General features: G+C 39.8%; 3 protein-coding genes across 8 annotated transcripts in view; 1 reads left to right on the forward strand and 2 right to left on the reverse strand.

The window, feature by feature from the left end:
* Positions 1-844, reverse strand: part of LOC123771467 (glycoprotein-N-acetylgalactosamine 3-beta-galactosyltransferase 1) — a 46,657-nt gene extending 45,813 nt beyond the window's left edge. For both annotated transcript variants that reach the window (XM_069313724.1, XM_069313722.1), the window contains exon 1: positions 721-844. The gene's annotated coding sequence lies outside the window, so the exon portion shown is untranslated. The remainder of the gene's footprint in view (positions 1-720) is intronic.
* A 9,210-nt stretch (positions 845-10,054) lies between these two features.
* Positions 10,055-38,243, reverse strand: LOC123771466 (radical S-adenosyl methionine domain-containing protein 1, mitochondrial). 5 transcript variants are annotated; one of them, XM_069313717.1, is made up of 7 exons: positions 37,914-38,243; positions 27,807-28,080; positions 25,897-26,001; positions 24,438-24,581; positions 22,919-23,064; positions 18,461-18,567; positions 10,055-13,125 (listed from the first exon to the last, which is right to left on the reverse strand). In XM_069313717.1, exons 2-7 carry the CDS (start codon positions 28,077-28,079, stop codon positions 12,464-12,466), a joined length of 1,437 nt encoding a protein of 478 aa, XP_069169818.1. In that variant the 5' UTR covers position 28,080; positions 37,914-38,243; the 3' UTR covers positions 10,055-12,463. The 5 variants fall into 5 exon arrangements, with proteins under 5 accessions (XP_069169818.1, XP_069169819.1, XP_069169817.1 ...); XM_069313718.1 differs by lacking the exon at positions 37,914-38,243 and adding an exon at positions 35,964-36,569; XM_069313716.1 differs by lacking the exon at positions 37,914-38,243 and adding an exon at positions 33,921-34,057.
* Positions 38,244-66,217: 27,974 nt separating this feature from the next.
* The window catches only part of LOC123771470 (macrophage migration inhibitory factor), an 8,498-nt gene continuing 2,626 nt past the window's right edge, over positions 66,218-72,089 (forward strand). The window contains exons 1-3 of the mRNA XM_045764022.2: positions 66,218-66,357; positions 67,947-68,059; positions 69,808-69,980. Of these exons, the coding sequence (XP_045619978.1) occupies positions 67,952-68,059; positions 69,808-69,980 (281 nt within the window). The 5' untranslated portion in view covers positions 66,218-66,357; positions 67,947-67,951. The remainder of the gene's footprint in view (positions 66,358-67,946; positions 68,060-69,807; positions 69,981-72,089) is intronic.

Consider the following 72,089-nt stretch of genomic DNA (forward strand, 5'->3'; position numbering starts at 1 on the left):
ATATCCAAGTCAAATGGATGTTACAGGCCTGTATCCTTAACATTTTGCTTTTGTAAAATGATGGAATGGATCATGTTAAATAGGCTATTCTACCTTGTAGGAGATATGTCCAATAACCTTTTTGGTTTTATAAAGAGCAAAAGTACTGCAGACTGTCTCAAAGTGTTCATAAAGTGCTCATCTAATGTGGATGACAATTGTAGAGTATTTGTTGATCTGCAAGAGTATCAGAATACACAATTGCATTCTTTTTATCTTGTATCCATACAGTAGACAATTCCAGAGCTTGACTTCCACAATATTACAATATTTAAGTTACAATCGGGCCAATTTTTCAGTCAATTATTAAACTAGCCTCAAGAAAGCACTTGTGACACCATCGCAGATCATACACTATTGTTGCAAATTCAGTAGCAAAATGTTTTAAAGACTTTTTGATATGTCAAAACACAATATACACGGGACTAGCGTATGACTCGTCCAGTACCTCACACCCACGTAGAGAAACACGACTGCTACGGCCTTAAAATGAGCCTTGCAAACAGCACCTACCATCAACAAGAAGAAAGTGAGACAAGAATGATAAGGTATCAACACAGATGATATTTAGTGTCAGGAAACGAACTGTTCTCACTCCTCCCACACCACCACTCACGCCTCCTCTCCCATTATCCCCGCCCGGTTCACCTCTCTGCGCGTGGTTTAATGAACCAGCATTACCTGTAGCACATCTCAGTGGCGTTTTAAGTGGGAAATATCGGGAGTGCGAGGGGGGAGGAGCGCCCTGCACCGTGGCCAAGAGGTCGCCCCGCGGCCACAACACATCTGTTTATCGAGCTAGGGAATAGGAACTCAAGATGCTTTACATTTTTTGAAAGAGCAACCCCATATCTATTTTAGAGCGTGTCATCAACTGAGATAAATATATATCAGTTTATTAATAGCTAATTAGCTATATTGATGCAATCTGTTGTGTATATATAGAGCAATTGTATAAAATAATAGTGTGCTTGTAGTCCACTTCAAGCACAAGCCATCTCCCTTTATTTTTTACGAGGGGATAAGGGTATATTATTAACTATACAAAAATTGTTTTGCAAATTAATTAATTTATTCTGCCTCAGATAATTACAAGAAAGTTGCCATGAGTGATATATATAAAAAACAATGTAGATGCAAAAATGATGTAATCTTGCGAAATAATCTGACGGAAACGCTATGCGTGTTAGTACTCACCTAGTTGTGCTGCGGGGGTTGAGCTTTGGCTCTTTCCTGTGCCTACTGGGCTCTTATCATATTTATTTATTATTTATTTATTTATTTATTTATTTATTTATTTATTTATTTATTTATTTATATACAAGAAGGTACATTGGGTTTATTTGAGTGTTTAGTTCATTTATTATGCACCCAATACCCATCTTGTGGGCATGAGAGTACATAGCATTGATGTTTTTACATTCTTGTAAAACCCTAACACGCATAGTGGCTACATTTGAAACTGTATTCACCTACTTGTACTTGCGGGGGTTGAGCTCTGGCTCTTTCGGCCCGCCTCTCAACTGTCAATCATTTTTTTCCACACACACCCAAGAAGCAGGCCGTAGCAGCTAACTGCCAGGTATACCTATTTACTGGTAGGTGGTCAGGGTGAAAGAAACTCTGCCCATTTGTTTCTGCTATCACCGGTCCGACTACGAATCCCGAGCGCTGTCTACAAAGCCACCAGGCCCCTGGTGGCTGAGAGTATGGAGTCAGTCTCCACCACTTCACTGCCTAATGCATTCCATCTGTTAACTACTTTAGACACTGAAAAAGTTATTTCTAACGTCCCTGTGGCTCATTTGGGTACTCAGTTTCCACCTGTGTCCCCTTGTTCGTCTTCCACCCGTGTTAAAGTTTATCTTTATCTACCCTATCAATTCCTCTGAACACAGTGGCTTTGCAAGAATGTATGAACACCAATGTTATGTACTTGCACAAACCTATTGTACCTTATTTTATATAAATAAATAAATAAAAATACTGTAAATAAATCATCCTAATATACAATTAATTAGTAGATTACATTAAATGAAGTTGACGAGGCCCATTACCTTAAGAAAGCTACTTATGATGCAAGCTTGAACGTCTTTTTTTCTAATTAACAAGCTCAATAATAATAATAATAATAATAATATTATTATTATTATTATTATTTAAAAATATACAAAAGAGTATTATACTGAGGTTTAATAATGGCTTCAAGGTATGTACAGGTCCCAGTACGATAACCATTTACCTGAATTTACCTGATGGCCACTAACACTAGTGGCCTCGTGGAGGACATGAAGCCGGCGGCTTCTCAAAGGTCCCCTCATTTGCCTTTATATTTTCCAGCTGTTCTCACAACAAGGTCAATTTTCGAATAGCTGCAGCGGTACATCACCTGTATGTATAAACTATAAAGGTCCACATTCTACACAACACAATACCTGCCTAATTAGGATAAAAGTACTAAAGTGTCTATGCAACGAACAGTCTTAAACTCACTTTTACGATCTCAACACCCCAGCCATTCCTAACATAAGAACAAACCAAATGTTACACTGGTGCTCTACGAAACTAACACAAAATACAGCACAATCAAAACAACAACACTCTTGTACCAAGAGGTCGGCCATCTTGGCGCGCGGATTGAACGCTCCTGGCTGGACGTTCTTTCCACACCTTACCTGGAACTCATCTTTGAATTCAGCTGGCTTCTTTGGGCCAGTGTGTGCTCACTGCAGCTACCCAGGGGTTCACAGGACCGGGGGAGGCCGGAGCCTCCGTAATGGACGCCTCCCCGAGCGGGGGTGCCATGGATGTTGACAGCAAGTCCCAGAGAGGAAAACGTCTGCTGGAAAATGAGTCGGCTGATGCTGCCCCAGAGCGAGATGCTAAGAGGATGTCTTCCCCTTCAGAAGACCTTAGTCTTGTGGTACCCCGTTCCTCGTTTGTGGTAGTCCTAATCCAGTCAGAATCAGGTCAGTGCGTCTTTGCAAATCCTCGTACCTTAGGTGCAGCAATCGAGGCTTCCACATTGTGGCCACATTGCCTGCCTGAGACCATACGTACCCTGGGTAGGGGTGCAGCACTGAAGCTACATATCAGAAAGGAGGCTCTATCACACATCTGTGTATCCGACATTATTAAGTTGGGGGACTGGCCTGTCAGGTGCCGACAGGTATTGTCACAGGAGGAGGAGTCTCGAGCCCGGTATGGGAAGATTGGCCCAATTGACCAGAGTGTAGATGTGGATGACATCCAGGCCGCTCTGCACGTGTTAGGGGGTGCATCAGCGAGATTATTGGAAGTTACCAGGATTCGCGGAGCAGCAGGGCCGACATCCATGGTCCGTGTAAAGTTCGATGGGCACCTCCCTGACCGAGTGGCACTACACAGGACCTCGTATCAGGTTCAGCCCTACAATTTCCCTGTGTTACGATGACAGTTTCCGTGGTGTAGTGGTAAGACACTCGCCTGGCGTTCCGCGAGCGCTATGTCATGGGTTCGTATCCTGGCCGGGGAGGATTTACTGGGCGCAATTCCTTAACTGTAGCCTCTGTTTAACGCAACAGTAAAATGTGTACTTGGATGAAAAAACGATTCTTCGCGGCAGGGGATCGTATTCCAGGGACCATAGGATTAAGGACTTGCCCGAAACGCTGCGCGTACTAGTGGCTGTACAAGAATGTAACAACTCTTGTATATATCTCAAAAAAAAAAAAAAAAAAAAAAATCTATTGGGCCAGTCGCCTGACCTGCCGTAATGCAGCACGTTGTGCAAACTGCGGCAAAACAGGCCATTCAGACAGAGATAACGGTGGGTGCTCTGCTGCACCTCGCTGCTTTTTATGCCATGGCCATCATAAGGTTACGTCTAAGAGTTGCCCTGTATATCTTGAGGCCCTCCAGTTGGACATCGATCATAAAACCTCGACATGAGCTGTTCCAGAAGTTGCGCACCCTCAATCAGCCTATCGCTTCTCGCCTCCAGGTTCCCCCTAGTCGGGTCTCTTCACAAGTAGGAACTAGCAGACGCTCTTGCCTGTCCCAGTCACATGCCTCATACGCCCAGGTTGCTAATCGATTTTCCCTCCTGGGTAGCCTTGACACTGACGGAAACTCATCCACGGATACAGACATGAACGCTCAGTCTCGGCCGGAGCCTAGCACTCGTCACCCTCCTGCCTCTCCTCAAAGAAGCCAACACCGGCGTCGTCGACACACCCATCGATCAAGAGGTACTGCTCCAACAGAGTCCTGATGATCCTCTGGTCCCCCAGGCACTTTCCCAAGGGATTGTGACACCGGAGGAACACGAGGCCCAGAGTGAGGCTCCCTCCCACCAGTCGCAGACGCCGTCAAGAGAGTTCGCGAGCCGACCACCGCTTCCATCAGGCAGAGAGAAGCATAGATCAACATCCTCTGGACTGGAAGTCATTGATACCACACATTTTACTTACTTTGTATGAGGGTTTTATGGCTTTTTCTAGTGGTTTCCCCTTTGGAGACGTCTGTGCACTGGTGGTCAAAAAGTTAGCTGTTGTATTTCAGGGATAATGGCGCCCCATCCTGAGAATACTGTGGTGTTTTGGAATGCCCGCTCCCTTTTAAGAAAACGCAATTTCTACGCAATTTTGATTCCACCCCGCGTCCATGGACTCGTCATCATTCTCGACTCCTCGACACTGCCATCACTCGTCTCCGGATTGGGCACACTTGCCTGGCCGCACATCTCCATCGTCTACGGCTGGTAGATTCCCCATACTGCCAGTGGTGTCCGACCCAGGAGGATACAGTGGAGCACCTTCTTCTTCACTGCCCTCGATTTCATAGCGCTCGCGTCAGACTACAGAGTGCTGTTCGTAGGCTGAATATTCCCCGCCTCGCAGTTCCCGTTCTCCTTGACGGGGCAGGTGCGAGAGATGAAGACGTTCGTCATGACATCCTTCGCCATACCTTCCGCTTCATCCGTCATGTCCGTGGCCTGAAGAGACTGTAAAATTTGTGGCCTAAGGAGATTGTAGGGTCTATGGCCTGAAGAGACTATAGGGACCCCATCCCTCCGCTATTTCCCGGTATCGGGCAGCCGTGGCGCATCCGATCCCACGATCGTCGTCGCCCCTAAATCAACACAACTCTTGTACCAACCCCACAACCACCAGCTCACAACTCACAAGAGTTCTTACATTCTTGTACAGCCACTGGCATGCATAGCGTTTCGGGCAGGTCCTTAATCCATTTTTTTTCCCGGAACACGATCCGCCAAATCAATTAACAACAGGTACCCATTCATTGTTGGGTGAACAGAGGCTACAGTTAAGGATTGGCACCCGGTCAATCCTCCCGGGCCAGGATACGAACCCAGGCCAAAGCGCTCGCGAAGCGCCGGGTGAGTGCTTTACCACTATACCACGAGGGACTGTTAAACACAACTGTTTTTGCACGTCACAGTCCAAATAACCACACATCTAGCACAAGGTCATAATTGACTCTTCTAAAAATCGTTTCTCACAATATACTTCTAATTATCAACATTCCCACTATCACTCTTAGGACGAATCACAACTTACCCTACCGTTCAAATTCCCCAGACTCGTATCCTCCTAACAATCTATCCTCCATAGTCTCCCCTGAACTAACACATAACGCGCGTCTCCAACCACCACAGAAAACGCATAGGACACGCTCACAGCTAACCCCGTACTAATGTAAACTCAGCAAGGTCATGCCCTACCCAGTCACCCAGAATATGCACAAACACCTGTCACCCCCTTGCGCTACCACTCCTCTGCCAACCACATAACATAAACACTCATGTAGATAGAGGGAGCCACGCCCTTATCGGAAATAATTATTATATTATTATTAACTACAGCAAAAATGTTGTGGTTATTCTAGCCATTTTTAGAAAATCAGGAAAAGTTTGTGAGTTCAAGTGATATGCTGCAGAGCAATTCTATGACCGGAGGTAAAGACCTTGACACTTTTTTTTTTTTAATTAAGGCTGGCATCTCAGAAAGTGTACCTGATTAAGTTTTAAGTGACGGGATTGTCATTAACATCTGAGGAATCAGCAGGGGATAGGTACATACTCAGGATAGCTGCCTGTGAAGTAGTCATTAATAATTGTTTTGGATGCTAGATTTTCATTTGCAAAGGAAGTAAGTAATTATCAAAAGAAGGCGTCAAACCGGGAAGGCGGCTATGTAGCACCACCAAATAAGTGGGATAATCATAGGGCGCAAAAATCCCTAAGGATGCCAATATGAGAACAGAAACGCATAAGGCAAACGATATCAAAAGTATCTGATTCACCAAGAATTTTATCGAGGGACAAGTGATGGCCAGAAAGCAAGACACACACTTGTTCTGGAAGTCAGGACATTCAACAAGGATATGTATGACTGTAAGAGGGGCAAGGCAGTTTGGACAATAAGGAGCAGGGCGGCGCTTCATTGTCAGTGAGTTAAGTGTTTATGGCCAATATGCAACCTTGCCAGAGCTGTTTCCCACCGCCAGTTACGGTGGTAGGAGGAAGGCCACAGGGACACACTACTCTTAAGAGTACACAGTTTGTTACCAGTAACAGAAGACCAACAATCCTGCCAACAGGCAAGGATGGAGGAATGAATAACTGGGTAAAAGTCGGAAAAAGAAATACCTTTACGGGAGATGGGACAAGTGCGGATAGCTTCCTTAGTATTGACCAAGCATATTGGTGTATCAACTGTGAATAATTCCATTTCTCCTACTCTACCCATATACAATGGTGTTCCACAGGGCAGCATACTTGGCCCTCTCCTCTTTCTCATCTACATTAATGACCTTCCAAATGCCTCACAACGCCTCAAGCCAATCTTATTTGCTGATGAAACAACCTTCATTTTCTCCAGTTCTGACCCTCTTGGTCTAAATGTCACAGTGAATACTGAACTCAAGAAAGTCCATCTTTGGCTAACTGCTAACAAACTCACCCTTAACATTGACAAAACTTTCTATATTTTGTTTGGTAATAAATCCTCAAATGAAATTAATTTAAGAATAAACAATATCCAAATTAGTAACAAAGTTGATGGTAAATTCCTTAGTATCCTCATCTCGATAACAAACTGAATTTCCAGGGACACATTCTAAATAGCAAAAAAAGTTTCTAAAATTGTTGGCATTCTTTCTAAGATCAGATATTTTGTACCTCGCCCTGCCCTGGTGACGCTCTATTATTCTCTCATCTATCCTTACCTCAACTATGGTATTTGTGCTTGGGGTTCTACTACCCAAAATCACTTACGTTCTCTAATTACTCAACACAAAGCTGCAATAAGAACAATATCTATCTCTGGCCCCAGACATCACTCGGTACCCATACTCAAATCTCTAAATAAGTTAGATATTAAATCACTGCACATCCTCTCATGTGTACTCAATATATTCAAAACTCTGAACTGTAATGTCAATCATGACCTTAAAAGCTTCTTAGAAGGTTGTAACAGAACCCATGGGCACCACACCAGAAACAAATACCTATTTGATATCCCAAGAGTACACTTAATCTAACTAGAAATGCTCTACAAATCAAAGGACCCATAATATGGAATGACCTTCCCAATCATGTCAAAGACTGTACCTCTCTCAACCAGTTTAAGATAAAAACTAAAAAACTACCTAAAAAACTCCATGTAACCTACCTTACCCCTAAATGTCAACCCATGTCTTACTATTGTAATCATTGCTGTTTGTTGACCAACTTGTATAATTGCTATTCTCTGCCTTGTTCCCCCTTTTTTATTTTTTATTTTTTCAACACAATTTTTACTTTAAGCTCAGTTACTATTAAGTTTTAATCTAAGTGTTTTTCCTCCCCTCACCTTGCCCGAAACGCTATGCGTACTAATGACTTTAGGTATTGTATGTACTATCTCTATCTTTAAATCTAACATTGTGTAACTCAATGTATGTACCTTTACCTGAATAAAAAATCTAAATCTAAATCTTAGTTGCCCGAAACGCTATGCGTGCTAGTGGCTTTACAAGAATGTAAAATCAACTTCATTTCTATGTTCTCTCTTAACCTCCAATGTACCTTCTTGTATATAAATAAATAAATAAATAAATAAATAAATAAATAAATAAATAAATAAACAAATTAGCGGTAGTATCTGCATGCTCATTTAAAGAGACTCCAATATGGCTGGTAACCCAACAAAACTCCACTGTCTTAAATCTACTGGAGATTAGAAACAGCCAATGTTGAATCTCGACTACAACTGGATGGACTGGATTAAAGGACTCCAGAGCCATGAGGGCACTGCTAGAGTCAACTACAACCACAAAGGAGGATTGACAGCGAGAAAGCAGTAGACGAAGAGCACAGAGAATAGCATCTTCTGCCATGAAGATGCTAGTCTCCGAAGGCAGGTGAATACGAGGAGAAATATTGGTAACACTAACTGAAAGAGAATTTTGCAGGCGAGACAACCAGACAGAAAGAGGGAGGTGGTGAAGGGGAACAGGAACTACAGAAGGGGTAAAAGTCAAAGCACAACATAGGCGAAGTGAGGGTATTGTAAGGACCGCGCAAGGTAGCGAAGACAGTAGCGATCACGGCGGTCCTGGAGAGACGGGAAGCCAGGGTCAACATACAAGCTGAGGGTAGAAGTCGAACGAAAGGCATCAAAACTGAGGCGCTACCCAGTATGGTGCAAATCATCAAGACGTCAAAGAGTAGAAGGAGTAGCAGACGAGTAAGCAGGGCAACCATAATCGAGTTTAGACAGTACAAGAGAGAAATGTAAAGAAATGAGCGTGCGCCTATCCGCTCCCCAAGAAGTATGGGACAAAACCTTAAGTAGGTTAAGGGCTGTAGGTAACCCGGAGGTAAGAAATATGGGGTGACCGAGACAAATGAGTGTCAAAGATTAACCCCAAAAGCTTAGCGGAATCTTTGTACATAAGGGGATGACCATAAAGTGACAAAGAGGGACAAAGAACAGCTTGCTTCTGAGTAAAAGTCATGGCACAAGTCTTAGTTGCAGAGAACTTGAAGCCGACTAAAGAGCCTAAAACTGTACTCCCTTGAGCGCAGGCGGGAGAGGTACATAATAATTTACACGTGGAAAATATTAGAGGGGCTGGTCCCAAACCTGCACACAGAAATAACATCACATGAGACCAGAAGACATGGCAGGATGTGCAGAATACCCCCGTTGAAAAACAGAGGTGCAATTGGTACTCTGAGACTGTGCAGATATTATTTACTGCCCAAATCCATTCAATAAACCATCCATATTACTGAGGATGTTTAAAATTTCTCAATCTTTATTCTCTAGAGTGCAGGAAAGAGCAATATAGTGTGTTTTTTCTTTGCAACAGTGCCAAAGGGACCCCCAGTAGAATCCCAGGGGGTCCCCAAACTCACCGTTGGTCCCCCGAGTGCATTGAAGTAGAGTGGAGAGTTGAGTTTCCTATTAGCCTCCTGTTCCACCACTAGTAGTCCCTCTAGATGTTAGCATGGTCATAACTCAAAGTACTGGGGTACTGGGATCTCCATCCAATGATACAGTAACTCTCCTTCACACAAATGGGGAATTACTGAACAGCCACCGTAACTTGGGGAGGCTACGTACCTCTATTGACTTCTTTGGTACCTTACCATTACTCTTTAAATGGGCATCACATTAGCAATGCCACAATGGGTCTCGGCAACACTCCAGAATATAGTCAGTTGTCCGATGATGACAAACTCCATCTGAGTAATAATCCACTGCTTCAAACATTACCGAAATGCTTTGCATAATAGTGGTTTCAGTAGTATGCGTAACTTCTGTCCCTAAAATTATACATTACTCTTATGTTAATTGTACACACATGCTTTAGAATAAACACTGATTGATTGATGGATTGACATAACCCAGAATACCAAGTCAATAGCCTCTCCCCAAATGTGCTCCCACAGTGTAAATGTAAACCACCTCTAAGTCAAATCAAGCAATCATTACTGGCAGAGAGGAACACAGAAACCCACTGCTCATAAAAACACGTTTAATGAAAAATTGAATAGTCACACACTATGATAATGGCCTCACAAAACTTAAAGCATATTCAGTTGCAGTTGGCTGCAGCAGCAACTGGATAAAAGCAGAATAATTTATGTTACTTTAACACTGTTCCTGGAGGTCAATAATCAGCTGACAAAACTTAAATCACTAACAAAACTCACTAAGGCTTGTCAAATATCAACAAAATAACTCTTGAGCAAAATATGTATGTGAATACTGTAAATGCAGTAGACCAGTAATCTCTCATTAGCATTCTAGTTTCACATGACTAAAATACATAATAATAATAATAATAATAATAATTTATTTAGGAACAGTACATACATAGTTGCAGAGTTACAGTACAAACATTCTGTTAGATTTAAAGATAGAGGTAGTACATACAATACCTAAAGCCACTAGTACGCATAGCGTTTCGGGCAAGGCATGTCTTTCAGACATGTAATATCATAAAGTAAAGTACAGTACTCTCACTTGTCCATAGTGCATAAATGTACATAAATGAAGCACAATAATAATAATAAATATTACACAATAACTCAAGGTGAGAGGGGAAGATGTCTAGCCAACTAAGCTACCATTTAAAAGTTCGATGTCGCCGTGACCACAGGCTGCATGTCTTTCTTGTTCTCACACGTCACACACATTGGCGTGAAATTCCTGGCATCGCATTGTCACTCCTCACTCCTTCTGGCAATTTCCTGCCACTACCATGTTCCTGTGATTTTCTCTTGATTTTGATATTTTCTCTCTTCACAACTTTCACCTACTACCACAGCAGGGAAATCATGACACCATATAGCTTCTGGGCTATCACTTCAATTTCTCCTTCCACTGGAGACCTAGTGGCCCTACAGCATAAGCTACCACTTAATGCTCTGTAAATAAAATCATTGGAGTACCAGTGCCTCACTTTACCTGCACTTCACTTCACTCCTCACCTTCTTGTAAACCATTTGAAATAATGTCACTGGAGACACGGGTCTTCACACTGCTTAACACTGCTCTCCTTAATTACTTATAACCAATCCTTCACAGATTGGGACTGTCCACTCTATGCTAGGTTAGAGTTAATAGGCAACTTGCGATGAGTTCACACTTGCATCACACTGCTGCACCACTTTGCACTGGACATCTCTTCACAGTCTGGATGTAAAACAAGTGGACCCAAATCACCAGCATCCCTCGAGTTGCACCTGGATACTTCAACTCAGCAATCCGCCCCTGGCATAGTATTGACTCTTAAAATGCCCTGCTTCTCTTCTTAAAGCTTTAACTCTGCTGCTAAATATTCTAATTCAAACCCTAGACTCTTTATTTTCTGTCTGGATTTCTAATTCAACATATTTTTGTCCAGTGTACTAGGGATATGTCATATGAATTTATTGTGCAGCCCAGGAATTAAGGGTGTGAGCAGTGCATTATAAAATTAGTATGCAGGCACCCAGTGTGACCTTTATAATGAAAATCCCAACAGCCCTATCCACAAAGTTCACAAAGGAGTCGAACACCCTTGCGCTGCTAAAGGCGAGGCACCTTCCTCAGGAAGCTAAAAGCGAGACACCTCCCTCAGAAGCTAAAGGCAAGGCATCTCCCTCAGGAAGCTAAAGGCGAGGCACCTTCCTCAGGAAGCTAAAAGCGAGACACCTCCCTCAGAAGCTAAAGGCAAGGCACCTCCCTCAGGAAGCTAAAGGCGAGGCACCTCCCTCAGGAAGCTAAAGGCGAGGCACCTCCCTCAGGAAGCCAGCCTCTCAGAGAAAGCCACCTGAACCCACCAGGAAAGAGAGCCCCTGCTAGCAGAAGCAACACCAATGAACACCTAGAAATAGTCACACGAGACACAAGCAGTCCAAGCGAACAGCTAATTCAAATACACACAAATGAGGTATTAATATACATGCACAAGAAGCAGTGAGAAGTGTAACTGTGATGCACTGTGCCAGGCAAAAATGGCTGATAATCATGGCTAGAGGATCGAGGAGCTGGAGCTTGGTGTGCCATCACCTGGTGGTATGTAGGTGGAACTAATCAGAGAACAGTTTCACAACTGGGTGGTTCATTCAGTTTGGGGGTCTCCTTTTCTCATTTTCTATGTTCTGTTTACCCTTGCTGATTGTCTGTTTTGTTTTGCAGACCTTTCTGATGTTTTTTTCTTGGATAGTGACCGAGCATCCTTTGCTCTTTACAAATATACAGATTTTAGGCCAGGCCAGGTTTTGGCCCCTCATCCCTAGCAGGCTTACATTGACTCACAAGGGCCTGGTGTGGATAGAACTGAGTGGAGCTATGTTGGTAGCTAATGATAAAGAGCCTCCTTAGGAGCCTTCTATGAAAATATTAATTTTTTTATGTTTTTATGAATATTAAGCAACTCATTCTTAAGCAAATTTTTCTTCTAATATATTTAATAAATATGGAAGAATAGAATCTAATACATTCAAACCATGGCTTGAAGCTTTTACTCCTTCATTAGTGACATGTAGTAATTTACCTTCCTGAAGCCACTTAGTTTTTTCATTAAATATTTCCAACAAAGTAATTTGTGGCATAAACACATTCCATCTTTCTTGAGTGATTCCTTCACTTGTTCTTAGTCCCGAAGCAACGTACTCACTAACTACATCTAGTGACGTCTGACTCGTAATCTTCCGTACCCCAGCTCCTTTAAGTTTAACTTCTCTTAACCAGTTTACTGGATCTGCAGCATTAACTCTTGCTTCACGAATAATGCAATTATTAGAGCATTGTTCAGGAAGGCCATTTTTACTTGCTTCATAAATTCTTGAATTATGTAATTTGGTTTCATGCATCAGACAATTATTTTCTTTAATATATTTTGGAATGATTCGGCTATGAGCTCCAGGACCAATTCCAATATACTGTAAGCCCTGCCAATATGATTTGTTGTGAACACTTTCAGCTGAGCACCCATGAGCAAAATTGGAGATTTCATACCTCCTAAACCCTGCTTTATTTAGCAGGGACACTGCAATTTCATAGAGGTCAGCCATCTGGTCAGCATCGGGCACTATTATCTCTCCTGAAAAAACAGCATTGAATGCACATTATTGAAATATTTCTTTCTGGTGGGTCCTTGGTGGCTCTCTGTTGCTAGTTACTTGCCTAGCTCTACCCAATTTGAGTCACATCAGACCCCTGTCAGTCAACATGAGCCTACTGGGGACTAGAGCCCAAATCTGGCCCCTTTATAGAAATGCAGGGAGCTGAGGATGCAAGATCACTCAGACTTATGAGTAAAAATCAAGTGGAAAAGAAGAACCTTAAAGCAGGAAGGCTGAACCCCCACAGCAATTTCCAACTAGTCCCTGAACCTCAGATGAAGCAGGATGTGGAAGATGTGATTACCAGAGAAGGCCTGAGATTCTTAGATGTCCTGGAGGCCAGAGCAAGGGATGGGGGGCCCAAGAGATCCATTGAACTAATCCAGACAGACAGTGAAAGGAGGAGGAATGAACAGAGAACCAGAAGAAATCACCAGCTGCTCCGGCTCCAAATCCCTAACAACCAAACAGGACCAACTCCAGGGCAACCACTCAAGCATTAAGCCACAAATAATAAAAATGGGCAAACAAACCCAAAATAGTTGCCACCTGTTAAACTTTATCAAAAAAATAAAAAATTAAAAAAAAAATTCAAAGATGGAGTCTCTAGCTAAAATAGAGACCCAGCAAACCCCTAATATTGCAGGTCTCGAGGTACAGGGTAATATCCACATTACAGCATAGCAGGAACAGTACAAATGACAATTGCCATATACCAAAACCGATGAACATTTCTCAAACTTCCAAGTAACAAGTGCAGGCTCGATGGGCTGATCTATAACGAACCACTTCGAAGATCCTTGAGGCTTGCCTGCACTTGAAGGTAAAGACTAGGCAAAACACCAAGGCACTAGGGATGCTCGCTGGATGAACAGACACCGACTGCAGCACAAAAGAAAGACATGGCTGCAAAGGGCATCAGTAGTGTGCAATATATACAACACAAACCCTAGTGCCCCTATAATCAATAACCCCAGAACACTCCAACCTCATTGCCTTGCAGAGGAGTCAAAGAACCATGCACTACTCAGGGTGAGGCACCATAAACAGGATGCCAGCCTCAATGGGGCAATCACCCAAACACACCAGGTAAGTAACCCTTTCAGTGAAGGGGGCTAATAATATAAATCCCTTTGGCATATGCCCGACGAGGCACCCAAATTGAACTGGAAGGTAGGCGAACATTCCCGGTGAGCACACTACCCAATGTTAAACTCTCTCTCACTTCACAATGTTTACACTTAATACTAAGCAAAAATTAATGCATGATGCAAAGAGCATCATCACCGACTCTGCATGAATTGTTTTTATGAAGCCGAGAACATCGTCAGGATGCCAAAGTGTTAAGGACTTGCAAGTGTTGATGAGACACAGGTGTGGAACTATTTCAGTGTGGCCCCAGAAAGCACAATATAAATTCCCTGCATTAACTTAAATTTAACTGAGGGCCCCCCCATCTCCCAAGTGGGCTCAATGGAGAGAGGAACCCAGCAGCTTGTCAAATGTCCACTATTTTTACTAATGATTTTATTCAGCTGGATTTTGAAGTGCAGCAATAACATGGCATTTATAAATTGGTGGGTAGACAGTTCCATAGGTTTATAACCTATGGGAGAAAAAGTATATCCTGTTTCCTGTCCTACATTGTGTCTTGTTGAGCTTGAAACCATTGCTCCTTTTATGTGTTACATCTGATCTTTTAAAGAAGTGGTCTGGATCAATATCCTACAAATTTTTCAGCACTGTATGTAAAAGTTTCAATGAGATTAGCCCTGTCATATCTGGTTTGCAGTGTTAATCATATGGTCCTCAACCATTCCTAGTATGAAAGTTGACTTTGTCTTGTGATTACTTTTGTCCCTTGGTGTTGAACTTCTTCTGAATCAGCTAAGTACTTCTGAAGATGAGGTCTCCATGCTTGGTTAGAGCAGTCCAAATGAAGGTGATCAGAGATTTGTACAGTTGAATAACTATCTTCTTTTCCTTGAAGTTAAAGGATTGTTTGACTATTGCTAGGGTTTGGTTAGCTGTTTTTACTGCAGCTCCCACTGGTTGTGCAACTTTTAATGATTGGTGGATTCTGACTCCAAGGTCCTTTTCTTCATCAATCTGCTATAAGGTAGTGTTATTGATTTGGTAGTTATGTTCATTGTTATGCCCCACATGCAAGGTCTTGCATTTTCGGAATAAGGAAGGGTTGGGGAGAGCAGGAGAGGATTAAGAAGGGGGGCATATTGAAGGAGGAGAGTAAGACACTTGTCCATCATGTGACACCTACAATGACACACATCACATACCTCTGAGTGGCAAGGATCACCCATCCAACAGGTAGCCAGGTAGAGGCAGTAAGGCAGTTTTATTGTATCAACATGCAATAAAACCAAGGCATGGTTGGAACAAATTAAGTGGGAAGGTGGTGGATGCCAAAATCATCAGTAGTTTCAAAGAATCACATGAGAGAGTACTGGAAAGAGAGGACACAAGAAGCATAGCTCTCATCCTGTAACTACACTTAGGTAATTACATCCCCTCAAACTCTACTAAAGACAACCAGGGGATGGCCAGGCCCTGAAGGTAAAAACCCAGCTGGAAAACTAGGCACAGGGGCCACTCACAAAAGATAGATTAATAAACACTGAAAGCAGCCAATTTGCACTTGCGGCTGTGAAGGACGTAAGGGGCACACCGTTGAACAAGCACACAAACTCATGTGCAACCTCTCAAAGAAGAAAAATCCTGACTGCCTTCAACCTCAGAGCTTTACAGAGAAGTCAGAGACCCGTGCACTGCCCAAGGTGAAGCATCCTCTACAGGAAAACAGCCTCTCAGGGACAGCCACTAGAACCCATCAGGTAAGACAACCCTATCAAGGCAGGGACAACACCAGTTAGCACGTAGAGAAATTAAACTTTAAGTACGTGCAGCTTGAGATGAATAACTTTGTATAGTCCATACAAAGAAGGAATCATAAAAGTAGAAATACTGTATATGTAGCTAATACTAGAAGAATAAAGAAATACAAAGAAAGGCCTGCATTTATCTGAAAAACTGGGATACGAAGGGCTCTAGAGGACCAAAAAGTGGCAGTGACATTTTCACAGCAACATCAGGAAAATGACTGGGGGCTTGTTTTGGCTGAACCAGTAGCCGGTGGGTACTGCAGCCTGGTGGTGGGCAGTTGCAACTAGAGGGTGAATGACCTAACTACTTGGATAAATTTCTGAGTTGTTTAGTTCGTCCTGTAGTCTGTATTGTTTCACTCTACCTTTCTGGTGATCTTTTCTTGGTCAGGGTGATTATCCTCAGCTCCCTGCACCTCTACAGAGGGGGGCCAGGTTTTGGGCTCTGATCCCTGGTAGGCTCATAATGACTTAAAGGGCCTGGTGTGACTTGAACTGGGTGGAGATAGGTAGGTGGCAAGCAACAGGAAGCTACTGAAGCCCTCCCAAAAAGAATACATACTTTTTAAAAATCATCATTAAATAATCCTATAAATTCCATATTGCACTACAAAAATCAAACAGATAAGACATTTTTATTAAGTCCAAATATGTACACAGTACACATAAGCAATAAAGAATATGAAAACATGTGATAAAACTGACTTTTGCATTATCAACAAAATACAGAAGAGGAACAGATGACAAAACTGAGGACAGGTGAGAGCTCATTCACAGAAAAAGACAAGAACATGTATGAGGAACTCATCAAGAGACTGAAGGGAATCTTCACAATAAATCCAGGAGAAGTGTCAAAACTGAAGGGATGATGCCAAACCAAGCAATACTGGAAGACTTTGAGATTACATGAGATGAAGTTACAAAGCCGATGCTGTAGTTGGACTTGACTAAGTCCAAACAAGACTTCACAGAGGATATTAGCAAGGGAGTTTAATCCCTGTGCTGGCCCCTTCACAAGATAACAAAAGAAGTATGCAAGAAGTCACTGGAAATAAGAACTACAAAAAGTTAGAAGATAGCCAAGGTAGTGCAAATATATAAAAAGGGAGACAGACAGTGGATGTTAAATGGCAAGCAAGTGTCCCTAAATGCATATCATGCAAGGTAATGAAAAGTAAATCATCTGGAAAGGGGATGATTTAAACTGCATTTGTCAATTTTTCATCCATTTTAAAAGTGAATCAAAATTGTCTGGTAGCAATTTTGAATCTTCTTAATTTATTGTTAGCCTTATTTTTGCATCATCTGCAATTGTTGCTGTTTAATCCTGTCTAAATTATTTATTGTACTTCATATGGTGATAACACTTTAAAATACAACTTTATACTGTCAAAGGAGGTTAGGAATTAGAAACACTATATCAATGGAAAGGCAGAGATTGGACACAAGATCTGAAGCTCAACTACTGCAAGCATAACTGGATGATTACAACTAGAAGTACATAATATAGGCATGGAGTAAGTAGTAAGCTATTGAGAGTAACAATAAGAATGAATGGAAAAGAATAACCCAAACATTCAGAACATTCCACGTGAAACATTACTTAGTGGTGGAAAATAGTTACAGTACAGTATCAGATATGCTGCAAGATGTACTCTATTAACATTTGGGCAAAACAAATACAAAGCAATAATAGATGGTATAAAGTGCTCCATAAAATTCTGCACCGGAACAAATCCAAAAGCAGCAGCAGATAGCGCAAGGTATTCCACAGACCAAGCGTTGAATGTAAGAAAATGTCTCTTTCTGGTAACAGCTCCAATCGCTTTCCAAAGCTATCATGCTGAAATTGCTCCCCCTGAAATTTAGCACTTAGCGTGAAGCAGAGGGGCTTACCACAACTGATGGCACTATTGGTAGCAATAACCACCACAACATCAGTGACAGAACTAATTGGGGAAGCAGGCTGTAAGCGGGAGCCAGCCTGCCTGATGGCTGCTATCTGTACGAGTTCGAGCTAGTTTAGAGTGAATCTATTGTTTTACTTAAATCATTTGTGGAGTTGTCTGGGGGTTTTGAGGCTTCATATTCTGTGTACCCTCCAGTTGTCTGTAAAATTTCAAAGACTTTCTGGATGCTTCCCCAATGTGATAGAAAATTGTCACTCAATCTGTGGCTTTGTGAGGAAGACAGGTTCTGGCTCTGGTCCCCTGGTAGGCTAAACTGAACTCTTATAACTGATGTGATCATTTAAAGTAGCAAAATCTCAGCAAGACTGAGATTTTGCTTCAGGGAGGCAAAAGGGAAAACTCCCCCAGAAAATCAAGTATTTTTTTATGATAAGAGAATCTGAATTTTTGTAAGCTATTAGACAACATGATAATAAAATACTATAATAATAAATACAACAAACCTGATTGAACTTGATGAAACAACTTAGTTCCTCGCTCCAATGTTAACTGATACAAAGATATATGGTTATCACAGACAGTCAGCATGTTCTCCAGTTCTCGTTCCCAACTGAAATATAAAAAGCTTCAAGTAACAAGACAAATCAAATAAGTAACGTGGCACCACGAAAATCTAGATCCTGATATAGCAGAGTTCGTGAAAATCCTGATCAAATCTGCTCTCCGGATTTTCTTCTGAATTTGAATATACCATACGTACAGTAACTCTAAAAAGGGCAGTTATTATTATATGTCAATCCCCAGGGAAATGCAGTTACCACCATCTGGTTTTAATACAAATGCTGTAATACATTTCAGTGGATATACTCTAATGGTTATAATACAGCTAAATACATATAATGGAGTTAACATAGACCCATTGAAAAATTTGCTATTATTTTTAATTACTAACTACAGTATATATGAGTTTACTGTGTGTTCCAGGTCTCAAGAATTCTTCTTTATCAATTTTGTCAATTCCTGTTATTATTTGGTATGTAGTGATCACATTGCATCCTTTTCTTCTATCTTCTAGCTATGGCATATGTAATGGCTCTAACCTCTCCTCGTAGCTCTTGTCTTTGAGTTTGGAGACATTTTCTTGCATGTCTGCACCTCTTCCAATTTGTTTAGATGTTTCTTGAGATATGAGCACCATATAACTGTTGCATAATCCAATTTTGAATTCACAAAGGTCGAGAACAATTTCTTTTATATTTCACCATCCATATACAGTATTTAATAGCAATTCTGAAATTGGAAAGCATAACATTGGCTCCTCGCACAATAGTCCTGAGGTGATAGTTGTCTGTATAGAACCACCCCTAGATCTTTTTCTTTATCAGAATTCATTTTCACATAATTTGTAGGTTGTGTTTGGCCTATTTTCTCCTATTCCACATTCTATATCATGGTAATTATTCATATTAAATTCCATTTGTCAAGTGTTTCTCCATACAATTATTTTGTCCAGCTCTTCTTGATGGGCATAACAATCATCAGTTTCTTATTTTCCCAAAGTATCTTAGCATCATCAGCAATCATGTTCATGTAATTCTGTATTCATTCTGTTAGATCCTTCTGTATTATTTATACAATGACCATTATTGGTGCTAGAACTGAACCCCTGTGGTACTCCCCTAATGGCATTTCTCAAGTCTTATACATTGCCTCTGATTACTGCCCTCATTTTTCTATCAGTTAGAACATTTTCATCTATGTTAGATGCTTTCCTGCCACTCCTCCAGTATGTTCCAGTTTCCAGAACAACCTCCTATGTGACACTTTGTTGAATGCCTTTTTTTAGGTCCAGATAAATGCGGTCAATCCATCCATCTCTTTCCTGTAAAATCTCTGTAGCCCATCATAGAAACTAAGTACATTTGTTAGAATGGATCTTCCTGATCAAAAACCATACTGTCTCTCTGTATTATTATATCATTTCTCTCCAGGTGTTCTACCCATTTGGTTCTAATTATATTTCTAATGTTTTGACTACCATACTTGTCAATGATACAGGTGTATGATTACGAAGGTCTTTCCTACCATTTTTTCAAATTGGAACATTTTGCTTTTTTCCATACCTGTTAAGACCCCCCATACACAAAGATGACAGAAAAATCAATTCAAGTGGGGTGCTCAGTACAGATATGCTTTCCCTCAGAATCCATGGTGAAACTCCATCTGGGCAACTGACTTGTGTCTACGTACTTCCTTGAGTATTTTTTTTCACCTTGTCTCAAGAGACCTCTATGTCCTCTGTTATTCCATGTGAGGTTCTCTGAAAACTTAGTATTTGACGAGCCCAAAACACTCTTTGGGTTCCATCTATGGAGGGTCTTTTGCTCAGAGCTGATGACTTTGTACAATACAATACAATACAATACAATTTTACAATACAATTTTATTTAGGTAAGGTACATACATACAATAAATATTTACAAGGATTGTTTAACTTATAGGTATAGCTAGTACATACAATGCCTAAAGCCACTATTACGCAAAGCGTTTCGGGCATGATAAACTTAAATGACAAGCTTAATACTAATTGAGCATAATGAGTAGAATGAAAACAAGAAATGAAAACATAGATGAAAAAGCAGCACAAATACAATTATGTCGACAAACAGCGCTCTTTAAAGAAAAAAACAGACATTGGTTGACAATAGAAGGGTAAGGTAGGTTACAGGGAATTTATTAGGTATAGCTTCGCTTTTAACTTAAACTGGTTGAGAGAGGTACAGTCTTTAACATGGTTGGGAAGGTCATTCCACATTCTGGGCCCCTTGATTTGTAGAGCACTTCTAGTTTGATTAAGTCGTACTCTAGGAATATCAAAACTGTATTTATTTCTGGTGTGATGCTCATGGGTTCTGATACAACCTTCTATGAAGCTTTTGAGATCAGGATTGGCATTATAGTTTAGCGTTTTATATATGTATAATACACATGAGAGAATGTGCAGTGACTTAATGTCTAACATATTCAGAGATTTAAGTAGGGGAACCGAGTGATGTCTGGGGCCAGAATTGGATATTGTCCTAATAGCAGCTTTGTGTTGAGTAATTAGAGGACGTAAGTGATTTTGGGTAGTAGAGCCCCAAGCACAAATACCATAGTTGAGATATGGATATTGATATGGATATGGATATGGATATTGTTTATCCTCTGCCCATGGTCAAGCACGATTCCTTGGCTGTTCCCCCTGATTGCATTTCCATGTCCTAACAGGTTTCATGGATGCATCTTTTTTCCAGAAGTTTTTGATGTCCCACCTTGCCCCTTCTTTGGCTCGGGGGATGGGGGCGGAGGGGGGGGGGAGAGGGGAAAGTGGGTTCCATCTTTCAGGTGTACTGTATTTGGGCAAAGCTTCTTTTATGCTACTTGAGAACTATTTGTTTGCTCTGGTTCTTCTTAAAAAAGTCAGCAGGTGATAGGTCCATGTCCAGCTGCCTTAGCTCCCTGGAGCCCTGTGCCTTAGCTCCCTGGAGCCCTCACTGCGAGGAGATCATAGGGCTCATGTTGACCAAACCACACACTTGAAAGTGAAGGGACGACGACGTTTCGGTCTATCCTGGACCATTCTCAAGTCGATAGTGCTCATGCTCAATTGGTGGTCATTTTGCATATTTGGGCTGTTATTAAGCTGTTCTCTGATGAGCTCTGAGTTGGCCTAGATCTTCGGACCTCAGTGTCTGTCTTAATGCCTTGTTGCCTGCGGTTCCAGCTTTGGCCGCTCTACCCAAGTTGCTTGCTCCCCTCCTTTAGGAGGCGATGGCTGCATTTTAATGGCCTATCTAATAATTCAGTGGGCTGTACTGGGCCAGGTCTTAGATTTGGCTTGGTCCTTAACAAATTTGTCTGCCTGCCCCTATTTGCCCCTTCTGTTTCCTGAGGGGGGCTGTCTGTTCGGTCATTTCAGCCTCTGACATTGCTTATGATTCTCTCAGTTTGGTCCCTCTGCAGGGGGGTTCCCTCCGTCCAGTTCAGAGGCGGCTCTTCTGGGTTGGGCCCTCTCCAGTCCAATCTGTCCTCGTACAAAGAACGTCGCTTTTCGCTCATATGCGTTACATAAGAGCAAAAATTGTCATACTAGAAAATGGAAGCGACTTGCGAAAGTGTTGTACTGTCCTGTTTTCTATTTTGGGTCCTCTGGTAAGTTAGGAGAGCACACTTTAAATTGACCGTTTTCTAGATGTTGGCAAACCTTAGGAGGATGGCCAGGTTAGTCGGGGTAGGCCACTGGGTGGAGCTTGATTTCCAGGTCATTGCACTGTCTCTGGTTAGTGCTTCTTCTGACCAGTGTCATTTATATATTATTTATATGTAAACATGTATAAACATGTATTAATTAATTTTGTCGGGGAATATGCAGGTAATGTATTTACTGTATATACACTAGGCCGATATTGTGGTTCCCACAAGGTCAAACTACTGACCCGTCCCAGAACGCAACTACACAACAGCTGACTAACTCCTTATTTATTGCTAGGTAATAAATAAGGCATTAGGTGAAAGGAAACATTTTGTTTTCTTTTTTTTTTGTCCTACTCAGGATTCCAGATTGTGAGTCAAGAATACACCCAATTACAGTAAAATGTAGGAAAACTGAAAACTTGACAGTAAAAAAAGTTAAATGTTGCGAAATCCGAATTTCCAGTAAATCCAAATTAAGTCTGGAATGACAATCTGAATTTCTGAGGTACCAGTATGCCTGTATGCCGGCATCTACATGTACAGTATATAGATGGCAAAGCTCACAAATAAGGTTTAATGTTGGCTACAAGTGTGCACAATGAAATCAACAAACCAGATGTATCTATTAGAAAATGTAGAGGCAGTACGGCATAGAGTCCAGGGATACAGGTTCAATACTGACGAACGGCCTCATCTATAGATACATTTCTAATTTTATTACTAACCTTTCTGTTGTTTGATTGGGTCTTCCAAAAATTAGATCCACAGACAGTCGGCCCGGAAAAAGTTGTTTAGCAATACTAATACAATGAAGAGCCTCTTGGACACTGTGGTCACGATTCAGTAACCTTAATGATGCCGCATCAAGAGCCTGAAAAATTACAGATCTTAAGCATTTTTAAAATAAAAACAGTACAGTACATATATAATAAAAATGTCTTGCTCTCTAACTTATATTATTGCTCAACATTTCTCCTTTAACTCGTAGCACTGAAAAAAAAGAGCATCCATAACCATACAAAAGTCATCAGCATTATTTCATGTTATGGTAAGCAGAAAACCAATTAACTTGGTAAAAAAAATTATTGTTTCTCCTTGTACATTTTTAACTTTCTTTACATTTCATTAAAATTTCCCCTAGAAGAGTTCAGTAGTGAAGTATAGGAATATAGTATATAGGTAAAGATGTTCAAAATGACACCCGTTTATTTTCTACATCTCCCCCACCAATCAGCATCATGGAGAATTGGCACCCTCACACTCCAGCAAATTGGAAGTACTCCATTGCTTTGCAAATGAGGTGTTACAGGTGTTAAGTGCTTCATAAGAATTGTCACAAAAAATAAGTGTGTGTCTACAACTGTAAAGTACATGGAAAGCACCTTCCTAGGCAGAACACTCAGTACCTTACACAACGGATGCTTCCTTTTGGAACAGACAGGTAGGACAACATCATAGGCACTGCTGCTATAGGCACGAACAAGCGCCCAGTCTACACCTTCCATGTAAACCAGGCATAAGTTGCTGTCAAGATTTTGAACATGAATACCTATAATTTAGTTTAAAGTGTCTGACTGTAAATTATTGGATATTTATATTTTCATGGCAAATGAAAATATGGCATATTTTCATCTCTATCATATGGCACAAAGAACAGATGTGCAATCATTACAAAAATATATATATTCTCTCGGAATTTTAAAAGTGGATGTCCCCAAGCTCCTTCATTGGAATATAAGCATATATTTTATGGATATCATGCACTGTTATTAGAACAAGTATTAAAGCTGCTATGGAGCCAATGGAGAGTGTAAACTCAAATTCCATCATGGAGAAATGGGCCAATGTCATTCACTGTAGGCGAGGAAGTTTTGGGAAGGTATCATTCTGCTGAAACTCCTTTTCTCAAATCTTAGAACAAAGACATTACAGAGAATACCTTGTAAGTGTTGAACATCAACAAATCATGAGCCTGATGTTGGGACTATGTTTCACCACCTTATGAAGCAGCTTTATGGGGGGCGATTGATTTATGACACAAATTACAGAGTAACATAGTGCGAGTAGGATTGGTGGATTGTTTCAAACGTAATTTAGACATTCTATATAATGAATGAGCTTGGGTGGATATAAATAGGGGCTGTTTCATAAGAACCAATAGGCCTTTTATGGTTTCTTTAATTCTTATGTACTTATGTTTCTGTCAAACAGAAAGAGTGTGAGATACTGTAGCAATATTCATACCTGCACACCGATAGAAACTCTGTTAACACCGACAGCCTTGAAGTCTTTCAGTTTATTTGTTTCTAAGGAAGTAGGATTCCCCTCAAGTGTTATTTCAACATTTTCTTCTAAACTGCACATTTCCTGGATTGTTTTCAAGACTTTCTGTGGATCAAGAATTAAACATTCTTAATGAGTATTTCAAAACAAATTGTTCACATATTATTGGCAAGTATTATCAATCATTTTGGTGCTGTAAAAATATCAAGATTTATGTGTGACTCCCTTTTTGGTTGTCATACCTCCACAAATACCTCTCACATTCTTCCTCTTATCATGCACTCAGCTTCATTATATTCATAAGTCCATTGCATGCACTAAAAATGCCTCATGTATTACATTTTATTTTAGTTATACTGGTTATTAATTTTGTATAAAATGTATTGCAAATGCCAGTCCATCAAATAGTTCCTCCACTCTTGCTGATCCACTCTTACATCTGTAAATTTTACAAATTCCATAAATCCAGCATTATAAATAAATTTCAACATTACAATTGACCTGAGGAGGCCACTGACAAACTAGTGGCCTCACCAAGGACAGGAAGCCTGTGACTTGTCAAAGATCCCCTCATTTGCCCTGATGATTGATAACAATGAAGTGCAATAGTGCACTAATCAATTAGAATAATAACCCACTATTTTAAAAACACAAGAAACGTAGACTGAATATTTCAGTCCCAAACCAGGACTCCTTAGCAGTACTCACCTAGTTGTGCTTGTGGGGGTTAAGCTCTGGCTATTTGGTCCCACCTCTCAACAAGAATGATAGCTGGAGCTGCTTTTATGGTGTCAAGTCAGGAGACATTTGATTTGATGTCAAATCTGGTTACCATTGCCCCAAGGAGATATTAAAATTTGGATTATTACTTATAAATAGTAATCCAAATTTGAGTATCTCTTTATTACTGTACTTAGTGTATACTGTAATTAATAATCCAAATTGTAATAGTATCTCTTTGGGGCAGTGGTTACCAGATTTGGTGAGCGATTATGGAATAAGGAGGTTATTACCTAATGATTACCCTTGTTCCCAGGATGAACGACTTGATGCCATAAAAGCAGTTACAGTTGTTATTCTTGCTTACTGATGATAAAAGGTCCCAGTTTGGGACCAAAATATTCAATCTATGTTTCTTGTGTTTTCAAAATAATGGGTTATTATAAGTGTGCTATTGCACTTCATTGTCATGTTGAAATTTGTTTATTATGCTGATTTTATGATTACCAAAACTAAAATGCATTACAGTACTATATTTAAATGAAGCATAATATATAAAGCATAATAAGATCAAAATAAAAATAATGAAATAGAATTTATTCTCTAATTGCTAATGCTTCTAGATATAAATCCCAGTATCCTATTTGCCTTATTTTAAACAGTTATACATTGACTTTTTGACTCAAGAGCCATTTTTTACCTCAACCATTTGTGGCCTTGCGAGAGATGGGGTGCCGCCTCCAAAAAAGACCGAGTGCACAGACGAGATATGCGAGTGCCGGAGATTGTGCTGCAGTTCCTTTACCTGTAACAGGAATCATTATTGTAGTCCACAATACAAGCACCTTAGGCTCTATTATTTATTTGTGGAAAAATTGTTATAGCTTACCATGTGAGCATATTGTATTATCATCTCACATTAACATCATTTATTTATATACTGTACTGCTGTACATTATGCATTCCCACACAAAATAAAATACAATTTCATGTCTATCATAGCTCTCTTATTCATACTATTTTTAGTGTACTATATCATCATTCTTGAACAAATTTCAATAATACCTATAATTATAATATAGTGAACTTCATTATTTTATTATTTATCCGCAAGACTAATCTAATACAAAATTTCAAATGATCATAATCATTTTGCTGCTCCCAGCTGGCTTCCCAGAGAAACTGAGTTAATTCCTCAATATAGAAGGGAAGTCCAGCTGAACTTGTCCAAGGAATTCAGTAAAGAAACAATGTGGGGAAAAGCAGCCTCAAAGGTCTCGGCCTGGCCAACGCAAAGATTGGTTTTCTTTTCTCCCGACTTGCGAGCAAATTCTCAGAAAGCTTGAGGGCAACTGTGCTTCCAATTTACTCAATCTACATAAGTAAGTGAATGAAGACCTGAAGTGTCTTTCCCTCCTCAACATGAAAAAGTCAAATACAGTACTGTACTGTACTGGACTTTCTACCAATGCTGCCTAGTCATAAAATATCACTGCACTGGAGGTTGACAGTTTTAACTGTATTCTGAGAGCACTACATCCTGTACTGACTTCTGGCTCATAATGTGATGATATTCTATTTAAGTAACAGCCACTATGTGTAAAATAAGTGTAGCCCCTACTGCTTACATACTTAGCAAGTTCCTCATGTACTCTTATTCAATCACCAAACAAACCAGTTACCAGGGACATATAAGAAGACCTACAGTCCCTGAAGAGAGACATGTAGAAGGGAGCTAGGCAACCAGTGGGCCTGGCTGAAGCCCTAAATCCAACCCAAACCTTTGAATGATAACGGCCAGTGACTCTCCATGAAATTTAATGTCTACTGCTGGTGCCAAAGCTAATATTTCTTGGGTTTATAAATGTACTGTCCCTCCAATCTAAGCAAGACAGAGATGGAGGGCTAAATCTGGTGAGCCAGTTAATAGCCACCATGGTAATTACCAATAATGAGCTTGAGCCTAAAAATGTCAAATCTCTAACTAGAGAACTGCCAGCTAATTCAGAACCTTGTGAATTAGCAATTGTGATACTGAATAGCCATGGGCCTCTGATAAACAAGGTTAACTGAATAATCAGTCTCTATGTCAAATTGCCGTAAAGAAAAGTAAAGATGTATGTAATGCACATGGGGGTTAGGTGAGGTACTGTCACCTAGTGATGATGAGGTGTAGCAAATGAGGTACAGTATTTTGATGTGTGACAAATTTCAACTGTGATGTCATCGAGAATCTGTAATACTCAAATTTTAAAAATAGACCCGAGAGCCCCCCTCTTCATTTTGGCAAGAAGAATTCTGTATCCACTGTTTCCAAGCACCTGATATGATTCTGTAGCTGCCCTGTATCACTAGTGCTTGTATGTCATCTTGCTTGATTGAAAATCTTCTAGTTCCTTAGGAAAATATCTATGGGAGCAGCAGTAAGACCAGCTCAGAAAACAATAAATGAATGTTCTGCTATACCCTGACGCGAGTTTATCTAAGAATATATACACTCTCGTAATGACATTTCACATGAGCAAGTACTACACAATTCCTCATGGGTTTATTAGCAATCTGGTAATATACAATCAGAGAATGAACACATCATTAAAATTAGTGACTTACTATGAAATTTTCAAGTGTATTATTCTCAACAGTCCAATGTGAATTTGGATGTGGGATGAACTTGACAAAGTTGCAATAGGAACACCTCTGTCTGCAGTATGGCCAGTGGACATACACAGATCCAGTATTTAAGTATGAATCTGGCAGAGTTGCATGTAAAGGTCCATGATCCAACTTTGTTAGATCGTCACTGTTAAGTAAACTTATGTGTCTCGTGCTGCTGGAGGCTCCTTTTATGTAGTGCCATTTCCATGCGTTGTGAAGAAGTTTCATCCTAAAAGAAAATATAATTTAGATTAAAATATTAATATGCAAAACTATACAATATAAAAATATCACAAAAATATTGTATAATGACCTTAAAGATTATTCTTATAAACTTCAAGTGGTTCATAGGCATAATTATATTAGCAAATGAGCCCTATGGTAAAGTTCCCCAGAATACATTTCTTTATATTAACACTTATTGTACAATGCATTTGCTTTCATCCAAATTGCTTGGTACAGTGTGCACTGTGGTGTAAGGAACCAGTAACCAGATGTAATACATAATGAAATCACATACCAAAGGAAATCTTTGGAGCAGGATGGCATATCGTAAGATCTCGTGGAAAACTATATAAACTTCAGCTCTTTTCTTTCCTGTGACAACCCGTCCTCGACTCGAAGTCCATTACATCCAGCGATCGACCCCATAGACGCATTCATAAATTTTTACATGTTGTTCATTCAAAATGGGAATTTTCTCAAATATAAATTAATATTATAATATATTAGCATATTGTGCATATATAGGCATAGGATAGGTTAGGTTAGGTTTTTAGGTTCTGTTGACGATTATTTATATTTGTAGTACGTGGGTGAAGCATTTACAGCGTTGTGGTTCAAACAAAATTCATCAGTGAAGCACTTGTTCGGGAAGTGTTCGAATGAAATCAGTTGTGTGTCGTGTGTAAACCGTTTTTCATTCATAAACAGGGGGTTTGGCGGGTGCATGGAATGCACCCGCCAAAGACTTTTGGGTCTTTGTTTGAAGGACGGGGTGCCTGTGAATGCACTCGCCGGGTGCTTCACAAGCGATTTGGCCAGGGTTCGTATCCTAACTGGGGAGGATTGACTAGACACCAAACCTTAACTGTGCACTTCTGTTCATCCAGCAGTGAATGGGTACCTGGTTGTTAACCGATTTGGCGGGTCGTATTCCAGGGAAAATTAAGATTAAGGACCTGCCCGAAACGCTAATTCTGTATTCTATAGCTGCCGAAGCACTATTGGGCGGTCCATAGAATTACCCAAATCAGCCCAAATCGGCCCAAAACTACACAAATCGTTCTAGCATTACGTAAGTAATGAAGAAATATGGTATATTTACTTACTATAATGTTGGTGCTATACGTAGAACATGATCAAACCTATTTTTACTCTGAAATAATCTAATTTCATAACGAAATGAGACGTAAATATGTGAGAGGTGACGCCATAGGAAGTCGACGGTCCAAGCGACAATTGTGTGGAGCGACTTATCCAAGATATATGGTCGCCTGGAGAGTGTTTGCTGCCATATCAGCCTCCTGTACACAGTGATCCAGTCTTTTTCGTTCATTGAACACGGAACCCTACACGCCCTCTGATATATTGCTTAATTAACAAATATTCACAAATAAAGATTATATTTGTATATGTTATCAGAAAGGCAGATATAAAATAGTTTTTGTGAATCCATCACAGAGATTATACCTTATTAGAGAGGAAAAATATTCATACTTTAAACAAGGCTTCATGGCCGACGCTCTCCTTACCAATATAGAAACTATGACCTTCCGAAGATCAATGTTAATTTAATCTAGATATTGTAATAAATGAAGTTTTTTATGTCATCATAAAGACATAAATATAAGCTGCATGTTAATACTTTGGCATAAATATAACTGAAGTGAAAGTGAAGATATATGCCTTTTTATAGTTGATGGCTCGCTCAGGGAGTGTGAAGGCCTCCACACAAGCCAATCAATTTTATAAATACTTTGCATATATGCAAAGTAACGCCATAGGTCTTTATGTCAGAATAAAGACATTCAGATTCAGATTCAGATTCAGATGTTTATTCAGGTAAGGTATATACATACAAGTGATGTTACATTAATGGATTGATATATAGATAGAGCTAGTACATACAATGCCTAAAGCCACTATTACGCAATGCGTTTCGGGCAAGAAAAAACATTAATATCTAGAACTTAATACTAATTGAGCATAAAGAATAAAAGATGTTGAGAACAAATACAAATAAAGATAAAAAAAAAGGGGGAACATGACTGAAAAAGCAGCACAAATACAATAGGTTGACAAACAGTGTTGATTAAAAAAAAGAAAAAAAAAAAGAAAATAACAGACATGGGTTGACAATAGAGGAGTGAGGTAGATTACAGGGAATTTATTAGGTAGTGTTTAGTTTTTATCTTAAACTGGTTGAGAGAGGTACAGTCTTTAACATGGTTGGGAAGGTCATTCCACATTCTGGGCCCCTTGATTTGCAGAGCATTTCTAGTTTGATTAAGACGTACTCTAGGAATATCAAAACTGTATTTATTTCTGGTGTGGTGCTCATGGGTTCTGTTACAACCTTCTATGAAGCTTTTAAGATCAGGATTGGCATTATAGTTTAGCGTTTTATATATGTATAATACACATGAGAGAATGTGCAGTGACTTAATATCTAACATATTAAGAGATTTGAGTAGGGGTACCGAGTGATGTCTGGGGCCAGAGTTGGATATTGTTCTAATAGCGGCTTTGTGTTGGGTAATTAGAGGACGTAAGTGATTTTGGGTAGTAGAACCCCAAGCACAAATACCATAGTTGAGATAAGGATAGATAAGGGAGTAATAGAGAGTCACCAGAGCAGGGCGTGGTACATAATATCTGATCTTAGAAAGAATGCCCACAGTTTTTGAAACTTTTTTTGATATATTTAGAATGTGTCCCTGGAAATTCAGCTTGTGGTCAATGAGAATGCCAAGGAATTTGCCATCTAATTTGTTACAAATTTGGGTATTGTTTATTTTGAGATTTATAAGACTAGAGGATTTATTGCCAAACAGAATATAGAAGGTTTTGTCAATGTTAAGGGTGAGTTTGTTGGCAGTTAGCCAAAGATGGACTTTATTTAGCTCAGTATTTACTGTGGCATTTAGAGCAAGAGGGTCAGGACTGGAGTAAATGAAGGTTGTGTCGTCAGCAAATAGAATTGGTTTGAGGTGTTGGGAGGCATTTGGAAGGTCATTAATGTAGATGAGAAAGAGGAGAGGGCCAAGTATGCTGCCCTGAGGAACACCAATGTTGATGGGTAGGGTGGGAGAAATTGTATTATTCACAGAAACATATTGGAGCCTGTCAGTAAGGTAGGACTCGAGGTATTGTAGGGAGTGTCCTCTGACTCCATAATGATGTAGTTTAAGAAGAAGGTTTTGGTGGTTGACAGTATCAAAAGCTTTACGCAGGTCCACAAATAACCCAACAGGGAGCTCCTTTTTATCAAGAGCTGTATGAATCGAGTTAAGCATACTAATAAGTGCATCGTTAGTGCTTTTTTTGGGTCTGAAGCCATATTGGCAAGGGCTAAGTATATTGAGTTTGGCTAGATATGAGTAAAGCTGCTTGTATATAAGTTTTTCAAAAATTTTTGACAAGTTTGGCAGGATTGATATAGGTCTGTAGTTGTTAACATCTGTGGGGTCACCACATTTGTGGACAGGCGTTACTCTCGCTTTTTTTAGAATATCTGGGAAGGTTTGGAGTTCAAGTGACTTGTTGAAGAGCAAAGCAATAGCAGGGGCTAAAGATCTGGAGGCTTTTTTGTAAATTAAAGTTGGTATCTCCTCAAGGGCACCAGACTTGGTTTTAAGGGAAAGGATTATCTCATTGACGTCAGTGGAGTTAATAGGCTTTAGGTACAGAGACTGTGGATAGTTACCTGTAAGATAGTCCTTAATGTCAGTACTGGAAGATGGAATATCATTTGCAAGGGATGAACCAATGGAAGAGAAGAACCTATTGAACTCAATAGCAGAATCAGAGGCTGAAAGCTGACCATCGTTATTAGACAGGAGAGTCGGTTTGTTATTTAAAGATTTCTTTGATCCCAATATTTGTGAAATTGTGCTCCAAGTTTGTTTAATGTTGCTCTTTATTTGAGTAAATTTATCTTCGTAGTAATTAGTTTTGGCTCGTCTAATTATCTTAGTTAGCAATAATGAGTAATTCTTTGAGAATTCTTTGGAGACAATTCCTAACCTATACTTCTTCTCAAGGTCGTGTTTTTTGTTAATGGATTTCAGTATTCCCTTTGTAAGCCAAGGATTGTTAAGCCTTTTGCTTGTGACTTGTTTTGTAAGCCTAGGACAGTGGGTGTTATAAAGGCTAAGAGTTGTTTGTAGAAAAGATTGCACTGCTAGGTTGATGTCCCCTATGTTACCTAATTCGGACTCCCAGTTGACATTATCAGCAGCAGTTATAAAATTGTTTATAGCAGTTTCATTGTGCAGCCTAAAGCTTAACTCCCTTGTTTCTAGAGGTGGTTTGCTAATGTTAGTTAAGAGAAATGTGGGGTAGTGGTCTGTAGTGCTATCGGTGATTATACCTGAAGTAAGCGGAGAGGTTATGTTGGTCCAGATGTGATCTAGAGTCGTGGCAGTGCTATCAGTGATTCTAGTAGGTCTAGTGATTAAGGGTATGAGGAGGCAGGAATTCATACAGTTGAGGAAGCTAACAGCAGTAGGGTGTTCTGGCTCGCAGAGGTCAATATTAAAGTCCCCTGCGATAATTAGGTGGTTTTTGTTCAGTCTGTTATCAAGTATTAGATTTCTAAGGTTTGAGTTGAATACAGACACATCAGTGTTGGGAATTCTATAGACTGCACCCACAGACAGGACAGACTCGGCACCCTTGACTCTGAAGCTGGCGAAGATATACTCCCCATAGCAGTCTCTAGTTCTAATTTCTTTTAGGCATGTTAGTTCTTGGTGGTAGTAAAGAGCAGTGCCACCACCTCTCTGAAGTTGACGACAGTTGTGAATTGCTGAGTAGTTAGGCATGTTAAAGAGTTGAGTAGTATCCTCTTTCAACCATGTTTCAGTAAGTATAATAAAAGAGAATTTGTTGCCAATAGTTTCAATCAAGGCACTAACATCATCGAAGTGTTTACCTAGGGATCTAACGTTCAAATTGATTACAGAGATATTGTGATTATGAGTTAATACATTGTTTACATCATGTGCTGCAAAATATCTGCAATTTAGATCATTAAAGTGATTATTGTCATAGATAGTGGATAAGAGGTTAAGTTCTGGGTCTATACTTGACTGCATAAAAGAAGCTGATTGTAGAATCAGAAATAAGTAGAAAAAAGCTATAAAATAGGGAAAAATATATACACAATACTGTACAAAACAAACACAAAAGGGGCTTACAGGGGTACAATGGAGTAAGGGAGTATGGCTAGGCTAGGCAACCTAGGCAATTAATGAGATTAAAGAAAAAACATGTAAACATGGACTATACAAAACACAAGATATGGAAATACAAAACAAAAAATATAAGCAAGACTAAGCAATACAAAAAAACAAAAAAACAAATTGAGCAAAAATGAGGTAGATTGCTTACGAGTACTCACAGGTACACTGTAAGTAACAATTTGCAATTTGAGATGCAGGCAAAGCCAGGGGTACAATGGAGTAAGGGAGCATGGCAAGGCTAGGCAACCTAGGTAATAAATGAAATCAAAGAAAAGTTGAATAATAAACATAGGCAAATTTAAGCTAATGATTAATAACTATAGATAGTTCAGTAATGACTGTATAATTAAAAAGACCTGAAGAACTACTTAATAACTCAATTAAATAATTTCGGTAAATGACTAGGTAAGAGTAAGTTAAAAATTAAGTCAGAAAATGAACCAAAGAGACTTAGGATACCTAGCCCCACTAGTTGACAGGGGGTTAATTAAGTTAATTCATTGGGAGTGATAAGGTGAGACAAACCACATTGGGAGAGGAAAGTGTTGAGGTTTTCTTCTCTAGTAATAGTAAACATTTTGCCCTCTGCGGTTTTTCTCACCTTTATCAGACCATCTCTAACGAAGCACTGATGAATAGCATCTGGGTTTTGTTGCCGGATTTGACGCAGGCGGTAGAGGATTTGCTGTCTGTTCCTGGTCAAGCACTCGTTGATGTATAATCCCTTCCGTAGGGATGCAGCTGTCCGGACTAGATTGGATTTCGTGAACTGGGAAGACAGCTTCAGGCGAATTTTCCGTTGATTTAGACCTGATGGATTCTTTTTGCCTACTCTGTAGGCAGCAACAACGTCAGTTTTGTTTAGATTGAGCTGCAATTTGTTTTTTAAGAGATCCTGAGCTATTTCGAAACAATTTTCACCTTCATGTTCCACAGGTATATCTTGGGACGACACGATAACAGAGTCTAGCAGCTTTTGCTGGTCTTGTTCCTCCTGGGAGACGGAACGTTGAGCTGAAAATGTACTGATACATGCAGTCATTTTGCTGAGAGCTTCCTCCTGCTTTTTTAAGGCTTCATCAGTTTTCCGAAGGTTGTTTACCTCATGGAGATCATTCAAATCATGCTGTAGTTGGTCTTGGCTAGCCTTGTAGTTTCTAATATCCTCGCGGAGGAGGGTTATTTCTTGTTGTTGTTGTTGGAGATTAGCCCGGTTCGCTAGATTCTCGTTGAGAAGACTCAAGATGATAGAATTTTGTGATTCGAGGACTAGGCACAACTTTTTGAACCACAGATTCTCGGTCCAGTTAGTGAATTCCGGTGAGGGACCGGAAGCTCGCTTGAGTTGATTATACTGGGATGCTAGCATGTTCATAGGAGAGGGTTGAGAGGACTCTGCTCCTTTGCTCAATGTAGCAAAGTAGACGTTGTCTACATGTCCAATGTAGGACATGTAGACGATAATGTAACTACATTTCAAGGAAAACATATCTTAATATAATTATTAAATGAATGCAAAGTTATGGTTAAATAAATAGCCAATACCACACAATCGCCGGTGTCCGGACACATGAATAGTCACATTAGGTGAAAGGAAATGTACCCAACCATTTCCATTTACCCAACCAGTTTGTGCACCCTATACTCATCCTCTGTGCGGTAATTTATTGTGCACCCCATACTCATCTTGTTACCAGTAGTTTGTGCAACCCATACTCATCCTGTGACCCGTAATTTATTGTGCATCCCATACTCATCCTGTTACCGGTAGTTTGTGCAGCCCATACCCATCCTGTGACCTGTAATTTATTGTGCAACCCATACTTATCCTGTGACCTGTAGTTTATTGTGCAGCTAATACTCATCCTGTGAGTCATAGGACATTGCGCAACCCTTTCTCATCGTGTGAATCTTTGTTTACTTTGCTCTCCATATTCATCCTCTGCGCGATAGTTTCTTGTGCAACCCATACCCATGATGTGAGTGGTAGTTTATTGTGTACCCTATACTCATCCTGTGAGTATAGGGTACACAATTCTTGTTTGGATTCTTGTAATGTTATTTGTCTATTTGTACTCACAGCATTTGTGCGCCCCTTGAGGGACTTGAATTAGAGGCGGGGTTGAAATAGCCTAAGCTACTCTATCCCTTTGAGATGTATTTATTGCTTATCTCAATAAACATACTTGAACTTGAACTTGGGTACACAATGAGTTCATTTGTACTCCATACTCATCATCAAGAAGTGTATTTTACCAGCATTGTAATATAAATTAAGAATAAAAGCTTAACTGGATTCCGGACCCATAATCAAAATAAGAGCCATCACTAATTATCATGACAAATTGTCTAGGCTAGTTCAAGTTCAAGTATGTTTATTGAGATAAGCAATAAATACATCTCAAAGGGATAGAGTAGCTTAGGCTATTTCTACCCCCCTCTACTTCAAGTCCCTCAAGGGGCGCACAAATTCAGTGAGTACAAATAGACATATAACAGTACAAGAATCCCATTTAACATTGCATACAGCAAGTACAGCATATAATTGTTACATTCTTGGGGCAAAATTCTTGTAGCTCCTAAGTATACTGTCTATTATACCATTATCACACATCCAAACAATTTGATGTGGTACACTATTTACTTCCTTATTTCTATATTTTTTAATAAGGTGACACTCTAATACATAATGTTCTAAGGTGTGGGCGTACGGCATACTACATAATTTACACTCCTTATCTTTTTCACTGACATCAACACCGTATTGCCAGATATATTTATTTTATTTATTTATGCATATACAAGAATGTACATAAGGAATGTGAGGATACAATTATGGTAATTACAGTCTTGTAAAGCCACTAGCACGCGCAGCGTTTCGGGCAGGTCCTTAATCTAAGAAAATTTTAAGGAGGTAAATACTTGCAAAATTTATAGACAAAAAAATGATAACAGATTACATGGAATGAAAAAAAAAAAAAAAAGATGAGAGAAAATTATAGGTACAGTATATTAAAGCACATAGGTAGCTATGATTGATTGCAATGACAGCTTAAAATGGTAGTTGACAACAAATTGGTAGGCACAATACAGCAGAAACAATATAAGATTGATTGCAATGACAGCTTGAATGGTAGTTGACAAAAATTGGTAGTCACAATACAGCATATGGCTAGCACATAAAAGAAGACAGCAATGAACACAATGATAAGGTTGTTTGATATTACATAAAAATTAGGAGATTGGGTACCACTAGGTACAGAGCAAATTTAAAGCTCAGTGTAGGAAACTAAATAGATGAAGTTAGGTACTTTTTGGTTTTGCTTTTAAATAAGGCAAAAGTTTTACAGTTTTTCAATTCACTAGGGAGTGAGTTCCATAGACTAGGTCCCTTAATTTGCATAGAGTGTTTACACAGATTAAGTTTGACCCTGGGGATATCAAAGAGATATTTATTTCTGGTGTGGTGATAATGGGTCCTATTACATCTGTCCAGGGAGAGTTTCAGAGCATGGTTTGCATTTAAGAACAGGGTTTTGTAAATGTAGTTGACACAAGAGAATGTGTGGAGGGAGTTAATATTTAGCAAGTTTAGAGATTTAAACAAGGGAGCTGAGTGTTGTCTGAAAGCAGAGTTAGTTATTATTCTGATAGCAGATTTTTGCTGTGTGATGATGGGCTTAAGGTGGTTTGCAGTGGTAGACCCCCATGCACAGATACCATAATTAAGATAGGGGTAGATTAGTGCATAATATAGTGAGAGGAGAGCAGAGTTAGGAACATAATATCTGATTTTGGAGAGTATACCAACTGTCTTAGAGACTTTCTTAGTTATGTGTTGAATGTGGGTGCTGAAATTGAGTCTCTTGTCTAGGAATAGGCCAAGAAACTTGCCATCATTTTTATTACTGATGTTAATGTTGTCTATCTGTAGCTGAATTGCAAATATATTTATATCCTAATCGTAATCTCATGTAAATTGAATCCTTCCAAGTAGACTTTCCTTTACCATAAGTGAAGGACGAATTTGTATTTATTATTGAATAATTCTTAAGTGTGTTACTACTGTCCACCATTGCCATTCTCTTTATCATTTCTTCACCCTCCTGAATCACCTTGAGTCTTGTTTTTATTTGTTTCAAGGTTAACTGACTTACATCAACAAGAGTTTTTTCAGTGGCTCTCTTCGCTATGTCATCAACTACCTCATTCAACAGTATTCCCACATGTGAAGGGATCCACATGAATCTTACTTTATACCCAGTTTTTTCAAGTCTCTTAACATTCTCTCTACACTCTATCACAATATTCTGATATACTGGGCGTCTGCTATTTAAAGACTCTAACGCTCCTCTGCTGTCAATAAAGAAGCAAGCATTTTTACCACATTTGACTACTTCCTGTAATCCTGCTAATACTCCTTGGAGTTCAGCCTGCGTTGAAGAGACATTGTCAGTTAAGATCAAGACTCCACATCCTGCCTTCCCATCCCTAGCTACTGACCCATCACAATATACATGTAGAGTGTTTTCCGTAGGCAGTTTTCTAATTATACAATCATATGTTGCCCTCAGCTCTCCTATTTCATACATACTTTTTTTCTTATGCAAGGGAGTAATTACTACATCCCGCACCCCCAGTCCTGGAAGGGCGGGCATTGGGATGTGGACATGTGTACTGTCTCAGACCCTGGTGGAATATAACCAGTCTGTCAATCGGGTCAACCCAAGTGTTGCGTTTCCATGCGTTTCCAAAAGGGTCGCCCATGTTGGAATCGGTGAACGCCCTAGTAATATTGTTGAAAACATCTTAATAACTTATTAAACCAAAGGTCTTTTTATGTCAGAAGAACGGCAGAAACTAGATCTATATATGAAAACTCTTTCAGGACAAAATTTAAAGTAAAACTAGATTATGTAAAACTAGATTAAAGTAAATTGTATTGTATTGTATTGTATTGTATTGTATTGTAAATTTATGTTTCTATCTTTCTTGAGACGTATAAAAATCTTACGTTTATTAACGATTCTGCGTGAAATAAGCATTGTTCTGAGATGAATATTGCGGATTTCCGGCTCTACGACCGATGAAAAATGCAACTTTTATACAACTACAAATATCTTTAGTTTTACTTTAAATTTTGTCCTGAAAGAGTTTTCATATATAGATCTAGTTTCTGCCGTTCTTCTGACATAAAAAGACCTTTGGTTTAATAAGTTATTAAGATGTTTTCAACAATATTACTAGGGCGTTCAATGGCTGTTAAGTTGAAAATTGTAACTGTTAAGAGCATTCTATTGTGGTTTTAATATTGAACAATTATACATATACGAAACAGACAAATCTGGTGTCCGAAATAGTAAAAATATTAGTGTGCGATGTGATCAATGTAAGGGGGATATTGGGTGTGCCTCGTATCCCCTACAACAACAAGAGTTCGAGAGCGATGAGGCCGCCACCTACTAGCTTCAGGATGTCGTCGAATCTAAATCAACAATATACTACCGCCGCTACTTTCTCGGAAACGTAAGTACCTGCCGCTTTACTTCTCTCACCCTGCCTAGCCTGGCCTGGCCTGACCTGGCTTAGCCAGACCTGACCAGACCTGACCTGGCCTAGCCTTACCTAGCCTAGTCTGACCTGGCCTAGTCTGACCTGACCTGGCCTAGCCTTACCCAACACACCACACGTGACAGCCCAAACGAATCGCAAATAAGTACACGTAACAAGTCATATGCCCGGACACTCTTTCACCTTGGGGACTGAGTGGTAACTATTGTATAGAAGAGCCGGCTCCCTGAGAGTGGTAAGAGGGCGTGATAAGAGGCTAACGTGTGGTCTTGAAGGAAGTCGGTAAAGCAGACAATTTTCAAAAGGAAGGGCACCATAACGAGCAGACATTAATGGACAGACAGTCGGTTATCCCATAATGTGTAATACGCCCCGCACAGCATGGGTGGAGTGGGGGGGGGGTTGTAGCAGGGCACAGTATGGTGATGGTGCGGGTGAAGTACACACCCACTGAATTCCTGCCATCAATAATTGTTTTCATAACCATTAGAACAATGGCATCCCTCCAGCCACCATCCTTCCACTGACCCCCCTCCTCTGGTCCTCCACCTCAGACAATAACCCCCCACACCCCCTCTCCCTTCCAGACATCAGCATGTCAAAATCAGTACCATAATGTGTTTAAACTATTTAAACTAAGTCATTGTGTATCTCAAGGTATCTTAATTCATTTGAAAGTGTATTCGTTCATATACTCGCCTAATTGTGCTTGCTGGGGTTGAGCTCTGGCTCTTTAGTTCCACCTCTCAACCGTCAATCAACAGGTAATTACCTAAGTGTAATTACCTAAGTGTAGTTACAGGATGAGAGCTACGCTCGTGGTGTCCCGTCTTCCCAGCACTCTTTGTCATATAACGCTTTGAAACTACTGACGGTCTTGGCCTCCACCACCTTCTCACTTAACTTGTTCCAACCGTCTACCACTCTATTTGCGAAGGTGAATTTTCTTATATTTCTTCGGCATCTGTGTTTAGCTAGTTTAAATCTATGACCTCTTGTTCTTGAAGTTCCAGGTCTCAGGAAGTCTTCCCTGTCGATTTTATCAATTCCTGTTACTATTTTGTACGTAGTGATCATATCACCTCTTTTTCTTCTGTCTTCTAGTTTTGGCATGTTTAATGCTTCCAACCTCTCCTCGTAGCTCTTGCCCTTCAGTTCTGGGAGCCACTTAGTAGCATGTCTTTGCACCTTTTCCAGTTTGTTGATGTGCTTCTTAAGATATGGGCACCACACAACAGCTGCATATTCTAGCTTTGGCCTAACAAAAGTCATGAACAATTTCTTTAGTATATCGCCATCCATGTATTTAAATGCAATTCTGAAGTTAGAAAGCATCGCATAGGCTCCTTGCACAATATTCTTTATGTGGTCCTCAGGTGATAGTTTTCTATCTAGAACCACTCCTAGATCTCTTTCTTTATCAGAATTCTTTAAAGATTTCTCACATAATATATAGGTTGTGTGGGGTCTATGTTCTGCTATTCCACATTCCATAACATGACATTTATTTACATTAAATTCCATTTGCCAAGTGGTGCTCCATATACTTATTTTGTCCAGGTCTTCTTGAAGTGCATGACAGTCCTCTAAATTTCTTATCCTTCCTATTATCTTAGCATCATCAGCAAACATGTTCATATAATTCTGTATACCAACTGGTAGATCATTTATGTAGACAATAAACATCACTGGTGCAAGAACTGAACCCTGTGGTACTCCACTTGTGACATTTCTCCATTCCGATACATTGCCTCTGATTACTGCCCTCATTTTTCTATCAGTCAGAAAATTTATCATCCATGTTAGAAGCTTACCTGTCACCCCTCCAATATTTTCCAGTTTCCAGAACAACCTCTTATGTGGAACTCTGTCGAAAGCCTTTTTTAGGTCCAGATAGATGCAGTCAACCCAACCATCTCTTTCCTGTAACATCTCTGTGGCTCGATCATAGAAACTGAGTAAATTCGATACACAGGATCTTCCAGATCGAAAACCATACTGTCTGTCTGATATTATATCATTTCTCTCCAGGTGTTCTACCCATTTAGTTTTGATTAGTTTTTCCAATACTTTCACTATTACACTTGTCAATGATACAGGTCTATAATTGAGGGGGTCTTCCCTGCTGCCACTTTTGTAGATTGGAACTATGTTAGCCTGTTTCCACACGTCTGCTACGATTCCTGTACACAGGGATGCCTGAAAGATCAGGTGAAGTGGAATGCTGAGCTCAGATGCACATTCTCTCAGAACCCATGGTGAAACGCCATCTGGGCCAGCTGCTTTGTTCTTCCCGAGCTCCTTTAGCATATTTTCCACTTCATCTCTAGACACCTCTATCCGCTCTATGTTGTTCTCTGGAATTCTTATTGTGTCTGGTTCTCTGAAGATTTCATTTTGTTCAAACACACTTTGGAACTTTTCATTTAATGTTTCACACATTTCCTTTTCATTTTCCGTGAATCTGTTTCCCATTACAGGTGTACAGGTTTCTGAGCCTATTGGGCTCTTATCATATCTACACTTGAACCTGTGTATGGAGTCAGCCTCCACCACATCACTTACTAATGCATTCCATTAGATATAATCATATATAATTACACATAATTATAATCATTCCATACACATAATCATATATGTGTACGTCAACGTATACATACATGCGTATATATACCTCATATTAAAATACTGTACTGATAAACGAATGACCATGAACAAATTAATTTATAATTGTAGCATTATATATAATTTTAATAGACTAATTACGTGTTTATACATTTGAATGGTCCAGACAGGTGGCCAGCCTTGGACATATACACTTCTGGTAGGCACAATGACCTCATGTTAGACCCTTGATAGATTATGTGAGAGAGAGAGAGCTGGGGCAGGGAGGTGCGTGCCCCAGGGAGATAATCCATGCCCATGCCCCGCCTCGAGGTCAGTTCTCGAGTCACACCAAGAATAACAATCGAGCAAGTTGTCCTGACCAGGATGTGGCATATTAGGGAGGGCTGAGGAATAGGAAGCCTGTCTGATAGGGCTCTTGGCAAGCAGCTCTCCCTCAGTCTACCTATCTATATGGAAGAAATGTATCTAGGCCCTCCTCCCCCCTGCCTATTCTCTCTCCCCCACCTTTCTTCCTTCATTTCCTCCCTCCTTCCCTCCCCCTCACTGGTGAGAGAGTAGGAGTGTGAGAGTGGTTAGAGAACTCGTAGTTCTCACGCTCGTGAAATTGTCTGCGACCCTGGAGGAGTAGAGCGGAGGGGGGGGGGGTGAAAGTAGGTGACGATGGAGGAGTAGAGGGGAGCATTATATGCAGTGAACGTAGGTGTCTATGGAAGAGTACATCATAGAGGAGGGTGAAAGGAAGGTGACGATGGAGGAGGAGAAGGGAGGGGGTGTGAAGGTAGGTGATGATGGAGGAGTAGAGGGGAGGAGGGGGGCAAAGGTAGGTGTCTATGGAAGAGTACATCATAGAGGGGGGTGAAGGTAGGTGGCGATGGAGTAGAGCAAAAGGGGTGGGGGTTGAAAGTAAGTAATCCTGAGTTTAATTTTTTAGTTATATATAGTGACACCTCGGCTTACGAATGAATATTTATGAACTTTTCGGGTTACGAGCCTAATTTCTTCGAAAAATTTGAATCGGGTTACAAACTTTGCCTCGGGAAAGGAGTTTGTTGATATACGTATGGGCTGACCTAGCGCGTGGTGGCATGGTGATCGCGCCTCAGTTTACCAGTGTCTCCTGCCTAGTAAGTATCGCGCCTGAATTCTTTGTAAAGCATTACATTTGTTTTGGGATTTTTGGCTATTTGAACATAAAATTTGTTATGATATATCTTGCCATGAGTCCCAAGAAAGCCAGTGGTAAGGTTCAAGCCAAGAAAACACATGTGAGAATGACCATAGAGGAAAAACAAGAGAGCATTCATAAACATCAATGTCAACAATATGCACTATACTTGCTAAGAAAAAGGACATTATGAGCATTAAAGTGGCAAAAGGCATATCAACAATCCCGAAACAAAGAACACAAACACTTGAGGATGTTAAAAAGTTTTTATTAATTTGGATACACAACAAGGAGTTAGCAGGTGATAGCATTTCAGAGGCCATCATTTGTGAGAAACCAAGGCATTTGCATGAAGACCTTTTAAAGAAAATCCCTGGAACGAGGGGGAAAAAGATGAATCAAGTTTGAAAATGTGAAAAGTTTGTGTGACAATAGAGCCTCGTAGAAAACTTTTGCTGTGGTCATTACCTGGTGGAATGCACCCAGGATGGAGTATCAGGGCTATACATCTTTTAAATCATAAAAGTAATAAACATTTCCCATCAACCTTTCAAACCATATTAACCTATTTTCATGTATTTCCCCCATGTGCATTTTAACAAAGTTACTAAATTGCCTTTATCATTCTGTAAAATTTAAATTACAGTATACTGTATATAATTTTGTTAGTATAAATGGACTGAATATTCTGAAATCACTATTAATTTTACAATTTCAGATTCAAAGGTGGTCTGGACACCCAATTTGGTCAGACAGGTGAAGAGAGCATTTAGGATAGTTCGAAGAGATGAAGATGGTCACAATTGTGTTTGAAGAGGCAAACGCCCCCCTTTGCTCCTGACATTATGTTCAGCCTATTGACCCCTGCACACCTAACACAAGGTAAGTTGAAAACTCCTCCTTCATGTCATTGGTTCATTAGCCAGAAACTTAGGGCCCATGCAGGAATATCCCTAAAAAAAAAAAAGTGGCCCCAACAATGCATCCTCCAAGTCTGGAGGATGTGCAGGAGCATTGTCGAGAAGCAGGCCCTTTAGTGTCAAACTTTTCTCTTGCAGATATTTTTTGATGGCAGGGCAAACCACTCCACATCACAGTTTTTCTGCACGTTATATATTTTTTAAAACTCTTGGATTTTAGGAATGATACACGAGCAAGGGTTTAATTTTCAAATCGCCACACAGCACAAGAGTTAGCCTATCCTGACACAAGTTAGCCCAAGTTAGCTTGTGTCCGGGCAGTGACGTCTCCTCTTGGGTAATGTATGTCCTCTTCGGCAATTTTTTCCAGAATAGCCATGTCTCCTCACAATTAAACACTTGTTGTGGAATATATCCATCAATACAGTATCTACAAAATCTTTAAAATCACGAACAAATCTTTCAGCCCCTACTTTGTCTGAGCTGGCACCCTCACCATGCCTCACACCACTATGAATACACTACCACGTCTTTTTTCAAAATTTCTCAAACCATCCCCTACTCACCTTAAACTCTTTTGTATCTGCAAAACTCGTTCTAGGGGTTTTCTTTATAAGATCTTGCATGAAGATTTCATTGTTGACCAAACCACACACTGGAAATTGAATAGACGACGACATTTTGATCCGTCCTGGACCATTATAAAGTCGATTGTGATGAGATGAGGGAAGCAAGAGCATTAAGTAGGCAAGAGAGAGAGGTGAGGAGATGGCAAGTATGTACGTATGTACATGAATAAAACATATACATACTTATACATAACGTGTGTAAATAGTGTAATAAACACAATAACAGTATTTTGGGAGGAGGAATGTTGGCGAGTAATGTGTTGGAGGAGGGAGGGAGGACTGACAGGGTGTGGCAGCTCACTCATGTTTTTTGGGCTCACCATACCAACATAGTGGATCGTTATGGTGAATACATATGTAGATGGGTATATACAATGTGTGTATATAGTGTAATAACAGCAAAAGCACTGTTTGATTGTAGAATATGTTGCATATATGAGGCCCATAATTTTGAGCATAGCGATGTTCTATACTTTGAATTATATAAATTCCACAAATTACACACTTTTAAATAATATTACAGCAAAAAAAAGGAAGAAATGAATGAGAAACTTCAAAATAATTGCGCAACATTTTATTCGCAGCAACTGCCGTCGCACGGGGTGGCGGGGCCGACAGACCCCCACCACTCCAACGCTCAGCGCCCATAATTTGCTCAACTTCCCAGCTCCATCGCAGCTAAAGTAAGTCACATACAATATTTTTTGTTTAGTTTCCCTGTGATCAGACTCTGCATTTTAACAATATAAGAAGAGAAAAAAAATTTTTGGAAAGAATTTATTTCTTGTGCACCAGGGTGTTATTTGGAGACAGAGCAGTTCAGTGGTTAACTACTAAATTTTATTTTCTTCCACACACGCACCCCCCTAGGAAGCAGCCTGTAACAGCTAACTCCCAGATACCTATTTACTGTTAGGTAACAGGGGTCATCCCCTTTTGTACAAAGAATCTGCTAAAGCTTTTAGGGCTAATCTTTGACACTCGTTTGTCTTTGTCACCCCATATTTTTTACGTCTGAGTTGAATGCTCTAAGGCCCTTAACTAACTTTAGGTCATGTCCCATACTTCTTGGGGAGCTAATCGACACTGCTCCTCTCTTTACATTCCTCTCTCGTTCTGTCTAAACTGGATTATGGCCCTGTTTACTCGTCTGCTTCTCCTTCTACCCTTCACCATCTGGATACACTGCATCATACTGGGTTACGGCTCAGCTCTGGTACCTTTCCTTCGACACCTACCCTAAGCCTGTATGTTGAAACTGGCGTCCAGTTTCTACAGGATCGCCACGATCGCTACTGTCTTCTCCACCTTGCACGGTCCTTACAGCACCCTCACTCTTGCTTATGTCATGCCTTGACCTTTACCCATCCTGTGGTTCCTGTTCCCCTTCACCACCTATCTCTTTCTGTACGGTTGTCTCTCTTACAAAATGCTCTTTCAGTTTGTGTTACCAATATTTCCCCTCGTGTCATTCCGTCTTTGCCCCTATGGAGGGGTCCCCGTTCCTAAAATCTGTAAGCCTTGACCCACATGACTAAAACTTTTACCCCTCCTACAGTTCTAAATCACCTTTTCCTTGAACACTTTTCTTCACACTTCCACTCTATTTCCGTCTTCACCAATGGGTCTTAAGTCTGCAGACGGTGTAGGCTACTCTGTTGTTTTTCCTGACTGCACCTTTGTGTCTCCTGCCTCCGGAGACTAGCATCTTCATGGCAGAACTTTATGCTCTTCATCAACTCTTTTCTCGCTGTCAATCCTCCTCTGTGTTTGTAGTTGACACTTACAGTGCCCTCATGGCTCTAGAATCCTTTAATCCAGTCCATCCTTTGGTAGTTGAAATTCAACATTGGCTGTTTCTTACCTCCAGTAGATTTAAGACAGTGGAATTTCGCTGGATTCCCACCCATATTGGTGTGTTCTTAAATGAGCGTGCGGACACTGCCGCTAAGGAAGCTATCCGTACCTGTCCCATCTCCCGTAAAGGTATTCCTTATTATGACTTTTACCCAGTTATTCATTTCCCCATTCTTGCCCGTTGTCAGGGTTGTTGGTCTTCTGTTACTGGTAACAAACTGCGTGCTCTTAAGAGTACAGTAGTGTGTTCCCGTGGCCTTCCTCCTACCACCGTAACCGGTGGTGGGAAACGGCTCTGGCGAGGTTGTATATTGGTCATACACGTTTAACTCACGGGCACTTAATGGAGCGCTGCCCTGCTTCTTATTGTCCAAACCGTTGTCTCTACATGTCCTGACTTCCAGGACTTACGTGTCTTGCTTCCCGACCATCCCTCACTGTCAATTGTCCCTCGATAAAATTCTTGGTAAATTCAATACCTTTGATATTGTTCGCCGTATGCGTTTTTGTTCTTGTATTGGCGACGTTAGTGATATTTAGCGCACTATGATTATCCCACACATTTGATGGTTTGATAATTACTGTACTGTACAGTACTTTGGTTTGGAATGTATCAAATAAAGTTGTTTCATGTATTCAAATGTGTGAGAAAATCCACTGGGGCTGTGAGATGAAGCGAACCTGTAACAAAGGCATTGCCAGTTGCATACTCTACCACCACTGATGGTAAAAGTCTTACAACTGGATATCTTGTGTGACGGGTTATGGTATCACAGCTATACTGAACCAAGATGGTATGGCTCTCCCTCACATAAATGAAAGAAATGCTGCTATTGGCCTTGCAGTGTGTAAGTTGCAGGTGGAAACAAATGAAAATTATCAAATAAATAATTAAACAATTTACTGAAATAGTAATGTACAAAAATAACACATGACAATACTTGACTATCATGTAATGCAAAGGTGAACAAGTTAGTATGACCTTAAATGCAAAAAATAAACTATAAGCAATGAATAAAAGTATGAAGATATACTGGTGTTCTGAAGACAGCTACCATACTACCATGGCATCAGTCACACGACGTTGGCTGGAAGCGGACGACGGGTTAGAGACACGAAGGTGATCCTAGAGCACTAAGGGAGAGATTGCCTCTCCAGGGAGGCAGCGCTCTTTATATAGTCCGGCGGTGATGGCTCATCCAGTGTCAACACGAGGTGGACATCTGGTCAACTAGCAAACTGCTTGTTGTGGCTGGCGGTGCCTTTGTGTTGAGCTGTACCACTGTCAGTTGAAAGCGGCTAACTGCTTGTTTGTGGGGACAAACTGCCAGTTAGCAGTGGCGCCCGGCTTGCCTCTGAGTCGTACCAGGCCGTGCCAGGCCCTGGGGGGTATGGAGAGGTGGGAGGACTGATGACTCTTCTGGGCTGGTGTAGATGTATACTTCCAGTGCAGAGGCATTGAAGGTGAAGGGAAAAGGCAGTTCCACTGCTATGCAGGGGATTCACGTGACACTTGTGAAGCCACAGAAAGTCTGGAGGCCCTACTGAAGCCAGTCCAAGTATTAAATAAAACCCCTGAAGTACACCGGTGAAGGGTAAAGTGAAGGGTGAAGCAAGACCGTATGCCCCAACTTCAGGCACACACAGAAAATCACGTTTTGGTCCCGCCTCTCAACTGTGTATTTGAAGTTGGGGCGTATGATGTTGAACTGCTTCAGCCTTCACCTGAGTGCTTGTAGGGCTTACGTAAGACGTTGACTCAAGGAGTGGCCTCAAAACTTGCTGTGATTTATGGGGAAATCCGGTTGTAAGACTTTTACAAAGTCAATAATATACTGTGGTAGAGTATGCAGCTGCCAGTGCCTTGGGCAAGGGTTTACGTCGCCTCACAGCTCCAGTGGATTTTCTGCTTGGTGTATATCAGGTTGTGATTTTGTGTGTGTACCGTATTGTTATGATCGCCGTTTGATAAGTCCTTTCTGGCCTCAAGAGTCATTGTTACCCACCTAGAAAGATTGCAGATGGCCAAAGCAGTTATTTAAGTTAAGAAGGGACAAGTCTTAAACAGAATTTTGCATAATATTTGACTGTAAAGGGGTAAATTGAGGTAGATTGAAAAACAAAATGGTGAACCGGGCAGGCGGTACTCACAATTAGGCGAGTACACTCGGGAACTTTTAAAGTGCAACCAAACATGCTTTAGGCTCTCACAACAAGAGGTGAGTGGTGGTGGCTCAGGTGCTCAGCCAATCAGAGCACCTAAGGAGGGAGGGCAGGAGTGAGAAGGGGGTGGTATGTGGAAGTTTGGTGACAGTTGTGTGTAGTTTGTTCATCTTCATTGTAAGTTTCATGGCTTGGTGTGCATTTCCCTAGTAAATTTAATTAGGGAAAAATTCAGGTGTTTGATTTTTTAAATCAACTTTTTAAATGTTGAGTTGTTAAAGCCTCAAAGTGCATGGAGTTGGTTTGGGAGTATGGCATCCTCATGCTGTTGCGTGCTCGCGTGAGGTAGCAAAGGTGATGTAAAGTTGTGGGGTGTACATGCTTGGGACGTCCTCTCTCGGGATGGCTGGTGTTAGACCTGTGTGTTTGTCGGTTGTTGAAAAGCCGTCATCCTTTGCTGTTGTGGTATTGATTTTACATTGTTCATCTTGTAATTAATACTGTAGTGCGATATCTAGGGCTACCAATTGTAGGTTTAAAATGTCTAATACAAACAGTTGTCCAATGAGTTTTAATAGGAAATATCATCCACCAAGCACCATTGTACAATTATATTAATTGATAGTATATGGATTGTGCAGAACTGCTTAGAATGATCTTTAACACTTGGCTATATTGGTCATGTCAAATACCTGCACTGTGAATGCTCAAAGACCCTTTCTTTATTCAGTGTTGTCACATACCTCATGGGGGTATGGATAGGCAAACACTCATTCGGTTAAACTTGCCTTGTAGTACTTTCAGAGCTCAGTAATTTGGAATCTGGTTAGCACTTTCCAAATAAATTGACCTTTAAAGTGAATTCCTATTTAGGTTTAAAACATTATACCGAATGAGAAACTCGGATTATATAGCCGAACACCAGAAATGTTGTTATTCAATTTGGTTGCCTAAAGCACATTCAAGGACTACACATTACATGGCATTCCAGGATTCCTCTATACCTTGCCTTATGCTGTAAACATTGCCACAACCCTGTGTTTTATTGATTTAAATGGCCACAGGGAGGCATACAACACTGCAGATTATGATGTCATTAGTTATCCACTGTGCTGACAAGTGGGGTGACTGATGTTCGTTGACACCTGTATCGTGCTTCAATTTAATCGCCAGGAGATCACCCTCTCACTAGACTCGTCTGTAGGAAGTACAGTATAGTATCTCAAATTACCTTGGATCATAAATAGCATAAGACTTGGGGGTAGGAGAGGGTTGCAGTGTTTGTCATGGCTCTCAGTTGTTCCTGGTATTAGGCAATTTAGTTCTGGAATCATTTTTGTTGGCCAATGTTAAACTTTTTTGAAAGTAGATGTTTTTCTGAAAGGGAAGGGGGGGGGGGGGAACCTCTATGCTTGGATACAGTTATCTAAGTGAATACTTAGACTTATACAGTAGAATAACTACCTTCTTTTCCTTAGTCAAAAAGGTTGCTTGTTTATTTCTAGGGACTTGTATTTTCTGTTATTTTTAACTGCAGCAACTTTCAGTGAATGATAGATTCTTACTGAAAGGACCTTTACTTCATTGTTGTTGCTTTATGGTCATCTCATTGTGTGCAGGGATTCCGCGAAGCTTTTGGGGTTAGTCTTTGACACTCGTTTGTCTTGGTCAGCCCATATCTCTTGCCTCCGAGTTGAATGCTCTAAGGCCCTTAACCTCCTTAAGGTTTTGTCCCATACTTCTTGGGGAGCGGATGGCGCACGCTCCTCTATTTGCACTCCTCTCTCGTCCTGTCTAAACTCGATTATGGTTGCCCTGCATACTCTTCTGCTTCTCCTTCTACTCTTCGCCGTCTTGATGCTTTGCACCATACTGGGTTGCGTCTCGGCTCTGGTGCCTTTCGTTCGACTCCCGCCCTTAGTTTGTATGTTGACACTGGCTTTCTCTCTCTTCAGGACTGCCGTGATCGCTGCTGTCTTCACTATCTTGCGCGGTCCTTCCAACATCCTTCCTCTGGTCTCTGTCGTGCATTGACTTTTCCTCCTCCTGTGGTTCCTGTTCCTCTTCATTGTCTCCCACTTTCTGTCCAGTTATCTCGCTTACAGGATTCTCTTTCTGTTCATATTTCTAATGTTTCTCCTCGTATTGTTCCTTCATTACCTCCGTGGAGAGTCCCCCTTCCCAAGTTTTGTACGTCCTTGACTTGTATTACTAAAGCCTTTACCCCTCCTACAATTCTGAAAAGCCTCTTCCTTGAGCACTTTTCTTCGCACTCCCACTCTATTTCCATCTTCCCTGATGGGTCTAATTCTGCGGATGGTATGGGCTACTCTGTTGTTTTTCCTGACCGTACTTACATGTGTCGCCTCCCTTCGGAGGCTAGCGTCTTTACGGCAGAACTTTATGCTATTCTCTATGCTCTTTGTCTCTTGTTTTCTCATTCTCATTCCTCCTTTGTGGTTGTAGTTGATTCTCGTAGTGCCAAGCAGTGAGGGGGTAGGAGGGAGGGAAGGAGTGAGGGGGTAGGAGAGAGGGTAGGAGTGAGGGGTAGGAGGGAGGGAAGCAGTGAGGGGGTAGGAGGGAGGGTAGGAGTGAAGGGGTAGGAGGGAGGGTAGGAGTGAGAGGGTAGGAGGGAGGGTAGGAGGGAGGGTAGAAGTGAGGGGTAGGAGGGAGGGCAGAAGTGAGGGGGTAGGAGGGAGGGAAGCAGTGAGGGGGTAGGAGGGAGGGTAGGAGTGAGGGGGTAGGAAGGAGGGTAGGAGGGAGGGCAGGAGTGAGGGTGTAGAAGTGAGGGAAGGAGTGAGGGGGTAGTAGGGGGGGTAGGAGTGAGGGGGTAGGAGGGAGGGAAGCAGTGAGGGGGTAGGAGGGAGGGAAGGAGTGAGGGGGTAGGAGAGAGGGTAGGAGTGAGGAGGTAGTAGGGAGGGTAGGAGTGAGGGGGTAGGAGTGAGGGGGTAGAAGTGAGGGAAGGAGTGAGGGGTAGGAGGGAGGGTAGAAGTGAGGGGGTAGGAGGGAGGGTAGAGGAGTGAGGAGGGTAGAGGAGTGAGGAGGGTAGAGGAGTGAGGAGGGGTAGAGGAGTGAGGAGGGGTAGAGGAGTGAAGGGGTAGAGGAGTGAAGGGGTAGAGGAGTGAGGAGGGTAGAGGAGTGAAGGGGTAGAGGAGTGAAGGGGTAGAGGAGTGAGGAGGGTAGAGGAGTGAAGAGGGTAGAGGAGTGAGGAGGGTAGAGTGAAGGGGTAGAGGAGTGAGGAGGGTAGAGGAGTGAGGAGGGTAGAGGAGTGAGGAGGGGTAGAGGAGTGAAGGGGTAGAGGAGTGAGGAGGGTAGAGGAGTGAGGAGGGTAGAGTGAAGGGGTAGAGGAGTGAGGAGGGTAGAGGAGTTAAGGGGTAGAGGAGTGAGGAGGGTAGAGGAGTGAAGGGGTAGAGTGAGGAGGGTAGAGTGAGGAGGGTAGAGGAGTGAAGGGGTAGAGGAGTGAAGGGGTAGAGGAGTGAGGAGGGTAGAGGAGTGAGGAGGGTAGAGGAGTGAGGAGGGTAGAGGAGTGAGGAGGGTAGAGGAGTGAGGAGGGTAGAGGAGTGAGGAGGGTAGAGGAGAGAAGGGGTAGAGGAGTGAGGTGGGAAGGAAGAGTGAGGAGAAGGATTAGTGAGGGGGAGGTATGAGGGGGAAGAGTAGTGAGGGGGAGGAGTGAAGGGGGTAGGAGGGAGAAGTGAAGAGGCAGGAAGAACGGTAGGAGGGAGGGAAGAAGGATGGGCAAGAGTGAGGGGTAAGAGGGAGGGGAAGGAATGAGCAGGGATGGAGTAAAAGGAGGAGTGAGGGGGGAAGGAGGAGTGACGGGGGGGTGGGAGGAGTGAGGGGGGAAGGAGGAATGAGGGGGTGAAGGAGGAGTGATGGGGGGGGGAGGAGTGAAGGGGAAAGGAGGAGTGAGGGGCGAATGAAGAGTGAGGAGGGAAGGAAGAGTGAGGAGGGAAGGAAGAGTGAGGAGGGAAGGAAGAGTGAGGAGGGAAGGAAGAGTGAGGAGGGAAGGGGGAGTGAGGAGGGAAGGGGGAATGAGGGTGAAGAGGAGTGAGGGTAGGGAGGAATAGTGAAAGGGGAGGAGGAGTTAGGGGGGAGGAATAGTAAGGGGGTAGTAGTTAGGGGGGGGTACGAGTGAATGGGAGGAGGAATGAGGGGGTATTGAAGAGTGAGGGAGTAGGAGGGAGGGGGTAGGAGGGAGGAATGAGAGGGTAGGAGGGAGGGGGTAGGAGGAAGGGGGTAGGAGGAAGGGGGAGGAGCAAGGGCAGGAGTGAAGGGATTGGAGGGAGGGCTGGAGTGAGGGGGTAGAAGGAAGGGCTGGATTGATGGGGTAAGAGTGAGGGGGCAGGAGGTGAGGAGTGAGGAGGGAGGTGGTAGGAGAGAGGTAGGGGGTAGGGGGGAGGAGTGAGGGGGGTAGGAGAAAGGGCAAAAGTGATGGGGGTAGGAGGGGCATATTGAGGGGGAAGGAGGGAGGATTGAGGGGGCAGGAGGGAGGGTAGGAGTGAGGGGCGTAGAAGGGAGGGCAGGAGTGATGGGATTGGGGGAAGGAGTTAGGGGGTAGGTAGGAGGGGTAGGTATGACCTGGCTATATTGGTTATGTCATGTCAAATTGTTGCATGCTGAATGCTCAAAGCCCCTTTCTTTATTCAGTGTTGTCACATTCCTCATGTGGGTGTGGATAGGCAAACACTCATGTAGTTAAACTTATCTCATAGTACTTTCAGAGACCGGTAATTTAGATTGTGGTAAGTAGAATCTCCAAATAAATGGATCTTTAAAGCGCATTCCTATTTGGGTTTAAAAGGTTGTACCGAATAAGAAACTCGGATAAAATAGTCTAACACGAGCAATGTTGTTATTCAGTTTGGTTGCCTAAAGCACATACAAGGACTAGACATTACCAGGCATTCCTGTATGCCTTACCTTATGCTAAAACATTGCCACAACCCTGGGTTTTATTGATTTAAATGGCCACAAGGAGTCATACAAAATTGCAGGTTATAATGTTATTAGTTTATCCCCTGTGGTGACAAGTGGGCTGACTGATGTCCGTTGACACCTGTATCGTGCTTCAGTTTACCCGCCAGATCGTCCTATCTCTGGACTCGTCAGTAGGAAGTATATCAAAATAATTTGGATCATTAATAGCATAAGAGTTTGGTGTAGGAGAGAGTTGGAGTGTTTGTCGTGGCTCTCGGTTGTTCCTGTTATTAGTTGACTTAGTTTTAGAAATATTTTTGTTGGCCAGTGTTGAAGTTGTTTGAAAGTAGATGTGTTTTTGTAAAGAAGGTGGGGGGTCTCCATGCTTGGCTTCAATTATCTAAGTGATTATAGATATGTTGTGTATAAATGTTTGGACATTAGAATAATTACCTTCTTTTCGTTAAAGTCAAAAGGTAGCTTGATTAATTCTAGGGTTTTTTGTTGGAGCAACTTTTGGTTAATGACAGAATCTAGCTCAAAGGTCCTTTATTTCATTGTTCTTCTTCATTTTAATGTGGTAGTTGTGATAAGGATTGTTCTGGCTCACCTGTAAGGTTTTGCAATGTTAAATACTGTATATAATAATAAGAATTTGCCAGTCTTGTAACTCTTTTTAGAGTTCCCGTAGATCTTTGTAAGGGCTCGATATCATTTTTTCATGTTCTCTGTACCATAAATCTTGGTGTCGTCTGCAAAATTGATGTGGTTTGTAATAATTTGATTTGTCATTGAGGTATATAAGGTTTAGACCCTTGTGGTACGCCTCATGCCGTATTTTCCAGTCAAATCTGTTTCAGAGGAAGCTTTAATTTATTTGTTTTAATTAAGCAATCTTTTTATCCTTTATTCCATGTGCTTCATATTTCACTCCTAGCCTTTGATATGGTGCTTTATCAAACACTGTGTGTGTTTGAATAGCTGGTTATCAGGAAAAAATTGTGAACAGGTTTGTTTTTAACAAACCAATGTATTGTTGATTTTACAAGAATATTAATGTTTCTTCCCTTCAGGACCTTGCAGATGTGAGGTCAAAGTAATTTGAAAGTTTTCTGCTTGGCAGTTTCAAAAATTTGAGTAACATTTGAAATCTATCTAGCGAGTTTAAGTGGCAGTAAGTTTGGCTGTCAATTCATTTAATAGCTTGGATTGAATTCCAGGTATTTGAAGTTTTTTGAATGTTAGTTTGTAAGGCTCTTCCCATTTATGGTGCTTGTTATAGGCATAGTTTATATATACACTATCTTGAAATAGTTATCTTCAGCAGTTTGAAACATTTGTGGTAATGGGATGTCTGGTGTGAATAATTTAGTGTTCATTACTAATATTTGGTAGGACACTTCAGTGCAGCATTATGTTAAACAGATTGGACATGTCTAATGGTTTTGTTTCTTTTCTTCTTACTCTTAGAAAATTGAAGGGTTTGGTACCATTAGACAATATTGTTAGGAAACACTTTCATGTTTGCTATCAAGTTGTGACACTTGTGAGAAAAATTTTTTAGCTAATTTAGTTTAATCTTGTAAAAATTTACATCAATGATATCATTTCCACTAATCAATATGTTCCATAGCTTTCACTTTTAAAACAAATGTATAGACTAAAGTTAAATTTGTTAGATTAAATTAACTTAAAATAATGGCTAACATTTATCTTTTGCAGTTTAACCTGATAACTAAAAATGAGTAGTTTGGTATGCAAAGCTTTTAAGTTGTCAAAATTAGTTTTCACTTATAAAATAATGTTGCTTAAAGGTATAATATTACCTTTTTATATATAACTTAAGTTTAAGTTTAATTATATAAAGCTATAATAAGTATATATAACCAAGTTAAAATTAAACTTAAGTTTATATTAGCTTTATATATTGTATTATACCTTTGTTTATTATAGTTTTATATAAACTCTTATAGCAAGTTTTTCTTAGATATTGTTTGTAATATTAATTTCCAGCATGATTAAATTATAGCTACTTTCAGGATAAAGTATAAAGTATTTTAATTAAAAGATTTATTAAATAGTATACAATATAACTAATGTTGACAATTTTGTTTCAGGTTGAGGTTTCAACTGAAGACTCCAAACAACTTCAAAGGCCAGGAAAACATCCAGAGTACCAAGGACAACATCCACCTGTAAAAGAAAAATAAAGTATATCAAACAGGGACACTCATTTTATTAACACTAACACATACAAATTCCTACCAAAACCCCTAAGTCCCAATCTTTTAAGATTGGCTCAGCAAGGCCTACCCCTTACTTCCATTTTGAGGCAGGACTTGTTGGCTGAAAGAGTGAAACACATCTTTTGGTTTAGTGCCCTCAACATGATGTACATAGGCTTTTTGTAAAGCCTATGTACATCATGTTCCAGGCACTAAACCTCTGGATGTATCCACTCTTTCAGTGAACAAGCCCTGTAGTTATTAACAATGTTTGCACATTGTTAAGGGTCCCTACACCTATGCAAATCTAGTCCATCTATTGGATGGGTAGTAGAGCAGGTCTCTGAAAAAGCCAAGCCAGGGAAATCTGCAGGACTGCCTGGTCCCCTTCTATGAAATGGGGTAGGATCAGTACAAACTGCATCAATCCCTGCCGGTGGTAACAGTAGGACTTTGGTACACATCTATAAATGGACTAGATAAAAAAGAAAGAAAGTTAATTATTTGATATAGCTAAAACATTTAATTCAACATACCAGTTTATTGGATGTGCAGAGTAGAACAGCCACACTTCTTAAGCCAGTCAATTCCTTGATACCATCATAATCTCCATTACCACCTGAAACATTCAACCAAATTAGCTTATAAATTTTGTATTAAAAGTTGCTTTGCAAACTCAAATGGCTAATGTGCCTTAACATTTTATTCTCACTAATGCTAATCAAGCACAAGACTTAGATATGGCTACTCAAACTATTTAAGTTTAACAAGTACTTTAAAGTAGAGACAGAATTTTTACTTTACATTATCTACATGCAACCACTGATGCCTTATTTTTCTATTTAAAATATTCACCAACACTCACCCCATTCTGAATGTCAAGCAATCAACTCCTTCAAACTCTAGGATGAACAGCTGGACTTCCCAATTCTTATTCTGAAAGAAAAAGTATTTAAACTAGTTACATTAAAAAAATATGAAGTACAGTTACTAGTCAATATTTAATTTCTCTTGTACCATTATTTTTTTTGTAACTTAATTATGAACAAATCCACGAGGTCAATTTACCTCCCAGTTGCAATTTTTTTACAATGTCATGGGACATTTGAACTCTCACCACAGCCCTTGTGGATTTGGTCATTTGATGCATCACACTATTGTGTGTGCAATTTATAGATGGAAAAACTTTTAGCCAATTATTTTAGAACCAAGTAACTGAACAAAGTTAAGCAAACCAATTACCATTTAAGTAAGCATTCTAAATAACCTCAATTCTTAAATTGAATAAAATTTAACATTTCCATTTTAAAATTTCTTTGCTATTCAAAACATTTCCTGCAAGGACTAAACTTTTATTGTACCCACTTGTCAAGGCCTAGAACTACAGTTTTTATCCCCCATTTCCAGGCCCCTTCACTATTTAAATACTAATTATAGCAGTACTCTTAACCGTCAGAATGATAGAGGGCAAAAGTATCTTGGCAATTTCAGGCCTTTAGTCCCCCCACAAAGCAGCCCATTACAGCTGACTAACTCACAGGGGCATAGGGTGAAAAACTCGGCCCACCATTTCTTGCCAGGATTCAACCTGGGACCACAGGATCACATCTCCAGTGTGCTGTCTGCTCAGCTGGCCAGCCCCTGTGCTACTTTCTGTAGCATACAAGTTCCACCAATTGTTCTGTACACTGTTCCTGAAGTTATGTTGGAAGCACCCTCCACAACCTGTCAATGAAACATTTAACATGGTTAATAAAATTTTTCCCCACAGCAATGTTTAAACTTAAATATTTGCCTTTTTCAAAATACACTATTTACCTACTTCCCCCACCCCATCTTTCATTTATTGATTCTAGAAAAAAACCCTTTTAGTAACAATTTGGTAACAATTTAAAAAGTAGCATACTGAAATCTTATTTTCAATTATAATTTAAAGTTGGTATTCCCCCACCCCTGCATCCCCATATTGGTAATACAATTTATATAGCCAAAACATGTAATTCAACATGCCGAGTAGAACAGCCACTCGCTGCTTTGATACCATTGTAATCTAGCAAAGTACCTGAAACATTTAACCAAATTAGCTTATAAATACAGCTTTTTACTCTAGTTTCTTTGCAAATTCACAATGGTAGTGTTACTTTAAAATTGGCTAAAATTTTAAATTTTATTAATGCTAATCAAGTAATTAAAAAAGGTAGATATGGCTATTCAAGTTAAGTTTCTTTAGTACATTTAAGTGGAGAAAGATACTTCAGACATAATGCTACATTGTTTAACTTTACTATTTAATATATAATGCAAATCTAGTTTATTATTACTACCACACTCACCCGATTCTGAATGTCGAGCAAACACCACCTTCAAACTCTAGGATGTTGTTCTGGACTTCCTAATCTATAGTCTGAAAGAAAAAGCATATTTAAACTTCAATTATATATTACAGTTAGATGAAGTACAGTTACCAGTTATTTGTGTTGTAACTTTTTTTTACTTTCAATTATGAAATTCTGTTACAAACATTTATATGAACTGTTTCAGGTTGTGGGACAGATGCTCCTAGATGAACAGAAGATCCAAAAGGCCAAGACAACTCCAGAGACAATCACCTGTAAAAAAAAAAAAAAAAACATTAAACAGGGACACTACTTTTATTATCACCAATGCCTAATAATAAAACCAAAAAATCTTAACAGCCTATCTTTTAACAGGCTCAACAAGGCCTATCCCTTCCTCTGATTTTAGTGCAGAGCTTGTTCCCGGAATGGGTGCATTACATCCACCACTTTAGTGCCAAACACATTGTACATATGCTTTACTGAAAGCACTGTACAATGCATGCCAGGCACTAAAGTTTTAGATGCATCCACCCATTCAGCAAACAAGCCCTGTGAGAATTAACAATGTAACCATTGTTAAGGGTCCCTAAACCTATGCAAATCTAGTCCATCTATTAGATGGGTAGTAGAGCAAAGCTCTGAAAAAGCTAAGCCAGGGAAATCTGCAGGACTGCCTGGTCCCCTTTTATGAAATGGGGTAGGATCAGTACAAACTGCATCATCCCCTGTGGGTTGTAACAGTAGGACATGGTTACACCTATAAATGGACTAGTTAAGAGAATTAAGATTAGGTCATTGATACAGCTAAAACATCAAATTCAAACTCACCCACTTTTGCAGAGTAAAGGAGCCTCACTCCAAGCCAGTCCATGCATCATAATCACTTTCACCTGAAAAATATTTCAACAAATTAATTTCAGATTTAAAGCCAATCTTGCTTTACTTTTCAAATTAGCATTCAGTACTTTACAAATTCAGATGGAAAAAATTTCTTTAAGGAATTTACCTTTCCTACATATTCTAGTAGCAGTAGTAAAGATCTAATTTAGCAATACAGTATAAATATATATGGCATCAATTTGCCAAGTTTCAGTAAATGTCATTTGAGAAACTATCCACAACTGCACTTCAATGGCAATTTACATTTATCTTTAGCCAATGCTATATTGTTTAAGTTATTACTATTTTTTTACTTTTATACAAATCTATTCAGATTAACCTTTACTACAACTCACCTGATTCTGTTTAAGCAACTGACAGAGGGACTTCTGGACTTTCCAAACCACATTCTGGAAAACTATATAAATTTAAAACCAAGCTAAAGTAAACATTGAATATTTTTTTTTACTGTCAAGGGAAAAATACCATCACTTAGAACAAAACTTTTCCTGCCATTAACTTTATTTGACTCATGATTAACCTTAACAGTGTTATACATTTATAGATTAAAGCTTATTTAACAAACATTTAATGTTAACTAAACATGATTTATATTTCATTAAAATTTTATTAATAAAACACCCTCAACTATGTTAAGATCTAATGCCCCACATTACAATCTTCACAATTTCAACATACCATTCTATTCAATACAATCCTGAAAGGACTAAACTTGCAGATATGGTACCCACTAGCCTAAGCCTAGACTTCCATACCCATTCAATTTCCATACCCTAATATTTAATAGGTTTTTAGCAATTAACTTCTACCCTCCAATTCCAATGTACACAGCACTACTTACTGTAGATCTGCAAGTATTTTCCTGCAGCTCTTTGTTGCCAGGACCTTCCACAACCTGTCATGTGAACAGTAAATATTACTAAAAAGTTATTTGCATAGCAATGTTATTTTGTTCATACCTGTACCACCAGTTTAACAGTTGCCATTTTAAATGGCACACTAACTATCTTGTTGTCCCATCTTTATTAATTACAAACAAAGTTAGTCATTTCAAGTCAACATCCTATACAAATTTTATTTTCCAATAATAGTCATGAACATTTTTCTGGAACATTGCAAAAACTTTAATTTAACAACCATGTATAACATTTTAATAAAAGCAATACAAAATTTATATATACAAATTCTTATTCTTTTGCAACCACTGCTTACTACTAGGGGGACAAATTTATTTTGTTGAATTATGTACCAAGCTTTTTAGGCTGAAAATTCATAATTAACCCAACTATACTACCAAGACAATGATTTTACTAAATTTAGTAATATTTTTACACTAGCAACTATACAAGGCCATATTCTCTCCAGTTATCACCACACTTCTGCAGGTGTAAGGTTCTATCTCCCCCATCTGCAGCACTCATGACCACACTTGGTCTTTATTATAAATTTCTTTATGAACCTGATACAGTACTGTTAATGGATTAAATTTTGTGGGAACAATTTAGCTACAGTTCTGCCAAAGGAATGATTAACACACCATGCAAGCCAACTAATATTAAAATTAGAAATATTTATTAAAAGCAGAAGTTTATCATATGGGATGTTATTTTAGAAGAATGGGTGGCGTGGTTATGTTATGGTCGAGTAACATGGTACAAGAGGGCAAGTAGTTGCTGAGCAAGTATGCCAATTTCAATTTCTAGCAAACTGGCAGATACTGGAGTTACTGAGCAGATAGAGAGTTACTGGCCACCATTCACTAATGACTAGGGGAAGTTAGCTCAGAGCATCTTTGATGTGCTTTGATGGCAACAAAAATGTTGCCCCCTTCAAAAGTTAAGCTTGTCTACAGCATTTTGTTTTTAATTAACTATGTAAGGGGGAGATTCTGAATAGCAAGTGCCAATAGGCACTGCCACTGGCTTATGGCAAAAGATTCTGTAGCAATAGAACTATAAGCCACACTTTCTCCCCCCCCCTTCCTCCCAACTGTTCAGTGTCAAAAGGGAGGGGGTGTCCATTTACTGTACCACTTACATTTTAGTGTGGGCTTCATCCACTATTCTGATGTTAGCTGGAACATTTGTGCCAGCTGCTGGTTTGAAAGGGAGGCATACCATGTGCCAATTCAGGAAGCTTTCCCCGTTCCTCACTGCATGTCAGCTCAGGACCTCACTACCATGTTGGGAGCCAGTTGAAGACTAACCAATCAACATCCCAAGCTGGAGAGCAGTGCCAGCTCTGGGAGAATTTACCACCTGCAAAAAATTTAATACTCTTAATCTACACCATCTATCTCGTCTTTACCTAGCCCCCAAACCTTACATTTGTCAGCATTAAACTGCATCTGGTAGTCTTAACCATTTCAAAACTATATACGGCATCGGTATTTTTTATTTGCCAATTCTGCAACTATTGCAGTCTAAACCATAATCTTGCAAATAACCGAGGTCCAAGGAGAGCTTTTAGGCACTACTTACAACACTTCTCCCAACTTAACCCCATTTATACTAATTTCCTTTGGTATAGCCATGACCTAATCAACTTCAGTCAGCATTCCCAATGATCCAAGCCCCTATCAATTTTGCGCCACTATCAAAATCTCTGCTGAAGTCAAGGTACACAAAATCACAAACCTTATTACTATTTCCTCAACTATGCAACCTAATCCATGAACATTTAGTAATAAAACTATGCGATTCGTTTATCTAGTCAGGTTACTCAAAAAAGAATAGAGAAATGGCACTTGCAATGTTAGATTCTAGTAACTTTCCTCACAATAGACCAAGCTAATTGGTCACTAACTTAAGCATTAAAGTTAACTCAAACTTTTCCTTTAAAACTTGCTATATTAGGAACTTTCCACGACCGGCCTTTACCAGACATAATTAAATAGGGTAAAAACGGTATATTAAATGCAGTAAAACTACGGTAATTTCAATATGATAAACTTGCATTCTTTAAGCATGGGCTGCATAGTAAGTGAACTAAACTAAATGTTAAGCACCCTGGCAAACCACTTCGTTCTATTCAATTTATTTAATCACTTTGTCCGGCTAGAATTTTTAGATTAGAATAAAGGAACACCCTCCCTGGTAACGGCTGAACTAGTTAACCAAATACAAATATTTAGGTAAAATACCTTCATAAAACCCGTCTACTCCCCCCACCAGTAGACTTGTTCAGCTAAAGACATAATGTAATGTTCCACTTTAGTAAATAAAGACTTAAAAAACACTACCCCATCTGTGTAGTTACCGGTTACCTGACATTCTACGCGTAAAATAACCCATCTATTCCCCATAATTGTTCGATATAACTTACCTCTCACCCGCTGGTCGAGTACACAGCAGTATATATCCTCCTCCATCACTCACCGCGTGGATACTATTTCATTCTGGCCGCAAATTGCCTCAAATCACCTACGTTGTCCATAAACATATATAGAAGAGCAACTGACCGTAACAGCCGTATAGCGATCATCACATAACGTGGGAACATTAGTAGTACTGCTGTCAAAACATAGATGGCGCCAGGACAAACGGTAATTCCTATGGACTCGGATACAAGACACTCCGTACATTGACAACATTGCACACTAATATTTTTACCACTTCGGACATCAGCTTTAGACGTTTCGCATATGTGTACGTGTTCCATATTAAAACGACAATATAATGCTATTAACAATTAAAATCTTCTATTTAACAGGCATATAGTTATTAAATGAAGTTTAGTGATGTAATAGACATAATCCGGAGTTGGTAAGGACGCCGCCCGCCAGCGTAAACACAGCACACCCGAATGCCCACAAACACGATACAACGCACAAAACACAACACTGTCAGTTTTTTGATAAACTCCTTTTATATTTATTATGTGATAGTTATACTTGCATAAAATGATAACTATTATAGGTAAGCGCCTAATATTTAATATTAATAAATAAAAAAGAAGTCAGAAGCCACACGCCTGTCTGTACATGTCTTTTGTGTAAAAGTATTTTGGGCGCTCATGTACTTGTGCGCTAGCTGGCGTTCACACCTGTTCTCGCCTACAAGCATTAGAATTAAACAAACGAATTTATTTTTTCATTTATATTCAAGAAGAGAAGGCTACTCTTGAGTCTGTAATATTCATCTGATCACTGGTCTCCCATTTGGTCCTCATTGATTTATAAAATAAAAATAAAATAAAATAAAATAACATGTTTATTTAGGTAAGGTACATACATACAATAAATTTTTACAAAGATTGGTTGACTTATAGGTAGAGCTAGTACATACAATGCCTAAAGCCACTATTACGCAAAGCGTTTCGGGCATGATAAACTTAAATGACAAGCTTAATACTAATTGAGGATAATGAGTAGAATGAAAACAAGAATTGAAAACATAGATGAAAAAGCAGCACAAATACAATTATGTCGACAAACAGCGCTCTTAAAAAAAAAAAAAAAAAAAAAAAAACACATTGGTTGACAATAGAAGGGTAAGGTAGGTTACAGGGAATTTATTAGGTATAGCTTCGTTTTTAACTTAAACTGGTTGAGAGAGGTACAGTCTTTAACATGGTTGGGAAGGTCATTCCACATTCTGGGCCCCTTGATTTGTAGAGCATTTCTAGTTTGATTAAGTTTGATTAACTCTAGGAATATCAAAACTGTCTTACTTAAAACTTATCTTAACTTATCTTACTTAAAAACTTAATATCAAAACTTATCTTACTATTATTGAATGTCAATAACCGTATTATGCAATTTCAATTTCTTCTATTTCTTTCTTTATTATGCACCCCATACCCATCCCGTGGGCGGTGGTGTAAAGGATTACAGAGGCACATAATCGGTTCAGGAACTGAACCCTCTAGTTCGGTTAGCTAAGCAAGTAACAGTGTTTGACGCTAGTTACAAAATTATTAATGTTGTATACACATGTACACACACTCATACATACATGTATGTACGACGACTGGATCACTGTGTACAGGAGGCTGTTATGGCAGCAAACACTCTCCAGGCGACCATATATCTTGGATAAGTCGCTCCACATAATTGTCGCTTGGACCGTCGACTTCCTATGGCGTCACCTCTCACATATTTACGTCTCATTTCGTTATGAAATTAGATTATTTCAGAGTAAAAATAGGTTTGATCATGTTTTACGTGTAGCACCAACATTATAGTAAGTAAATATACCAAAACTTCCTAGCATTACATAGTAATGAAGAAATTATGATATATTTACTCACTATAATGTTGGTGCTGAATGTAGAACATGAACAAACATATTTTTACTCTGAAAAATATAATTTTATAACAAAATCAGACGAAATTAAGTAGCAGGTGACGCCATAGGAAGTCAACGATCCAAGCGGCAATGTTGTGGAGCGACTTGTCCAAGAAATATTTATTTATTTATGCATATACAAGAATGTACATAAGGAATGTGAGGATACAAATATGGTAATTACAGTCTTGTAAAGCCACTAGCACGCGCAGCGTTTCGGGCAGGTCCTTAATCTAAGAAAATTTTAAGGAGGTAAATACTTGCAAAAATTATAGACAAAAAAATGATAACAGATTACATGAAATGAAAAAAAGATGAGAGAAAATTGTAGGTACAGTATATTAAAGCACATAGGTAGCTGAGATTGATTGCAATGACAGCTTGAATGGTAGTTGACAAAAAATTGGTAGGCACAATACAGCAGAAACAATATAAGATTGGTTGCAATGACAGCTTGAATGGTAGTTTACAAAAAATTGGTAGTCACAATACAGCATATGGCTAGCACATAGAAGAAGACAGCAATGAACACAATGATAAGGTTGATTTAAAATTACATAAAAATTAGGAGATTGGGTAACACTAGGTACAGAGCAAATTTAAAGCTCAGTGTAGGAAACTAAGAAGATGAAGTTAGGTACTTTTTGGTTTTGCTTTTAAATAAGGCAAAAGTTTTACAGTTTTTCAATTCACTAGGGAGTGAGTTCCATAGACTAGGTCCCTTAATTTGCATAGAGTGTTTACACAGATTAAGTTTGACCCTGGGGATATCAAAGAGATATTTATTTCTGGTGTGGTGATAATGGGTCCTATTACATCTGTCCAGGGAGAGTTTCAGAGCATGGTTTGCATTTGAGAACAGGGTTTTGTAAATGTAGTTGACACAAGAGAATGTGTGGAGGGAGTTAATATTTAGCAAGTTTAGGGATTTAAACAATGGAGCTGAGTGTTGTCTGAAAGTAGAGTTAGTTATTATTCTGATAGCAGATTTTTGCTGTGTGATGATGGGCTTAAGGTGGTTTGCAGTGGTAGACCCCCATGCACAGATACCATAATTAAGATAGGGGTAGATTAGTGCATAATATAGTGAGAGGAGAGCAGAGTTAGGAACATAATATATATTTATTCTCGACTCACAATCGGGAATCCCGGGTTTGAACTACGGGCGGAACCAAAATGATTTGGCACATTTCATTTTACCAAATGCCTCTGTTCACTTAGCAGTAAATAGGTACCTGGGGGTTTGTCATGTGTATTCTGGGGTCAGTAGATCGACCATGATGGGGGGGGGGGGGGAGGGGGTCCTCGTTATAAGCCTGGAATTTACCCGAGGATCATTATATTTCTAGTGGAATCGAGTTGACAGAAAGCTGGCGGCTTGTCAAAGGTCCTTCCTTTTGCCCTGATGATTTTATCAAGCTGGTTTTTGAATTGGTGTTTTGGCACTTACAGCTTCGTCGGGTAGGCGGTTCCATGGGTTATAGTGTTTTCTCTCCTACATTGTGGCTTGTTGAGCTGCAAGAAAGTACAATTTAATCACCAAAATTTTTATTTTATTTATTTTATTTTATTTATTTATACACAAGAAGGTACATTGGGTTTGTGAGGATACATAGCATGCTTTACAATCTTGTAAAGCCACCACTACGCGCAGGGTTTCGGGCAGATTCTGCCCTTTTTCAACCCTTTTTGTGTATGTATATATATACATACTGTTGATAAACAAAACAATACGGCTTCAAAACAGTTTTGAAGCCGTACTGTTGCGCTAAAACTCTGTTAAGGTTTAAAGTACAACTGGAAAAGATCATCAAGGCAAATGAGGGAACCTTCGACAAGCCGCTGGTTTCCTGTCCTCGTCGAGGCCACTAGTGTTAGTGGCTCTTAGGGGTCATTACACTTAGGGGTCATATTCCACTGATCTATGTGGAAGAGTAAGAATAAAGAGATCAACCTCTTGGTCTCAAGGGGGTCATATTCCAATATGGTGTTCATATGTTCATATATAAATAAAATACACAGATCAATTTTAAAGACTGATTACCCGAAACGCTATGCGCATTAGAACCTTTGCAAGAATGTAAGATGTTATGTACTCTCACAACCCAATGTACCTTCTTGTATATAAATAAATCAATAAATACATTTAAATTTAGCGCCAAAAGCAGGTGGATTACTGGTTTACTGATTATTTCCTGCCCCGAAACGCTTTGCGTAATAGTGGCTTTAGGCATTGTATGTACTAGCTCTATCTATAAATTCATCAATATTTGTATCACACCTTGTATGTATATACTTTACCTGAATAAACATTTTAATTTTAATTTGGTGTAGAAGCGAGCTGGAGACGCGCGTGCACGCCTGTCTCTCTCTCTCTAGTCTGCTTCTAACAGCATCACTACCTCTTGGTTTTCTCCACGCCTGTACACCAGTCCGGTGAGATTGCTTTAAGAATTGGTATTGTGTGTACTGGTAGTTATGATCGCCGTCTGAGAGCTGGCATGAAGGAAAGGTGACATTCCATCCAGCATGCTGGAAGGAATAAGAACAGCGGCTCACAAACCAGGAAACATTCCACACGCAAATGACAATAGCGTGTATCAAATGAATTCGAACCCTCATCAAGGCTCTTGGGGATTTGTTCAGTCGATATTGTTACTGCCTGAGGCGACTGGTTTACCGTCTACTGTATACTCCTGTGAGCGGTGCCGCAAAAGGAGTACTAAGGGAATATAATTAGAACTAATGGGATGTTTGTCATTACTTTATTCAATTGGTCTATGTGTGGCTCTGTGTCTCTCGAGAGATTTGTCTGGGCTAGAGTCCTGGGCAGGGAGGATTGACTGGGCACCAATCCTTATTTGTTTGCCTCTTCACCCAGCAGTAATTGGGTACCTGGTTGTTAACCAATTGGTTAATCTTGTTCCAGGGAAAACTAGATGTTAAGGCATACCGTGAGCTGTGGGAAGGAAAAGCTCTCGGCTGATTACAATTAAAAACTTCTCTTCCTGTACTCGCCAGTTAAAAATATAAAAAATCTTGTAGTCAGGGACAGGTATCCTGTTAGGCTTAAGGTACCCCTTAAGGAGCCGGTCGGCTGAGCGGACAGTACACTGGACTTGTGATCCTGTGGTCCCGGGTTCGATCCCGAGCGCCGGCGAGAAACAATCGGCAGAGTTTCTTTCACCCTATGCCCCTGTTACCTAGCAGTAAAATAGGTACCTGGGTGTTAGTCAGCTGTCACGGGCTGCTTCCTGGGGGTGGAGGCCTGGTCGAGGACCGGGCCGCGTGGATACTAAAGCCCCGAAATCATCTCAAGATAACCTCAAGATAGGGACAGGTATCCTGTTAGGCTTAAGGTACCCCTAGGCCAACTACTGACCTTCCTTGGGATGAGGCTCACAACAGTTGCCCAACACCTGGGTACCTATTTAAAGCTCGGTGAACAAAGGGATTAGGTGTAAGAAAAAAATGGAGTTTGTCAGTCTGTTCAGCTTGGGGATATTACCAAGGGTCCTCGGTTGTGAGCCGAGGACGTAGACTACAGGACTTGTGATTACTTATTGCCCTGCAACTGCTAAGACAATATAATTTACCAGAATTTACTAGAGGGCCACTATCTCTAATGGCCTCAATAAGGCCAATAAGTTAAGTCATTGTGTTAGTGGATTATCAAAGGCGCTCCAATTTTGTCCTGATTTTATCCAACTGGGTTTTGAATTGCAGAAATGTTTCGGCATACATGGCTTCTGTGGGTAGGCAGTTCCATGGGTTTATAACCCACACATTAAGTGCAAGTCATTTTGGTTAACATGATTTTAAATATTGGTATAATATTTTCCTTTTATCAACTTGAAGTTTATAGTGCATGAATTTCAGGTATTTTATCCTCTGCAATAAAATTTGTACTTAAAATTTTTTGCAGTAATATATGTAATATAATATAATGCTACATACAAATTCTAAGATGCAATGGCAAGATTTTGGATTAATAATAATTACATTTTTGCTTTAAATCCCAACAGTAAAGATGCCGTGTTTGGTAATTTCGACCAATATTCCTAAGGAAAGAGTAACTCCAGAAGTCATGACTAGCTTTAGTAAGCAATTTAGTACTGTAATTGGAAAACCTGAGCAGGTAAATGGTTTACATTTTTCATTTTGTTACAATATGGCTTAGATATACATCTGCTTAACTTCATTTATGTTAGATTAAGGGATTGTGATTTACAGGGGTATTGATGAATAATATTTGCAACAATTAACATGATGAGTTTTGGAATTATTTGGTGTATTCTTAGTAACTGCAGAATTGGAACAAAATGCTAAAGAATATACTGTACTGTTCCTTGAAATCAAACTGCTGGGAATTAGTTTCAACAAATTGCATGAAAATGGTATATAAAACCCCAATAATAAGCAGAATTGTCACTTAATGGAGCAATTTGCCACTTTGAACATTGCAAATATTATTTGTTACTAACAATTAGCAAGTTACTGTGGGATATATGCTGTATTAGAAAAGGACACATAACTAACGATTGGAGTTCATCAAACTGAATTTGATAGAATACGATACAGAACATGTAGGGTAATTGAAATAAATTTTAATAAGTTAGTCCAGAAACTTGTCCTTCAAAACAAATGTTTCAGCGAGCAGCCATTTGGCAGCAAGAGGGTAATAACTTCACTCAATGTGATGAGCTAAATTCATTAGGAATAATTATTAGTCCCTGTTCAAGACAAGTCACCATTCGGTAAATCTTTGAGAAATGGTAAATATGAAAAGAGCATTGTTTAATTATAAATTATTAGTTTATTAGGAATTTAAACAAATAATTAAAAAAATCAATGAGAAAATAACAAATTACTTTTGGGAAAATGGAATTTTTTACTAATACTGTACTGTACAATTCACTGATAAGAATGTTTGACTTGTACTGTATATACTATGATATTTAATACATTAAGAACAGGTGAAACTTGATATGGTTACTTGGACCATATTTTCTACCAGAAAATGGTTAAAAAAAATTTTTTTAAGGTTTTTCATATTTTGGAAAGAACATAATTTTCTTATGCCAATATAATGCAACATGTCTTCATTTGTTTGTTAGTATATAATTATATACTACTTATATGCCAATAATTATATACTAATTATATACCACAGTGTTACTAAGTAACACTTGTTGCCTGGGTTTGGGTTACTTAAGCCATATTTTCTACTACTAAGTGAACTAAAAAAAGTAAGTTTTAATATTTTAATTGTTTCTTTGGGAAACCTCATTTTACTGTAGATTTAAAAATACTGTAATGGGAAAATCAAATTTGTTTTCTAGTCCTATACAGACCAAAGTATGGAGCTGAAACAAAGTTTAATAGCAAATGTATTAAAAAATTTCCTGCAAGTGCTTGTGTGATGCAGGTGTGAATAATTTTTCCCTCAACTTTTTGTAATGCAGTTTAAGGTGCTCATGTTAGAAGGTACAAAAGTGACAATTGTGATTACATGTGCACCAGAGGGTTGCATGGAGTGATAGTGATGTTGAACCTTTGTACAGTTGCAAAACGATGGTTTGGTATCAACACACAATAAGTTTGAACAGTAGACATTGCCACTGAAAGATTATTAAAAATTCTGAGAAACATGTGTTGTTTGGATAGAGTAAGAAATGGGGAAAATGCCTAGGGTAAATAAAAAGATTGAGAAGAGCATACAAAGATGATATGAGCATGTTGAATGAATGCATGAGCTCATATATTGAACCTGCAAGAAATGTACTGGATATAAGAGTTTTTTTATTTAGAAAACTATTAATGTTGTAGTACTGTGACATGAATGTTTACATATTGCACTTAATGAAGACTGCCTTAACTTTGCAGTATTGTATGGTACAAGTGATTCCAGAACAACTGATGACATTTGGGGGCACCTTTGATCCATGTGCATCTTGTACTCTTGTGAGCCTTGGCCAGTTAGGTGTGGCCGAGAACAAGGCTATCGCCAAGAAGATTTATGAATTTACGGAGAAAATACTTGGAGTTCCAACTGACAGGCGAGTATCTTAGTCATAGATATTTAATTCTGAAGATATGAGGGTGACTGGGAATATATTAATCCTACTGATTGAAAAATATCTCTAGCCACATTTTAAAACTAGTATTAATAGTATATAAATCTTTTACTGTAAAGTAATTGTAAAGTAGCATTTTGATAAAGAAGAACATTCTGAAATGCTAATTTCATGACATAACCCAGCATAGGAATTTCTAGCTTTTCCCTGGTAGCCCAGTTAAGTGCATAAATATCACATCAAATCAAAAATTTTATTAATAAATGGTTGTACATTTATAATTGGAAAAGTTTACATAAAAATTACAGTACATTAATTAACAAACTAACATAACAAAATTATGCTGTGCTTGAACCCCTTTGAGAGTTCTTTTTCCCCTTAACCTGAATGAAATAGGCTAAGGGAGAGATATACTGCCTATACAACTTCTGCGGTGTTGAACCTTAACTTGGTACTATCCCTTAATAATCTAGAGCCCTCCTTTCCCTTCCTGCCTACTATGTTGCCTGTGACCAGCCCTGTTCCTTGTGGATTCATCTGATTATCACAACAGTGCCATATACCTCCCTCGCTCAACTGTTCTTATACCTTGTATGCTCCCATGTTTAGCATATCTTGGTCCACCTACATGAATAAAATATTTTGATTCTTAACTGACAAGCTTGTGGTTGTCAATTTCCAGCTGCATGTTTATCACCTGTTCTCGACAATCTGGCACACAGATTATTTGAAGTGTAGTCTTGGGAGCATGCCTTACTTCATGTTGGTTAAGTCACCTAAAATATGTGAATGAATGCAAGTGTAGATATTATCATGCTGCCCAGTCTTGCTGTTTGAGGCAGGGATCTTCAACATATTGACATGACAATATTAATAACACTATAAAGTTCGAAGGACACTTCATTGTCCAGTTGAACACGATAACCCACCACTACATGGTAAACACACCACCCCACTACATATTGCTAAAATTACTTCAGTCACTCATCCTCCAAACCTCTTTTGTTCTCAGGACAGTCATGCATTTTCCAGATGGTTTGCTGCAGTGTTGATACTCTGCACTGCATTCTCATGATACTGTAATCACTTTAAAATGGAGCAGCCCATTCTGTACCTCATCACCACAACATGCCCTTGTTTTGAGGGAAAGTATCAACTATTGCACCTGGGCCTCTTCCAGAACTTCACATGTGCTCGCACTGCTTTTTAGCTGTTTACTCACTTCTTTTTATCCTCTTCTCTGGAATTGTTTCCATGTCCTCGCCTCTGATACCTAGAAGGATGCACTTCATTATTCTGCCACTGCAGTCTACAGCCAGGAGTGTCCTCTTGGCTTGCCTCCCTCAGATCCACATCCTTTCTTTCATGTGTGGCCCCATTCCATGCTCATAGGACTTCCATTTCCAATGTGGGTCCCTCCAGACTCAATCTCCACTCGACATTTTTGTCCTCCCCCTGTACCACCTTCGTGGTCCCAGCTGATATCCATCCCTGACATTTGTCTATGAATGAGATTGTTGCTGACAATGCTAACTACATACCAACCATTGCCCTTTTCCACACTACTACTGGCCAGAAATGTAATCCAAATCACTCCGTTTCCTATTGGATCTTTAATCATGCTCACCCTCATTCCAGAGTCCTAATACTGGAGTCTGATGATCACCTTGGAACAGCCCTGGTTATCAAAATAATCTTTGCCTCCACCTCCAACTGAATTTGTTTGCATGACCAAGCTGCCATACCTGCCCCCTACCTGACCCTACCTGACAGTTCTTCATTGTTTGATTTATCTGTGTTGCCTTCAGTTCCCTTTCCCTTCCCTTCTTTTTTTCCCTGTAGTGTTTTTGCATCCTTTGGTTTAATTTGCCGTACCTGTTGGCCCGCTGCCCCCTCCTTGCTCTGGGATCTGAGAAATTTGAGGATTTTAGCCATACCTGGGTTTACCTGCAGGTGTAGCTTGGCTTTCACAGGGGATCACTAGGTTGGCAACACAGTTCAGTCGTTGCTTTCTGCTAAGGATCTGGAGCCTTCTTTTTCTCAGGTGTATTTGGCTCAGGTAATTTAGTTTGTGGAGATGCTTACTGTCTG

The sequence above is a fragment of the Procambarus clarkii genome, chromosome 76 (genome assembly GCF_040958095.1).
Source record: "Procambarus clarkii isolate CNS0578487 chromosome 76, FALCON_Pclarkii_2.0, whole genome shotgun sequence".
NCBI lineage: Eukaryota > Metazoa > Arthropoda > Malacostraca > Decapoda > Cambaridae > Procambarus > Procambarus clarkii.

Bases quoted from the DNA above. Each gene is read 5' to 3' on its own strand.
- LOC123771466 (XM_045764012.2), bottom strand. From the start codon at position 28,400: ATGCCATCCTGCTCCAAAGATTTCCTTTG. The intron at 24,582-25,896 runs GTAAAAAATGGC...CTTGATCCACAG, and splicing joins CAAGGCCACAAATGGTTGAG to AAAGTCTTGAAAACAATCCA. The intron at 13,126-18,460 runs GTTTGTTGTATT...CTGTTTTTTCAG, and splicing joins GTTTCATCAAGTTCAATCAG to GAGAGATAATAGTGCCCGAT.